The 71,639-nt window shown below is 46.1% G+C and overlaps 1 protein-coding gene across 7 annotated transcripts; it reads left to right on the top strand.

Annotated features, from left to right (window-relative positions):
• Nucleotides 1-30,129: 30,129 nt before the first annotated feature.
• Nucleotides 30,130-57,156, top strand: LOC131751032 (SLAM family member 9-like). 7 transcript variants are annotated; one of them, XR_010841458.1, is made up of 7 exons: nucleotides 30,130-30,480; nucleotides 46,258-46,638; nucleotides 48,470-48,766; nucleotides 50,652-50,786; nucleotides 50,989-51,080; nucleotides 51,363-51,976; nucleotides 53,275-54,497. XR_010841458.1 is itself a non-coding variant. In XM_067039116.1 (7 exons), exons 1-6 carry the CDS (start codon nucleotides 30,228-30,230, stop codon nucleotides 51,456-51,458), a joined length of 1,254 nt encoding a protein of 417 aa, XP_066895217.1. In that variant the 5' UTR covers nucleotides 30,148-30,227; the 3' UTR covers nucleotides 51,459-51,467; nucleotides 53,275-54,497. The 7 variants fall into 7 exon arrangements, 5 of the variants coding, with proteins under 5 accessions (XP_066895211.1, XP_066895223.1, XP_066895217.1 ...); XM_067039116.1 differs by having other exon boundaries at nucleotides 30,148-30,480; nucleotides 51,363-51,467; XR_010841459.1 differs by lacking the exon at nucleotides 30,130-30,480 and adding an exon at nucleotides 41,846-41,959 and having other exon boundaries at nucleotides 53,275-56,074.
• The last annotated feature ends 14,483 nt before the right edge of the window (nucleotides 57,157-71,639 follow it).

The raw sequence follows: 71,639 nt of genomic DNA, 5'->3' as shown, positions 1-71,639 counted from the left end.
GCACAGGGAGTTCACCTCTGTGCTTTGTGACCACCTAGAGGGGTGGGGTAGCATCCTTAGTATTTTCTATGTATAGTATCATGTCATCTGCAAACAGTGACAGCTTTACTTCTTCTTTTCTTATTTGGATTCCTTTTATTTCTTTTTCTTCTCTGATTGTTGTGGCTAGAACTTCCAAAACTAGGTTGAATAAGCGTGGTGAGAGTGGGCAACCTTGTCTTGTTCCTGATCTTAGTGGACATGGTTTCAGTTTTTCACCATTGAGAACAATGCTGGCTGTGGGTTTGTCATATATGGCCTTTATTATGATGCGGAAAGTTCCCTCTATGCCTACTTTCTGCAGGGTTTTTATCAAAAATTGGTGTTGAATTTTGTCAAAAGCTTTCTCTGCATCTATTGATATGATCATATGGTTTTTCTCCTTCAGTTTGTTGATATGGTGTATCACGTTGATTGATTTGCGTATATTGAAGAATCCTTGCATTCCTGGAATAAACCCCACTTGATCATGGTGTATGATCCTTTTAATGTGCTGTTGGATTCTGTTTGCTAGTATTTTGTTGAGGATTTTTGCATCTATGTTCATCAGTGATATTGGCCTATAGTTTTCTTTCTTTGTGACGTCTTTGTCTGGTTTTGGTATCAGGGTGATGGTGGCCTCGTAGAATGAGTTTGGGAGTGTGCCTCCCTCTGCTATCTTTTGGAAGAGTTTGAGAAGGATAGGTGTTAGCTCTTCTCTAAATGTTTGATAGAATTCGCCTGTGAAGCCATCTGGTCCTGGGCTTTTGTTTGTTGGAAGGTTTTTGATCACAGTTTCAATTTCAGTGCTTGTGATTGGTCTGTTCGTATTTTCTATTTCTTCCTGGTTCAGTCTTGGCAGGTTGTGCATTTCTAAGAATTTGTCCATTTCTTCCAGGTTGTCCAGTTTATTGGCATAGAGTTGCTTGTAGTAATCGCTAATAATCTTTTGTATTTCTGCAGAGTCAGTTGTTACATCTCCTTTTTCATTTCTAATTCTATTGATTTGAGTCTTCTCCCTTTTTTTTCTTGATGAGTCTGGCTAATGGTTTATCAATTTTATTTATCTTCTCAAAGAACCAGCTTTTACTTTTATTGATCTTTGCTATTGTTTCCTTCATTTCTTTTTCATTTATTTCTGATCTGATCTTTATGATTTCTTTCCTTCTGCTAAATATGGGGTTTTTTTGTTCTTCCTTCTCTAATTGCTTTAGGTGCAAAGTTAGGTTGTTTATTCGAGATGCTTCCTGTTTCTTAAGGTATGATTGTATTGCTATAAACTTCCCTCTTAGAACTGCTTTTGCTGTATCCCATAGGTTTTGGGTCATCGTGTCTCCATTGTCATTTGTTTCTAAGCATTTTTTGATTCCGCCTTTGATTTCTTCAGTGATCACTTCGTTATTAAGTAGTGTATTGCTTAGCCTCCATGTGTTTGTATTTTTTAATAGATCTTTTCCTGTAATTGATATCTAGTCTCATAGCATTGTGTTTGGAAAAGTTACTTTTAAAGAACTGTCCTCAATTCTTTTCATTCTTTTTTCTTTATCCTGCTCTGCAGTAGTTATTTCTACTATTTTATCTTCCAGGTCACTTATCTGTTCTTCTGCCTCAGTTATTCTGCTATTGATCCCATCTAGAGTATTTTTTAATTTCATTTATTGTGTTGCTCATTGTTGCTTGCTTCCGCTTTATTTCTTCTAGGTCCTTGTTAAATGTTTCTTGCATTTTCTCTATTCTATTTCCAAGATTTTGGATCATCTTTACTGTCATTATTCTGAATTCTTTTTCAGGTAGACTGCCTATTTCCTCTTCATTTGTTACGTCTGGTGGGTTTTTACCTTGCTCCTTCATCTTCTGTGTGTTTTTCTGTCTTTTCATTTTGCTTATCTTACTGTGTTTGGGGTCTTCTTTTTGCAGGCTGCAGGTTCGTTCGTTGTTCCTGATGTTTTTGGTCTGTCCCCAGTGGCTAAGGTTGGTTCAGTGGGTTGAGTAGGTTTCCTGATTGAGGGGACTAGTGCCTATGTTCTGGTGGATGAGGCTGGACCTTGTCTTTCTGGTGGGCAGGTCCACGTCTGGTGGTGTGTTTTGGGGTGTCTGTAGCCTTATTATGATTTTAGGTTGCCTCTCTGCTAATGGATGGGTCTGTAGTCCTATCTTGCTAGTTGTTGGGCATAGGGTGTCCAGCACTGTAGCTTGCTGGTCCTTGAGTGAAGCTGGGTCTTGGTGTTGAGATGGAGATCTCTGGGAGATTTTCACTGTTTGATATTGCATGGAGCTGGGAGGTCTCTTGTGGACCAGTGTCCTGAGGTTGATTCTCCCACCTCAGAGACACAGCCCTGATGCCTGGCTGGAGCACCAAGAGCCTTTAATCCACATGGCTCAGAATAAAAGGGAGAAAAAATAGAAAGGAAAGAAAGGAAGGAAGGAAGGGAGGGAGGAAGAAAGGGAGGAAGGAAGGAAGAAAGAAAGGAAAGGAGGAAAGAAAGAAGGAAGGAAGGAAGGAAGGAAGAAAGAAAGGAAGGAAGGAAGGAAAGAAAGAAGGAAGGAAGGAAGGAAGGAAGGAATAAGAGAAGAAAGAAAGGAAGGAAGGAAGGAAGAAGGACGATAAAATAAAGTAGGATAAAATTAAGTTATTAAAATAAAAAATAATTATTAAGAAGAAAAAATTTTTAATGTTAAAAAAAAAAAGAAAAGGGCTTCCCTGGTGGCGCAGTGGTTGAGAATCCGCCTGCCGATGCAGGGGACACGGGTTCGTGCCCCGGTCCGGGAAGATCCCACATGCCGCGGAGCAACTGGGCCCGTGAGCCATGGCCGTTGAGCCTGCGCGTCCGGAGCCTGTACTCCGCAACGGGAGAGGCCACGACAGTGAGAGGCCCGCGTACCACAAAAAAAAAAAAAAAAAAAAAAAAAAAGAACAAAAACCAGACGGTCAGAACCCTAGGACAAATGGTGAAAGCAAAGCTATACAGACAAAATCTCAATCAGCAGCACACACATACACACTCACAAAAAGAGAAAAAAGGGAAAAGAATAATATATCTTGCTCCCACAGTCCACCTCCTCAACTTGGGATGATTCACTATGTATTCAGGTATTCCACAGATGCAGGGCACTTCAAGTTGATTGTGGAGCTTTAATCTGTTGCTTCTGAGGCTGCTGGGAGAGACCTTCCCCTCTCCTCTTTGTTCGCACAGCTCCTGGGGTTCAGCTTTGGACTTGGCCCCGCCTCTACGCGTAGGTCCCCTGCTCTTCGCTCAGACAGGACAGGGTTAAAGGAGCAGCTGCTTCGGGGGCTCTGGCTCACTCAGGCCGCGGGGAGGGAGGAGTACGGATGCGGGGCGAGCCTGCGGTGGCGGAGGCCAGCTTGACGTTGCACCAGCCTGAGGCGTGCCATGCGTTCTCCCAGGGAAGTTGTCCCTGGATCACGGGACCCTGGCAGTGGCGGGCTCCCAGGAGGGGCGGTGTGGAGAGTGACCTGTGCTTGCTCACAGGCTTCTTGGTGGCGGCAGCAGCAGCCTTAGCGTCTCATTCCCATCTCTGCGGTCCGCACTGATAGCCGCGGCTCGCGCCCGTTTCTGGAGCTCCTTTACGCGGTGCGCTAATCCCCTCTCCTCGCGCACCAGGAAACAAAGAGGCAAGAAAAAGTCTCTTGTCTCTTCGGCAGCTCCACGCCCGTCTCTCAACTGGGGTTTTTAACTTAAAATATTTTACTTTAATTTCCTTGGGAATTTAATTTTTGAGCTGTCATTCTTCCCTGGGGATTTCCTAATGGAATGTTTTGTTCTCAACATCACAGTATCTTTGTGTTGGCGTGTTATGATTGGAGAAGTAAATGATGTCATCAGACCTCAATGCAGAAACTCTAATAGACGGTTAGGAAATACGGATGAAATAACTAGGGGCCCGATAATAGAACAGAGAGGAAACTCTCAGCTTCAAGTACACTGTGAGCTGGAGTGGACTCTAGTTAGTTCACTGTTCTGACCCATTTCAGAGCTCTCTACAAAACCTGAGCTGCTCAGCTGGGCTCCCGGAAGACTGCACAGAGGAGGAATATTTGGTTTGGGGATGCAGCCTCACATAGATGGGATCAGGAGACATTCTTTCTACTGTCCGCACCAGTGATCGACCACAGGCTTAATGGATAAGCACAGTCAGCTGCACAAAAATCTAGGGAACATTAGAATTTTCCCTAAACACCACTTATTCTCTCCCAGTTAGTGGATAATGGCCGTTTGTTCACATCTTCACTGGTGAATCTATTCTATCCAAGTTATAGACATGGGGATTTGTTCCCTTTCTCCTTCCTCTTTACTCAGGACCAGTATAAGCCTGCAATCTAGGTAAGTGTGTCTTCTCTGAAGACTGAAACTTTCCCTCAGGTGGGTTGATTCAAGTTCCAGCCTGGAGAGGGGTAGTTAGCCAGCCCATTTGGTTCTCACGCCTCAGCTTTATTAACAATTGCATTAGGATTCTCCAGATAAACAGAACTAAGAGATGACCTATCTATCTCTCTCTCTATCTATAAGGAAGATTGATTTATTATAAGAAATTGGCCCATGTGATTATGGAAGCTGACAGGTCCCCAGATTTGCATTTGGAAAACTGGGGACCCAGAAGAGCTGATGGTGTAATTCCAGTCCAAATGCCAGCAGGTTAGAGACCTAGGAAGAGCCAAGATTTCCATTTGAGTCCAAGAAAGGAAAAATACCAATGTCCTTGCTTGAAGCTAGTCAAGCAGGAGAAATTGTCTCTCACTTGGAAGAGAGACAGCCTTTCTTTTTTTTTTGATCAGGCCTTCAACTGATTGGATGAGGCCCACCTACATTAAGGAAGGCAATCTGCTTTACTCAGTCTATCAATTCAAATGTTAATCTCATCCAAAAAAACCCCCACAGATATACCCAGACTAATGTTTGTACAAATGTCTGGGCACCCTATGGCCCAATCAAGTTGACGTATAAAATTAATCATCACAATCATAAAGTTGGTCAACTGGCTCCAATATATCTTTTGGTTTGTTTCTCAATTGGTTCAGAACTCTGACAGGGAAGAGTGGTGTTATTTAGGGGGTGTCCTCAAAGAGGTGAGGTACCTGTCTGGCCTCCCTCACTTTGGTAGTTAAAAGAATGTCAAACATTTCAAGGGCACACCTGTTTTCTCTTTCTGTTTTGTCCTTTGTTCCTCCTCAAGGTTCTTCTTTCTCTTTGACATCTGGCTGGGCTGCACAAAATCTCCAGATTTAACTCTTTCTATGTCAACTAGCCAACCTTGTTGTCTTTCCCCTCTTCCAATCTCCTCTGATCAATACAGCCCACTCATCAGAGACCTAACTCATAAGAAAAGCTACTATTTATTGAAGAATTAATAAATATAAGGCAGCATGCTAGGCATTATGCTAGATATGGAAGCAACCTAGATGTCCATCAACAGATGAATGGATAAAGAAGATGTGGTATATATATACAATAGAATACTAGTCAGACATAAAAAAGAATGAAATAATGCCATTTTGCAGCAACATGATGGACCTAGAGATTATCATACTAAGTGAAGAAAGTCAGACAAAGACAAATATCATGTGATATCACTTATATGTGGAATCTAAAAAAATGATGCAAAAGAACTTATTTACAAAATAGAAACAGATGCACAGACATAGAAAAGAAACTTATGGTTACCAAAGGGGAAAGGGGGAGAGGGATAAATTAGGAGTTTGGGATTAACATATACATGTAACTATATATAACATAGATAACCAACAAGGACTTATTGTATATCACAGGAAACTATACTCAATACTTTGAACTATAAGGGAAAACAATCTGAAAAAGAAGATATATATATGTATAACTGAATATATGTATTATATAATGTACATATAACTGAATCACTTTGCTGTACACCTGAAACTAACACAACTTTGTAAATCAACTATACTTCAATTTAAAAATTTTTAAATAAATAGATAAATAAATTTTAGCCATAACAAGAAAAGAGCACACATTAGTAAGTTGGAGCTAGCATCCAAGTCCATGCTCTTAGCCTCTTCACCCAATGTCCTTGCAGGGTTTCATGGGTCACTGGTCCTGTTTGGAGAGAGACATTTGTGAAGAAGCAGAGAGCAGATGAGAGCTGAAGTCAGAGGCCTGGCTCCTGTATGGCCCTATCGCCCACTATCCGGCCTCTCCAAGCTCTGCTTACCTCACCTGTAAAACAGGAAAATAATATCAGTTGCTTGCCTGGAGTACTTATTGAAAGAGATAATGTTTGTATAAACCCTGTGCAGGTGTTCTCAGAGCAGGTGGTGAGGTAGTTGCATTCATTGCAAAGTTTGCATTGCTGTCTGACTTTATTGGTCCCTACTCCATCACTACAGTGAAGCAGCTGCTGAACTGCCAGAAAGATACTCCAGAAGAAAATAGTGGAAAATAACTTGTTAACCTTTTTAATGTGAAAGGAATGGGATAATTAGGTGGGGGGAGTGAGGATACGTATATTTAGCATTTCAGGGAATGAGCTATGTAATTTGGGTTTTATCTGGTCATTTAGCAGATAAATAAAAGCAAAGGGGTGATTTTGCTAGACATACTCTCCCAGGTCTCTTATTGACAAAAGATCATGTTGTTTGCTCACAAGAGGGCTTTGAATAAATTCTAATTCCTTGGGCCAGAGCCCAGCATATCCTGTAACTCTAGGTTTTCTGGTACCAGGCTGCTGAAGAGATCAAGGGCTGGCAGGGGTGGGGATGAAAGAGAGAAAATGAGAGTGCTTAGGCTGATGGGTACTTCAGGGCTGTTTCTCCATGCTCCAGCCCTCAGCCTCCCTTCCTGCCTGACCATCACCATTCTCATCCAGATCTCTCCTGTGCTTATTCCACACCTCTGAACACACATGTCCACCTGCATCTCCAAGTGGAGAACCACAGTGCAAACCTGATGGATGGTCCAGAGCTGGCCATGTGGCCATGTCAGTGAGAAGGGGTGGAAATTAGAAGAAGAGATGAAAGAGTAAGGTTGAGAGGAAAGTGTCGCTCACTTACCCTCCTTCCATTGGTCCAGGCTGCTCTCTCTTAGTCAAGGACACTACACTGCCTTGGAAAAAATAGAATACGTTCTGTGGGGGAGAGGAAAGAGGTTCTGTGACCATAACCATGGAGTAATAGGGGTACAGGGAGGGTCAGGGAATGGCTCAGAGGGACCCAGCTGGACCAGGGATTCTAGGGCTGTGACTCAGGCTTTGAGGGATGCGAGAGACCAGGGGGAGGTCAGTCATCTAATTATCAAATCTTATTATTAGAGGAGAACTTGAAGGTCATCAACTATTAATGCTTTTCTCATGCTTGGGTCGCTCTGCATTACCCTTCCTGAGCCATCATCCAGCCCATGCTGGAATACCTCCAGGGAACTCAGCACCTCATATGGTCTGAAATTACAGAAGGTTGGAGCTGGAAAGAAGCCTTGAGACCAGCAGGTCCAGTGAATGCTGGGGTGGGAAATCCTCATGCTGCCTGATAGCCTTGCACTCTGGAAGTCACCGCCCTGAAACTCTTAACTTTAAGGAGATTCTGCTCCCCGGACTTATTAATCAAATTGCCTCCTCCTGGTGTCACCTTCAAATAGCCGGGCCAGCGGAGTATGCCAGTGTGGGAGAACCCCAAATCTCCTCACTGCCATTCATTCATTCATTCACCAAATTTTACTTTGTGCCTGCAACTGAGTCAGGCACCACACTAGGCACTTGGAATACATCAATGAATACATCAGATCAAGACTCTGCCTTCGAGGAGCTGACAATCTAGCAGAGGAAAAGATACTAAACAATAAACATGAAAAATAAGTAACGTGTGTCGTAATTTAGAGGGTGGTATGTGCCATGGAGAAAGAAGAAGAAGTAGGGCAAAATAAGGAGGATCAAGAGTGGCCAGGGCAGACTACACTTTTAAGTAGGCTGACCATGGAAGTCCTCACTGGGAAGGTGACGTCTGAGCAAAGGCGTGATAGGTTCATCGGAAGGACAGTGGGTCTCTGAGGGACAAGAGTCCTGGGAAGAGGGCATAGGCTGCAAGGCAGGATCATACCTGACAAGTCTGAGGATAGATGGCAGGGAACAACGGTGGAGATGGAGAGACCAGTTAGGAGGCTGTGCATGGTCCAGGTGAGAGATGATGGTGGCTCCCACAAGCGTGGAGATGGTGGTGGTGGTCAGACCGGGTAGGATACTGGGGACATTTTGGACATAGAGTACACAGGATTTCCTGATGGCTTAGATGCGGAATACAAGAAAAAGAAAAGAAATCAATGTGACTCTGAAATGGTTGACCTGAGCAACTAGAAGGATGGCAACTCCATCCTGAGCTGGAGAATGGTGGGAGTGAAACAAGTTTGGGAGAGAAGATGAGGAGTTAAGTTTTGAACAAGTTGCATTTGAGATGTGTATTGGACATGCAAGCAGGGATGTCAAGTAGACAGTCAGGGATGGAAGTGTGGGCTTAAAAGAGAGGTCTGGAGACATGCACATGGGAGTCACTGGCATAAAAGACAGCACAATATCATCAAGGGAGTGCCCAGTGACAGAGTGTCCTTCAGGTCCTTCATGACCACTTTAGAAACATGCTTTGGCTGCCATGTTTCAGGATGGTTAAAGGTCAATGAGTACACTAATATACTCCTCTCCCTCTCCAAATCCACCAAATACTAATTTTTATCATTTATTGGTGACTGAACTAACAGTTCCACATGTATTATCTTAGCCCATCCCAAAATAACCAGTGTATTATGCCCATTTTATAGAGGAGGACACCAAGAGCCTGCACACACAGTTGTTCAAGACACAGAATGATAAACAATGAAGCCGGGTTTCAAACTCAGGAGGCCAACTCTTAACTGCTATGTTATATGGGAGTATGTGCTCTAGCAAATCTGTACGTTAGCAATAAAAATAAATCCAAAAGAGAAAATGACCCACATCCAAGAAAACGTGCGGCTCAGGTGTGCAGTGAAAAACTCCTAAGCTGACAACAGCATAGCAGCCCTAGAAAGTAATTGGTCCAAAGACAGAGGGCTCTGTGAAGATTGTGTTCAGAAAGCAAGCCACTTCTACGATGCAAATTATATGAATAAGAACTCAGAGTAAATATCCTAAGCAGATCTTAGTTAATTCTAAACAATAAGATGAAGATATGTGATTCTCCAATAACAACAAGTAAAATTACAATTAGAAACCTTGGGGAAAACCCAGTCTAAGAAAGTCATGGTTCAAATTTGGTGCAAACTAAACTGTGGGATAATTGTGAGTAAACAACAGAGTGGAAGGAAATAGGACTTCATTCGTAGAACATTCTCCTTTGAGTGGCCAAGGTTTAATTACATGTTACTTTCTTTCCTTTTCTGTGGGCCTAATCACAACACTTGGTTCTGCAGTGAATAGTGTTTACATAATCATAATGCCGTAAATACTATTTAAGGGGTTTCAGTTTTCAGAATCAACCCAAAGCATAGAACACTTAATTATGGTTTCTTTAGCATTTAACTGCTATAAACATGCTCAGTATAAGAATGATAGTGTGGCTGACAGAAATCTGGAGGAAGAGAGCAGAGGGACATCTACATGCACTGATTTCCTTGTTTTGTGTAGTGGAAAATCAGTAGATTTTGTCTAAAGATACATCAAGAAATAGAGATTTAAGTGCACTCTTAAATTGTATATCTAACCACTGGAAAACCTAGTAATATTACATATCGAAAGCAGGAAGTAGAGGGGGCAGGAAGAAAGGAAGCCCATATAATGCCCTAAATTCTTTACCTTTCCTGCAAAGTAGTTAATAAATACTACCCAAAGTTGGTAAATCAAGAATTTACATATATTGCCATGTTATTTACATTTGTGTGCTAATAACCAGATGACTCAGAAATTGTTCCTTGAAGTAGTAAATGTGGAGCAATAAGGAAGAGAAACTTTAGTTTTTTTAATTGAATGCCTTTATCTATTGAGTTTTAAACACGAGCATGTATTCTTTACACATGAATATGTCTATTTAGTATGGAGGTTATTACGGCACACTGAAAATTCAGAGTAAAGCCGTAGTTCTAACTAGTGACCACTAGTTATCATTGGTTTCCTGGCTGGTGCCAGGCCTGAGAGCAGAGTCCCCAGTAACAACCTGGGGGAGCTGCCTCCTGTCTCCTTGGGGCCTGGATAGGGAAGCAGGACAGAGAGAGGCAGCAGCTGGAGACCAGTGGCTTCGCCAGCAGTAGGAGATGGCATTCTGTGCACAGCCAGTGGTGCCTCAGACATGGGCAGCCTCAGGTTGGAGAGTGGGGAGCACACAATTCCCCTGTGTGATGAGGGTCCTTTCTGGACCAACGAAGTCAGCGCTGCTGATAGGGGAACAGGAACGCAGAGGGACAAGTAGGTCTCCTGATTGTTCGCTCTCAGCTCCCACCTAAATACAACCCATGGTCTTTCTGTCCATCCTTAGCCTCTATGCACATTCCGCTCACACACCCAGCCCCCCACCCCCCACCCCCCGACACACACACACTCACACTCTAACACATACACACACACACACACACACACACACACACACACACACACACACACACACACCTATCGTGGCAAATAAGAGCTTTAGCATCAAAAGGTTGGCACAGATTGCTCTTCGGGCAGCTTAGGTCGTAGACTGCTGGTGCCCGTGAAGGAAGAGAGACCGCGGGACTTCAATACTCAGACTCGCCACCAGGAGGAGCTTTACTAACATTTAGATGAATTTGTGCGGAAATGTTTTTAGATAAGTTATTTAAGTCACAAAAAATAATTAGGGTAAAAATAAAAAGTGATTTGGAAATTTTCACAGGTTGATACAAACAATTCAGCAGTAAAATTATCAAGCTTTTAAAGTGCATGGTATTCAAGGACTTTGTGTGTGTGTGTGGTACGCGGGCCTCTCACTGCTGTGGCCTCTCCCGTTGCGGAGCACAGGCTCCGGACGCGCAGGCTCAGCGGCCATGGCTCACGGGCCCAGCCGCTCCGCGGCATGTGGGATGTTCCCGGACCGGGACACGAAGCCGTGTCCCCTGCATCGGCAGGCGGACCCTCAACCACTGCGCCACCAGGGAAGCCCCAAGGACTTATTTTTAATAATGAAAAGATAATTGTGGTGTCAAGGGAACAATTTCACTGTTCTTTTCCAACAATGACAAAAAAATTTTTTTAAGTAATTTCTGAATTTTTAAAAATTAAAACCTAAACCCAATGTAATGATTTTGTAATTTGGTAATCACTTTGTAGTGATTTGGTAATTACTGTCTTCCACCTTGCAAACAAACTCTGCCCCATCTCCAGCTCCCACTAAGGGTGAAAAAATACACCTGAGACTTTTGGCCATGACCCCACCCAGGTCTCCCCTTTCTTATGTGGGCAGCTACCCCAGGGCTTGCAGCCCATGAGGTTTTCACAAAAACTCTCAGCAGCTATTAAGTCTCAGGTTACACCCATAGGGGTTATTGAACTTTATACCTTGCCTACTTTTGTGTCCCTAGCCTATATCCCCTGAATAAAGACCAGTAAAATCCCGAAAACAAAGAGGCCCAGGAATAGGCAGGCACAAGGGAGCTGGGTCCATAGTCAGGGTCAAGGGAAGACAAAAGCTAATTTAAAGTGGCTGGTGAACACTTCAAAGGAAAAGAAAAAAAAAGTTAGGCCCTGGGCCCTGTGGGAGGGAAGGGATTGGGTCCAGAGTGGTCTGGGATTCCTACAGGAGGGCCGGTGGGACCACCAGACACTCTGTAGACTCTCAATCCACAGAGGGACTGGGAGCCACATTCATGAAGTCACTGGCCTCAAAACGGAAGGAATCTTCAGCTTCCGTCCTTCCTCTAAGGCCCTTGAAAGCCACTAACCCTGTGTGGTGCATACAAATTGCACAGGCCACCACACAGGGGTATGGAAATGTAACAGGCGCAGGGCTCAGGTGACCAAAAGTAAGGCATGTGGCAGCTGTGTGGCCAGTGGGTGAGGCAGGCGGTCAGGTCTCCAGAGGCAGCTTCATCGGCCACAGTGTTTTCTGGAAGAGGCAGTGATGCTAAGCAGGTGGTCAGGCATCAGAGCAATATGTTCCACAACAGGAAGAACTAAATGAAAGATACAAAACTTGAGAAAAATTCACATCAAGAAAATACATTAAAAATCCAAAGGATCATTTCAAAACTGAGCTCTGGGTTCCTGAACCCCTGACAGATGCGGACAGCACCCTTCTCAGAGGTTCCCACCATTCTAGGCCATCTCACACCCTCCCCCACCTCCGCCCATTCTGGTAAGAGGCTTTTTGTAGAAGAAAAACCAGAAACCAAAACCAAAGCATTAAAACATGATAATAAAATATTGTCATGTGGACTTGAAGAAACTGTCAGATAGTGCTGCCCTTGGCACAGCTGTGTAAGAATGCACAACACAAATTCTCACACGTCCCTTTTGGGGTCAGCTTGCTACTGTCTTGTGGAGATAATAACCATTTTCCCAAGGGGAATGTCAACTTTTTGATCATCAATGACCTAACGTCTGAAACCTCAAAAACTCCCCACTTGGATGCAGAGTGCTTTCACAGAATATTTTCTACACTTTATCCTTTGTGAAAAGCTATTTTCCTAAGACTGACAATCCAAGTAATAAAATGAGTTCTTTCAAACAAACAGAAAAACAAACAAACAACAAAAAACCCTCAAGACAAATGATGGGAAGCAGCCTCAGTCTGACAAATGAATTCAGGAAAGCCTCGTTTCCTCTGGGCAGGCATCCACAGAGCCATTCTTTATTTTCGTTTTTTTAATTTTTTTATTTTTTTTTTGCGGTATGCGGGCCTCTCACTGCTGTGGCCTCTCCCGTTGCAGAGCACAGGCTCCGGACGCGCAGGCTCAGCGGCCATGGCTCACGGGCCCAGCCGCTCCGCGGCATGTGGGATCTTCCCGGACCAGTGCACGAATCTGTGTCCCCTGCATTGGCAAGTGGACTCTCAACCACTGCGCCACCAGGGAAGCCCCACAGAGCCATTCTTGATGAAGAATTTATACTTTCCCTCCCTCACAACCAGACCATCACTCCAGTCTGGCCATCTACATATAATTGCAAAAGGGCCCTTGGTAATATTGTGGAAAGATGGAAAGATGCTTGACTAGGACATAAATACCAGTGTTCAATGTCTGTAAGGTCATCAGCTTGCCCCAGCATATATGGAAGAATTGATCACCCAGTCAGGCACAAGCTATACTCTGTGGGTCTATTACCCCATGAACAGTCAGCAAAGGAGCGTGCCTGTATTAAAAGAAAAGGAGCGTTGTAAAAAAGACTGAGCAAAGCCAGAAGCATCCAGAAAGAAAGCTGCTGGCTAGGACTGTAGCAGGAAGGGGAGGCAAGGTGCCTCAGAGTTTCTCACCTGGACTTCTTCCTGGTCTTTGGACCGACATCCACAAACATACCAGAAAATTTGCCCTGGTGCCCCACTTGAAGGAACCGAGAAACATTCATCCTGATGGAAGAAAGTGCACTTGCCTCCAGCACCCTCCAGAGGGGAGAAGTGTATGTGTATGTGTGTGTTTCTCTAGCCAAGGGCAAGAGGTGAGAAGAGTAGAGGAGACAACTTCCTTTTATCAATTCACTTGCTTTGTTAGCGGTGATGATGGAAAGGCTCCAAAAGGGTTAGGGTTTCCTTAAAGCAGAGGCATGTCTCTTTCTTTCCCTTCATTCAGCCCTTGTCATTTAGTCATACCATCGGCACACAGGCTTACGATCTCATTATAGAAAGGTACCAGAGCATCAATACCACACATCGGCACACATGGGTCCCCACAGTGCTGTCACACCCTGGCGTCACTGGACATTGTTTCCACTTGGCAGACCTCAAGCCCCTTCATGAAAGGGCCGGCTTCTGATAGAGTCTGGGAGGCTGGCCCTGCATGGTAGGCACCCTCAGAGTCTGAGCAGACAAAGCCTCACTTCCCCCCAGGGCATGAGAACCATCCAGGACACTGTGGGTCTTTGCAAGCTGTCTGGGCACCTGTGGACAACCCCAGGCTCACATGTAAGGAGCCACTGGGGCAGGTTCCCTCCTATCCCCAGAATTGGTTTTCATTGAGACAGATGTTTCCTGTGAGTATCCTCATGCTGTGAGTCAGTGACCTTTTTGTCTTCTGACAACATGTTTCTCTCACTGGAAAGCCATTTTCACACACACACACACACACACACGTGCACACACACACGTGCACACACACACACTCATTTTTAATCACATCTCAAGCATCTTCTATGCTTGAGAAGACTGGTAGAGAGCCATTAACATTGGTTGGGATTGCCAGGCAGTCTGTTAGGCTCACTCCCCAGCTAAGCAACTTACAACACATACCAACCTCACAAGACACATGATTCAAAGTTTTGTATTTGTAAATTTATAAATTGCGGGCTTCCCTGGTGGCGCAGTGGTTGAGAGTCTGCCTGCTGAAGCAGGGGACACGGGTTCATGCCCCAGTCCGGGAAGATCCCACATGCCACGGAGTGGCTGGGCCCGTGAGCCATGGCCGCTGAGCCTGTGCGTCCGGAGCCTGTGCTCCGCAACGGGAGAGGCCACAACAGTGAGGGGCCCGCGTACCGAAAAAAAAAAAAAAAAAAAAAAAAAAAAAAAAAAAAAAAAAAAAAAAAAAAATTTATAAATTGCTACATGCTCTAGACCTTCTGAAGACCACTGATGTTAAATTACAGCTTTCCAAAGGTCATGATAGTCTTTACAGCGTTCCCTCCTCAGCAGCCCATGCCTGATCCCACTCCCACGGCCACACAAGCTTTCCTCCGCAAGTCACAGACCACCCTGAAAAAGTTATCTGTACCATCACGGAGGCACCAAACACTTCTGGACTTTTCACAACTGTCTTTTTGCAACCTTGGGCGCAGGAGACAGAGGGAGGTGTTTGCCACGTGATTCTTCTCTATTAGCTCCATAAATTTTATAAATCCAAACAGTCTTTATAATCCAAACCTTTTAACAATATTTAACAGCATAAGCCCCCTCCCAGTCCAACCAGATGGACCACTTTGGCCCTTGCCTGTAACTGTAGCTACATTGCAGTAACTGTAGCTCACCTCTGCTGAGGTCCCCCATGTGTCTGGCACTGAGCTGGGCACCTCACTGCACTTATTACAGCCAACCCTATGGGGCGGGTGCAACTAATATATTCATATTCTCATTTTAGAGAAAAAGGAAGCAGAGGCTCAGTGAAGTTCACTACTCTGCCTAAGCTCACCCAGTTAGAAGGTGACAGAGCTGGGCCTGTGTCTGCAGAGCCTACATGGTCATCTGCTTTCAGAGAGCATCTCCAGGTGGTTCGGTGCATGTGGGCCCCACAAAACCTTGCCCCATCCCCAGGCCACACAAACCCCCTCCAATCCTTGTGCAACATCAGACCCACCCACGTCTCCATAGGGACCATTCCTGCCCCTAAAGGGAAACCCTGGGATTGCACTCAACGATGCTACTGTGCTGCCAGGGGCTCCCAAGTGAGCCCAAGGGTCCGACTCCCTGAAGAAGTCTGATGTGTTACCGAACCAAACTTGGGTCCGCTCGTCCACATGCAGTAAAGCCAACCTACTAACACTGGGTTGTGGTGAAGGAAAGTGCAGCGTTTCTTGTAAGGCGCCAGACAAGGAGTTTGGAGCAGCTAATGCTCACAAAGCCTGAATTCTCAGATGGGCTTCAGGGAGGCATTTTTAAAGACCAGCTGAGGGAGGGGAGTCGCAGGGTGTGTGATCAGCTTGTGCACAGCTCTCTGATTGGTTGATGGTGAGGTAATAGGGCGGTGCCACAGGGTTAACATTATCAATCCTCAGGCTCCACTAGGTCTGGGGGCAATGAGCTCATGGTCGTCAAATAGTTAACTTCTTCCACTGGTGGGAGTTTTAGCATCTGTAAAACAGCTCAGAAAATGTGCATGAGGGCTTCCCTGGTGGCGCAGCGGTTGAGAGTCCGCCTGCCGATGCAGGGGACACGGTTTCGTGCCCCGGTCCGGGAAGACCTCACATGCCGCGGAGCGGCTGGGCCCGTGAGCCATGGCCGCTGAGCCTGCGCGTCCAGAGCCTGTGCTCCGCAACGGGAGAGGCCACAACAGTGAGAGGCCCGCGTACCGCAAAAAAAAGAAAAAAAGAAAGAAAGAAAATGTGCATGAGATACTATTATCTAGGTACTTCAGAGAAGAACTAAAGCAGAGGACATAGGGTCCTGCTCGGTTACACATGCTCCCTGGGCTCAAGGTCTCAGTGTCACTTGATCCTGAGGAAATTATCGTCAAGTTCAGTCAGGTCACACACATGCTACAGTTGATTGTTTGCAGGCAGGAAACTAATCATGGAGAGGATGGTCGGGTCACCCAGTGTAACAGTTGGATCTCAGAGCTTAGATCAGGTAGATTTTCCAGGGTGGGCAGCATCTCTCTCTAATAGCACAGATCCAGGGCCTGTAACACAGGGTCTCTGCAGCCACGTATCCAGTTCCAAGGAAAGTGCTCGGGGCATCGCTGAGAAGGGTTTTGTAGAAACTCTTTGCATCTGATCTCTCCCCAGTCCTGAAGAACCTGCAACAGGGAGGCCTTCACGCTCCTCTTAATGTGTTAGGCAGCCTCCTTCATTTAATGAGAATTCTCTTATTCTGCCCCCACTCTTCAGGTCTGCAGGGACCTTGGCAGTTCCTTTGTTTTGTTTTGTTTTTAACATTTCTTTAGAGTACAAGTTCTTCTTGTGTCAGGCTCCCTGTAACTCTCTTCTGTATAAGTAGGACCTTGGTCATAGCAGTACGTGTGATGAATATCTCATATCCTTTTAACTACATTTTGTCCATGACCTTTCAAAATCTATCACATTTGTTTTAAACAACCTTATATTGTCATCATTCTCCTTCTCAGACTTTGTGGATTTTCCCCTAAATTGCCATAGTTGATGGGCCTTCCACTTGTGAGGGGGTTTGGGGTGTTGGGCCTACCATTCTTATTGGGATCACTCTATAAATCTACAGCTCTGACCCCTGTGTCTCCTCTGCACACATTGTCACACATTAAACCCATGGCCACCTTTGATCCTTTCATAGTGACAAAGGCATAATTCTTTCCCTGGTCTGTTCGCAATTTAGGGCACATCAGCTCTTTTCAAAATGAGCTTTAAGAACCTTCTTAAGGCAAAGTGACTTCTAGGACACCTATATGTCATAGAGAGGGCAGTGGCAACATTTTATTCAATTGACCCTAATAAGAGCTCAAGTGATGTGGAGATGGTGAAGGTGGAGACTTGAATGGACACTTTTCAGAAGGGCATGGAGCAGAGTGGGCTTGGGACCACGACCTGGATCAATGGGTCCTGCCCACCTGCTCTGAGGCAGCCCCTTCTTTCTCATCCTACCTGCATAGAGTCACTGAAATCAGATTCAATTTTGAACCCAAAGAACCTCAGGGCTGCAATGGGGCCAAGAGGTCTTCTAATCTGTCTTCCCACCAAGTTCAGGAGACCCTTCAATAGAATCCCTCCCTGATCGATGGTTACTAGCTGCTTGTTAAACACTTCTGGTGGTGGGGAGCTTATTACCCAGAGGGCATAAGGTCAAGGAATGTTAGAGTCACCACAAAAAAGAAAATCAAAGAGAAGAGAATTTCTAGCCAAATTATGTACATTGTTGGACCACTGTAATTGTTAGAAATGCCTTCCTGAAAACTTCCTCACTCTAAAAGTCATCATTTTTTTTCCACGTTCTGTTTCGAGCACATTAAATATAATTCTCTCCTCCATATAGTTGCTCCAAATAGCTGAAGAGCCACAGGGAGAGACCAGGGACTGGTGGTCACCTCATTCCAAGACTTGTTTCGAGACCAGAGGAACACTGACGTTTATCCAAGAGGAGGCTGTTTAAACCATCAATGAAGTTGCAGTTCTGCCTTCCGCCACTAGGTGTCACTGACATCAAGTGTGACAGACGTTACTTGTGTTCAGGCTGAGAATCCCTTTTAAAAGTAAAAGTCACCACGCATATTTTGAACTCCAATTTTCGCTATCTTATTTTATTATTACATTACTCAAAGGTATACAGATATGAAATGTATACACTGTATGCTTATCTAATAACAATAAAAATTTTAAATATAAAATTAGAAAGCAATAAAATTCAAGTTAAGGTTAATTTAGTGTGGTGGGTAGTGTTATTCTGCTGGAACTAAATTAGTGATTTTGAATTTAATCGGACTAATGTGCATTCACATTTTTTTTGGTCCACTGGTTATGGACTTGAGTCTATTTATTACAAACATGATGGATCATTATTAGAGTCATTTAAAAATTCCTATTTAAAAATTTACTCATTTTAAACTATCAACCAATTCTTTGATGAGCCAATAATTTGAAAAATGCATTAATTTGAAAAATGCAAAAATCTCATTAATTCAATTCACTCATACCCCATTTTACACAATCCCTTGTAGTTTTGATTCATTATAATGCTAATTACCTTTGAAATATTCTCCTAAAAGAGTTATATATAAATACAAACCATTGCAGTTACTGGTTACTATCAACATTTTCCTTGTGCTCCTCAGCCAATGACAGCTAGTCAGACCCTGGGCAACAAAAACTACCAGATCCTCTCCATCCTTCCTGACACCCCCAGGAGGTGCAGCCTGAGCTGAGATGTGCAGTTGCGTCACCCCTCCTCTGGAGGTCCTAGCAGCCTCAAGACCCCACCATAGCCGCCTCCAACAGTTTTTGCTTCAAAGACCACTGACTCCAGAGCTATGAGCCTCTGCAGCTGGTCTCATCTGTGAAGCTGAGCATCTGGGTTTCCCTCCTGGCTCAGCTCGGCTTGGCTCAGCTCCGCAGCCTCAGCTCTGAAACTTAGGATGCAGGGTCCAAAAGGGGCTTTGGCAGAAAAGCCTCAAATGCTGGGAAAACAACTGGAAAGCTAGGAATCCATGCCAGGACTCTACTCACTCTCAGCCTCTAAAAATTAAACGATAAGGAGAGGAGCCCCATCAGCTCACCTGAGCTATCAATTCTTTCCCGTGGCACTACTGTACACAAGGAAACACATGAGGATGTGGCCAAGCATCTGTTGAAAAAAATTCCCCAATATTCCACTGTAACTTCAACCTTCTTGCCAATCTTTTGCAATGGGAGCTGGTCTGCACCAACACCAATGAGTGTCTGAGGTGTGAGAAACTGCTTAACTCCAAGTGAACCCAAATATCAGTCCTGCAACAGACAAGATACCCCTGCTATTCCTTTTGCTCCTGTTTTTTAAAAAAATATTTGTAACTTCTGCAAAGCTCTTCATCCTCATCCAAGAATTTCTCCCAGAAGGGATTTTCAATGAGCAGTGTTTACCAGCATACTGTTTTCTCCAAGCTCAGCTCCTAGAGATAATAACAGTAGTAACGATGTTTACCAAAGTGGCTGGGCCATGTGGAAATGGAAACACATACACACGCACACACATACACACACACAAAACTCAAAGGCACGCTTCTCTCACCATGGAATACAACCAGCTCATAAGCCCACGGCACTGGCTTGAAGTGCAAGTGTTCTAGCAAATTCAGAGAAAAACCACAGAGATTAAGCTCTCAGAATGGCTACCCATAGTCCCTTGTCTAACCCCACCTGTTTCAACAACTGAGTAGCTATGCAGACAACACCTGGCCCTACCAGTTATGTTCTAAGGGCAAGATCCAAACAGAAAAGGGGCACAGTTTTACTCATAATATCTTGAGGCAAACACCAGACCCAATTGTCCCCACTCCGCCCAAGAAGTAAAAACCTGAATGGATCTAATACACAGTTGTAGAAAAGTTAAAACTTTTCTCTAGGAAACACAAGAAAATCTTGTTGTACACCTAAAATCAACAACTTTTACTGTATATAAATTACAACTCAGTTAAAACTAGTCAGCCCCTGAAAAATGAACCTTGCTCCCTCCTACCCCTACCTCTCCATTCCCTTCCAATTCCCAGCTTTTTCCTCCTAGATCTGGTCTCTGGCATCCTTTACTTTGCCTCTGAAGCACGTATTATTTGTAATCAAGGACAGGTGTGTCTGTGTCTTTACTACATGGCTCGCTCTTTAGGTGTATCTCCATGGGAGATGACTTGCGCATCACTGATGAGCACAGTATGCTACTTATCACCCTGTCCTTGGAAGGTGAAAAGCAGAGGACTCTGAACAAATCCTGGTCTGGCATTTGGGTCAGTTCCCAGCAGGGTCTGTACTCTCCTTGAGACTCAGGGCTTCTAAGCCTGTCAAGGGGATTTGACAAACTGTTTGCCTGCAAAGGATGTATTCATTCACATATTTACTCAGATGTACACAGTGAGGTGGCCCATACCACAGTCAATAAACAGATGTTTCCATCACGTCAGAAAAATTCCCTTGTATCCCCTTCCTCTGGATCCCCCTTGATCCAGGCCACACTGATCTGCTTTCCGACACTATAATTTTGTCTTTTCTTGAAGTTTATGTACATGGAATCATACAGTATGTAGTCTTTTGTGTCTTCTTTCATTTAGCATAAAGCCTTGGAGAGTCCATCATGTTTTTCTGTGTACTGTTTGTTCATTTCTTTGTGTTGCTGTGTAGTATTCCACAGTGTGATTATCCATTTACCAACTGATACACATTTGGGCTGCTTCCAGTTTGGGGATATTACCAATAAAGGCACTATGAACACACCTGTCTTTGTGTAGACATGTTTTCTCAGGGCTGGGACTAGCGTGAGGCAAGGAAGTCACATCGAAGGTGCAAAATTTAAGGAGACACTGACTCTCAGGTCCCACTAGTGCAACCCCGAGAGTTACATTTTGCTCTCTGGGTTCCTATGTTGCTTCACATAATCTCAGCCTTGTTTTTCATTTCCTTAGGACTGTTGAGTCAATATCTAAGAATAGAACACTGAGTCATATGGTTAAGTGTACATTTAAATTTACAAGAAATTGCCAAACAAATTCCCAAAGTGGATGTGTCATTTTCACTACCTCCAGCAATGTGTGAGAATTCTAGTTGCTCCAAACCCTCTCCAACAATTGGTATTTTCAGTCTTCTTGTGTTAGCCATGGTAGGGTTTTGTAGTGGTATCTCAGTGTGATTTTCATTTGCACTTCCCTAATGATAAATGATGTTAAGCACTTTTCCACCTTTCGGGTGCTTCTTTGCAATTTGTCCTTTAGTGAAGTGTCTTTCAAATTATTTGCTCATTTTTTTAGAAGTTGTTCATCAATGGTTTCCTTGCCTCTCAGTATTCCCTCATTTTTGCCAGTTGCTCTGTCAGATTTGGACTCTGTTCTTCAAGCCCATCTGGCTTCAGCTTTTTACCAACAAGCTGTACAACGTTGGGGTATGAATTCAGTTTTTTAAAAAAAGATTCACAGTTCTGATTTTTCTGTATCTCTGTCAATAACAGATTTCTCTCTGCTATACACCTACTTTTCTGCGAGGCCTCTTGGCCTTTCTCTCATATGTATAGTCTAGCTGCCACCCAGGGATTTAGACAATTTATTTTGTGACTTGGTTCTCACTCCTTCTAGATTGTCATGCTTCCAGATTTTTCCCCTTTAAACTTCCAGCTGCTTGCAGCCCTGAACTCTGATCTCTGGTACCTTTAGCTGGCAAGACGGTGGTTTCTCTTGATGTCGTGTTCCATAGTCACAGCTGGGGAATGGGGCTGGAGAGGGGTGTTGGCAGTGCCCTTGGGGGCACTTCTCCCCTCCACTCTGATGAAAAATTGAAATTATAATAAGGTAATCACAGTTCACACAAAAATGGAATCAGGAGGCCATTGAGGACCTGGTGTCAGACACGTCTCTGCACCACAGAGAACGTGAACTTTCTTTGAACTGTACCAGACCCAAGGATACCTCCAGGGCATTCAGAACAACACCTGCCAGCTGCAACCTTATGGTCTCAAGATTTCCCCTTGTAACTATGCAACCATTTCGGACCCCAACAAATCCTTGCTTAACCAGCACCCTTACTTCCTGCCGTCTTTGATTATAATTCTTGAGAACTCATGTGATTAACTGTAACCTTGCAGGTTTTGCCCTCACAAGCCTCCGCCATTTTGTAGTCCCATGGAACACAATTCAAATACTTCTTGAATCTGTGTCTCCCGGGCTGCATTTCTAACAAGCCCCAATAAACACCTTTTTATTTCAGTCAGGTCTCCATTTCTAAAGTTTTGGTTAACAACTCTTTCACAGCTTCTGCATCCACCAGCCCAGGCCAAGCATCTTGGTCTGAGGCTACGAGAGGTGGAAGCCTTGAGAACGCAGGTTAAGCAGCTGCCAATACAGAAGGGTAAAGCACCCCCGCTCCTCCTCCTGCTGCTCTCTCTGATGCCATGGCCTCATGGTGAGTGACCTTGGAAACTGACAGCCTCCCCTCCTTAACCCAGCCTGCAGCTCTCTGTGTGCCCCTTTCCCAAAGCTGAGTTCCTGGTGCCTGTGACTGATTAATAAACCAGCTTTTTCTCTCAAACCCAAACCTTCTCTAAACTTCAGCTGTAGGCTAGCTAGGTTCCCCTTAGATAGACTTGGCTTTGCAGGGAACTAGCTGTATGACCTTGGGCATTATCTAATCTTTCTGAGCCTCAATTTTCTCAGAATTTCAAACAGTAGTATCTACCTGTTAGGATGGTTCTAAGGATTAAATGGAAGTAAAGCAATCAGCACAGAGCCTGGCACAGAGTAGAGCTCAAAAAAAAAAAAAAAAGTTAGTTATTATTACAATTATTTTGAAGATAAACTTGCATAGGTGAGTATGATCGTTATGAAACAGTGTCTTGCATCAAATCCTGGCATCAGTCCTTTTTAGTTGGACTCACTCCGGCAATGTACTTAACCTCCCTGAGCCTCAGTTTCTTCATCTAAAAATAGGGATGACTCTGTCCCCTACCTCACAGGGTGTGAAAGGATAAAATGACATGTTACCTATAAAACACTTAGGAGAGGGCTTGGTACCTAATGAGAGCTAATAAATGTTAGCTATTATTACAGTTGATCCTCCCATATCCTGCAAGGATTTTTTTGTTGTTGAGGAAACAAAGGCTCAGAGCTTAAGTAACTTGTCCAAGGCCACCCAGCCAGTCACTGGTGAGTCCAGACTGTCTTCCTCATGTCCCAGTGGAAATGCATCTCTCCAACTCCAAAGCTCTCTGTGCTTCCAGTATAAGACATTATAGTGCAACTAACACTGCAGTGATGCCCTCAAGGGCAAGGCCTGGGCCTTACTCGTCTTTTGTGTACCAGCATCTGACACCAGTCAGGCCCTGGCAGGTGATCAAGAATGCTTGCTGACTTGAGATGAAGTGAGGTGACTGGGGTTGGATCGCTGGAAAAGGCAGGGCTGGATGTGAACCTGTATCTGGGCTGTCGGAGGAAGGAGTCAAGAGGACTCCAGGTTTCCAGCCTGGGTGGGTGCGAGAAGGGTGGACCTGTTAACTGAAAATCGGAAGTTGGGAGAGGCTGATGGCTTGGGTTTGAGAAGAAAGTGGGGAAAGGGGAGATGCAAAGGTCAGGCTTAGGCAGGTTGTGATGGAGAGATGGGGACCCTTTAATTAGGATCCGTGGCTAGGAAAATCCACTGGCGGCTCCCCCACCCCTCCCCACATGGACTGGCTTGTGACCTGATGTCAAGGTCCCTGCCCTGGACTTGTTACTAATGGGAGACCCGAGACACACCCAGGAAACCACAGGGCTTAGAACACTTACACAGCCACCTATCAGCGCCCAGGAGAGAAAAGGGTGTCTGGCCATTGTGACCAGATTGAAGAAGAGCCCTGGAATGAGGGGGTGTGGGGAGGTCAGTCTAGGAGAGCTTCCTGGAGGAGGAGGAGGAGGAGGCTCAGCTTTGGTCAGGAGGGCAGTTAGCTGCAAAGGAGGGAGACAGAATGTGGGGTGGGGTGCTCACTGCAGGGAAGACGAGGTTTCCTGCCCTTGGCTGGGATTCTGGGCCTGGTCCCCTAAGCCGTCAGCAGGGGAGCTGGAGGAGGAATACATCACAGCTGTTGTGAGGGGGCCCGAAGGAGATCTCTAGGGAAACAGGACAAGAATAACCATTCTAATGCCCAGCACCACCCCATGCACGCTGCCTTCTCTCCTGCGGGGGCTTCACTTTCTGCCACGTGGACACCCCTCTCTCTCACTCTCTCCTTCCTCCCTTCCCCATTTTCCCACCCCAGACGACTGTGAGGGGGGGGAAGGGCGGACCACCAGTCCCAGTGCCTGGGGGAGAGTGGGCCTTGCCAGCTGTCTCCTCACTCCCCTTAGCGCATCCCGATCCCTTCCTCCTGACTCTGACAGACAAATCGGGCACCCGACCCTCCCTGTCTCCAAGCCCCCTCTCCCTCCCTCCACTATCCCGCCAGCCCTCAGCCCCTCCCCTGAGCAGGATGACAGTAATGCAACCCCATACCCAGAAGTGAAGGGGTGAACGAGGTCCCCTCTCCCTCCCTCTTGGGCCTCTGACCCCGTTCCCAGACGTCCCCACAGCTCCTCTCTCACCCGGTCCCGCCCCAGCCCCTCCCCGCCGTGCCCTCAGCCCATCCCCCCGCCCCCGCTCTGCTGGGGGAGGGCCCAGCAGCTCCCTGCCCTGACCTGGCCGGGTGTGAGTCCCTGGAGGGCAGGGGAAGCTCGGCTTCTGGGATTTCCCCGGCCTCTGGCCAGCAGGAAGTCTTCCTCTGGAGAGGGGAAACCTTGCTCTTGGCCTCGGGCCAGCTGCTGGGCAAGACCAAGGTTCAGGGGAGGAGCCTGTTTCTCTGGTCAGCTGGGGACTCCCGCTGACCTCTACTCTTCAGGTTTGGGGGTTTAGGCCTCAGAAGCCCAGAGAGCGAGGTCAGGGTGGGGGAAGAGGACGGAGGAGACGCTGGGGAGAGTGGGACAGAGAGACTCGGCGCCGACCCCCACCTGCATCAGCCGTCCTGCCTTTCCCTCCCGTCCCCGGCCTGTGGAGCGGTGGGGTAGGGGCTCTCTGGACGTTTCTCCTCTCCCCGCTGGGTGTGTGTGCCACGCGGGTGTGGCCTGGGCACAGGGCGATGATAAGGGGCCGCGGCAGCACCGCCCGCCGCAGCCCTGCAGGACCCAGGGTGGCCTAGAGCAGAGCGCTGTGCGGGCACAGTCCACCCCGGCCTCGTCCTGACACATCCGGGAACCGGGGGCAGAGGAGGGTGCCTGGAAGTCTTTCTCTGGTGCCTCGGTCTCCGCCTCTCCGAGGCTGTGGAAGGTGATAAGCCCTGCGAGTGGGGCTGGGGGGGAGCGGCCTCCTTTCCCAGGGGCTCTGGCGGGCAGAGGCCCCCGCTCTCCTCTCCGAATCTCGCCTCTGCCCTTACTCCCAGGTTGCCCTGTTCCCGGGCTCCAAATGAGACCCTGGGGGCCCCTCAGCAGCAAACACAACAGGGAGAGAGCAAGAGGCAGCCCCGGGGGGCAGGGCAGACAGCACTGGTGACTGTGCACATTCCACCCCGCCCCGCCCCGCCCTCAGCCATCCCTCCTCATCTCCCACTCTTCCGCCCCTCAAAACCCAGGCGGGGTCCCCTTCTCAGAGCTCTTCTTGGGGCTGAGCTGTCCCACCCTGTAGCTTGGGAAGAGGGGGGAGGGGGAGGGGGAGAGGGAGAGGCAGGGAGGTTGGTTGAGACAAAGGGGACAAGCCTGGGTGGGAAGGAGCCGCTGCGTGGGCTGGAGTTGGGGACAGAGCCAGGTGGCGACAGCCCTGCGGAGCCAAGATCAGGGAGTTTCCGGGGATGAAGGGAGAAGCTGCACGCTGGGCCGGCGCCCCCTGGTGGCCAGTGCTGCGGCGGCAGCCACCCAGTCTCCCTGCCCTGCTGCTGTGGCCACCGGGGTGGCCTCTCTTGGACACGTGGACAGAGTGGAGAGCACAGCCCTGCACAGGACCCAGGCAAGGTCCTCACTAGCAAGCCCTGGCTTTGAGAAACTGTACAGGCACCAAGTTCTATTCCAGTGCCCATCCACCCTGTCCACCTCATTTTCTCACCTGACCAGCAAGTGGTGGGTTATCATACAGTCTTTGAGGCCCCTTCTGGCATGGGCATCCCGAGATTCCAGGTCAAGATGGATCTGATCTGGCTCCTCGCGTTACCTCTCTGATCTCAGAATCTCCTTCCCCTCTTGCCTGCACTCACATCTGCTCCGGCCACGCTGGCCTCCTGTTCCTGGAGCACACCAGGCACGGTCCCCCCGAGGGCCATTACACGGGTTATCACCTCCACCAAGGAAGCTTTTCCTTAAGATGTCCACTCCGTCACCTCCTCCCAGTCTTTTCTCAAAAGTCTTTCCTTTGATGAAGCCTGTTCTGACCTTCTGATGTAAAATTAAAACCACTTTCCCAGGTCTGGATCCTCCCTACCCTGCTTTTCCCAGAGCCCTTATCACCTTCTAACACACTATACCACTTCCTTATTTATCATGACTGTTGTGTAGTGTCTTTCTCCTTCTAATGGAATGATGAGGGTAGAGAGTTTTGTTGGATTCATTCATGGATGTATCCTAAGCACCTGGAGCAGTGACTGGCACATAGAAGCTTGTTAAGAGTTTGTTGAAGGAATGAGTGTACCATTGAGGAGGGTCTGGGCTGGGGGCAGACAGGTCTACCTCAAATAGCTCATGGTTTCTGCAGAAATGTGGTTGTGCTACTGACAATAAAATGGGATCTCATAGAAAGGACCGCACTGCTGATGAGCTACCATAGGTGGGGAGATGGAGAGGAAGGTGAAGGCTTGTGGGGAGAACAGAACATAGCTTGGCTCCTGCACTCACTGTACCACAAACTGGCACCCAGTTTACCTATATCAGAAATTCTCAGTGTGCTCCATGGACCATCAGTTCTGAGAAATGCTCCTCAAAAGGGGGGTGGGGCACAAATTCAGAGTAATTTGGGAAATGTAGAGACTGATCATTTTCATAGTCCCTACTCCAGTGGGAACATTAAAGTCTTCACTCTGGTATTTCACAACATATGTGACCATGGGATTCCACATTCCTTCTTATTTTTTCAAGCAAAAGCCCTGAGCTTCTACTAAATTTGTATCTGGATCATGACATGCTTTGGGAAATGCCGACTTACAAGATAAAGCTTAACTCTGCATGTGGCCCCCAGGGCCTGCGTGGTCACTTCCAGTCTCTTCAGACTAGTCTCAAACGTGCCCCACGTCTCACCCATTCCACACAGTTCTCTATTTGCTCACTGTTCTTTCAGCTTCCCCCGCTCCCATCCCCCCCTCTACACTCCTTCCTGGCCCAGCTCAAGTGCTGTTTCCCCAACCCTGCCTGTGTGTATTGTCTACCCTCCATCACTGTGTGTGTCCCATCCAGCCCTGTGTCTCAGTTGCCTTGTTTTGTTTTGTCTGTTGCCCCTCTGGACTTGCTCCTCTCAGGCAGATATGAAGTCTGCTCACTGCATCCCCAGGGCCTGTCCCATGAGCTGCTTCAGGGGACACAGGATGGGTGGAGACAAACAGAAAGGATTCTCACAGCTCTGCGTCTGCAGCCTGGGGAAAGGACACCAGCTGCTCCCTCCGGTTACCCCCGCCCCCTTGGTATTTTTAGTATCTTCCTTTCCTTTACTTCTCTGCCCTCAAGATGCTCAGGAGTCAGCATCCCAAGCATGACTGGATCTCACGAATGGATTATATTCAAAGATATGAATAAATAATTCACAAAATAGAAAATAAAACCAGCTAAGAAACATTTGAGAACATGTTGTAATTTACTTGCAGTCATAGAAATGCAAATTAAGCGGTGACATCCCATAGGGTCTGTAAAGTGCATCAGGAAATGTAAAATATGTCATCTGCCTCATTACCCACATCTGCGATGAATCCTAACAGAAACCCCCAAATATTGGAAGTACTGGGCTTCCCTGGTGGCGCAGTGGTTGAGAGTCCGCCTGCCGATGCAGGGGACACGGGTTCTTGCCCCGGTCCGGGAGGATCCCGCATGCCGCGGAGCTGCTGGGCCCGAGCCTGCGCGTCCAGAGCCTGTGCTCCAGGGGAGGCCACAACAGTGAGAGGCCCGTGTACCAAAAAAAAAAAAAGAGTCCGGGTTAGGTGCCAGCAATTTATAATAGTTTTTTGGGAGTGCAGGCAGCCCAGCGCCAGGGACCTGGGGGACGTGGGACATTTGTAAGCCCTCTGCCCCGGGGATAGAGCTAAGGACCTCATGGGACATTGAGCGTGGGTGCAGACTCTCCCAGGAGGAGGATGAACCCCCAATACCATTTGGGATGGTGTCCAGGAAAACCAGAGTATTCAGTTCTGCTTCTGGCTTTCTAGGAGGCCTGGGCAACAGGCAACCAGTGCTCACTGAATCCGTGGATGAAGTCCTATGCTCAGGTTTGAGAGACACACCAGGCTCTCAGCCCACAGTCATTGTCCCCAGTCCTGAGCCTGCACTGGTCCTGGGTCTGGGCCGTGCTGGGACAGGGGTGAAGCTGGTGCTCAAGGGGTTAGGTCAGGAGAAGTGGGACGAGGCAGCCTGGGCTGTTAGGCCCTCTGGGAACCTGGTGGTTGGCAGGCCAGGAGCAGAGTTGAAAGCAGGCAAGTGCCTCTAAGCACTGACTGGAGTCAGGAATTCCTTCAGGGGAAAAGTTAGCTCAGAGGCCAAGGGGCCTTCATCTTCAGCGATACCTGTTACAGGAATTCTTTGGTGGTTTCAGGTGGAAACTGCATCACCCTCATGTCCAGGAAACATTTATTCAGCACCCGCTACCTGAAAGGCCTGTGGGAGGCCTGAGGACACAAGTGGAAAAGGCTGTCCTGGCCTCAGGGCTCCCTTTCCCATGGAGCCCACAGACCCCGCCTGTGGTCCCGGACCAGGACCAAAGTCTTCTTGGTGGAAGGTATTAGCCTTGCTGCTCTCCCGTGTTTTCACCGCGTGGATGTGTCTGTGACACTGGGCTCTGTCCACATCCCCTGCATCCCACTGGCCCTGCTCTCCTGGCCTCAGCCCCAGTCTGCTGGGCCCGGCCCTGCTGCCCTGCATGAGGGGCTTCTCCACACCCCTCCTCCTGGCTGGTGGCGTCTTGGTCTGAGTGGTCGGTTTTCCGGGAACTCACTGCTGCTGATTCTCCTCATCACTTTTGCCTTCAGGTTCCTGCTGTGAAAGTCCATCCTCTTAGGGCCTGGCCACGTGACCCACCATCCCCCGCATTCACATCAGCCCTCTGCACACTGAGTTGTATGGCTGGAAGGGGCCGTGGAGGGTGTCACTTCTCCCCCACCTGGTACCGTTTGCTTCCCTCCCTAATGCTGAGACCCCCAACCTTACTTGAACCCCTGGAGATATGTGAGGAGGGATCTGGGGAAAACCTAGGCAGGCAATAGGCTCACTTACTTACCTTTATCCTTTCCCCCTCAGACTGTCATGCTCCTGGTAAATTTTGATGCATGAGAAGCTGATTTTTTTTCCTTTTAAATTAACTTTAAGTCCATTGCTTTGGTCATTTCTAACATCCCTAGAGCACAACATGTTGGACCAGTCTCCTCCACTTTACACCTGCATTGGCCTCTGTGAAGAACAGAGACCCTGGGCCACAGGATCCCCAAGCTAGATCTCTTTCCATTCCTGCAGCTCCTTCCCTTCCTGGTGGCTGTGTGTGCTTCACCTGTTTCCTGCAGGTCATCTTGCATTCCTCCTCCAGGAGGCCTTCCTGCTTTATTTCAGTTTTCACATGGTCTGTTTTGTTCTCCTTGATGAAAGAAAATGCTTCTTAAGAGCCCCTGTACTGTAGCACATACAACCTGCACTGAAATGATTTCTGCTTCTATCTCCCCCTCTAGAGTTTGGACTCCTCTAGTACAGTGACTTTGCCTCCTGTCTTTGTATCCCAGTGGTGCTGCACACAGTTGACACTTATTACATGTTTGTTGAATGTTGACCTGATGTTGGAAGACACCCTTTCAAGAAACCTGTAGGACAGTTTGATCTTCAGCCGCCAGGTGGCACTAACACCCAGGCGCTACGGGTGGGCCGGGAAGGAGGATGCTTTGAGGGAGGCTTAGGTGCTGGTTGCAGGTGGTGCTGGTGGGTCATGGAGTCTTTTCCTTTTCTCCTCCAGACTGTCTTGGTCTTCTTAGAGTTTTATTACAAAGCGCCATAGACTAGATGGCTTAAACACCAGAAATTTCTTTTCTTATGATTCCAGAGCCTGTGAAGTCCAAGATCAAGGTGCTGGTTGATGCCCTTCCTGGTGAGGGTCCTCTTCCTGGCTTGCTGTTTCCTTACACGGTGAAGAGGGAAAGCTTTGCTATCTCTTCCTCTTCTTATGAGGGCACTAATCTCTGCATTGTATCTCACAGCTTCTACCTGCATATTCGACTGTTTCTGGCAACACTGAACACATCCACTGCTGAAGGAATAGCACACTGCAGCCAGCATCTGTCCCTGGGTAAGTCAAAATGCTGACTATTAAAAGCAATTTAAAGAGCATCACTAACAAAAGCAGGGAATGACTGCACAGGAGTTGCAAGCTGCTGTGCCATGTCTGCACAGCTCCTTTATTCTGCAGAAACCTCAATTATTTGTCTCAGATTTTAAGAAAAGATTGCCTTAATGCTACAGGAGAGAAGCAAGGAAATAAACTGCTTTAAAGGAGAAACCAGCACAGAGTTAAAGCCAAATTTTTCTTTCTTTTTTATTTACTGAAGTTGAATTAAAATATTATGTTAGTTTCAGGTGTACAACACAGTGATTTGATATTTTTATAGATTATACTCCAAACAAAGTTATTGTAAGTATGGACTATATTCCCTGTGCTATACATTACATCCTTCTAACTTATTTATTTTGTGCCTCGTAGCTTGTGCCCCTTCCCCATTTTGTCCTTCTCCCTACCCCCTTCCCTCTTATAACCACTAGTCTGTTCTCTATGTCTGTGTGTCTGCTTCTCTTTAATTATATTTGTTCACTTGGGGTTTTTTTTTTAGAGTGAACAGATGATATTTCAGATAGCCACGCTTCTGGATGAGTCAATTTCCTTGAAAATCCAATCCATATATGTTCACATGCTGTGCTGGCAGGAAGACTGACTGAAATGGCCAAAACCCGAGCTAATATCCTTTTGGCCAGAATAATGGAATTATTATTTTCCTAGCTATCAATCTAAGCAAACAGAGCCATCTGTCAGGCAAAGCAAACACACACACCTTAATAACAGAAAGTGCAGTTGCCTTGACAGAATTTGGATTCTACTACTAACCAGGGCTGTAAGATGTGTTTTGACCTAGTATATAATGGATGCTTTTGAGGCATTCCCTAATTAGCATTTACTTGCTTAAACTAATTACTCATATTTCTTCTTCACTAGCTTATTAAACTTTGTTGAATATTCTGCACAAAACGGATGAATGTGGGCATTGCAGAACAACAAACAGTGGTGTCTCCAGTTCGATACAGTGTTGACACGGTGACACATCAGTTTCAAAATTGGATATTCTTGATACTAGGTCCCAAACAGATTAAGACAAGGCTGAAACTCTATTAAAGGCTATTACAAAATCAGAGATTTCAATGAGATACAAGAATTCTAATACTGAGTTGACAATAGCCCAGTTTCTATCATTTGATTTGCTAAAGTCCACATGAAATAGAACTACTCTGTATGTGACAGCCAATAGCTTCCATGTTCTTCAAGGAGAGAATTGGATTCTTCAAATCCAATGGACTTGGATTTGGATTCTCAACAGTGAGTAGTCATATTGGTCAGTGTTTCTCATCCTCTCTCAACCTTCCTCAAATGCCAAATATCTCTATTATTCACCAATACCTTTCTTGATTTAGCTATTAACCAGCAAACTCACTAACAGCCAAAAGGTTCCAGCTGCTCTGGTTTCCCCCGTAGAGTAGTACCAGCTCTCAGAAGCAACAAGTCTGGGGTAGGTCCTGCTTAAGAGGGGACAGACAAATCTTATCTCCATCTCTAGCTCCAAGGGACAAGGTAGGCTATCCAACTTGGCAAATCATCACACAAATACAAAGTCCCTCTCACTATGGGAATTCCCTGGCTGTCCAGTGGTTAGGACTCAGCGCCGTCACTGCTGTGGGCCCTGGTTCGATCCCTGGTTGGGCAACTAAGATCCCGCAAGCTGTGTGATGTGGCCAAAAAAAAAATCCCTCTCACTAAGGCTGTGTTTTCCTCATGCCAAACCACCAGATGAAAAGGGTCAGACTAAGCCAGTCACTTGCAAGAGGGGTAGGTAGATGGAGACTGTTGGAAATGTACAAGATTTTCCTTCTTCATTTAGTGCCAATGCAAAGCCATTCTAGGGACTGCAAAATGTGACTTCCCAAGTGTGCTTCAAATATGTCAATGGCTGATGCACTGGGTCTTTCCTTCATTGTGTACCTATAACTTTTACTAATGTGTTAGGTAAGGGGCTTTCCATTCGCAAATTCCACGGAGGGTCCTCCCGGTTCATGAGGGCCCTCATTTTCAGATAGCTAAATAATTCGAATGATGGAGGCCTTGTCATGCTGACTAGTGATGGCTTCAGGAAGAGACAAAAACTTGGCCAACTCACAGAGTTCAAAATGTTATTTTCCCTGGCGGGGGAGAGCTGCATCTTGGGATTTCTCCTTTCTCAACACTTGTAAATCAGAAAAATAAAATGTGGATCCATAGCCTTGTCTCCTCATGCACCACATGCTTTATTATAGGTGCTATTAAGTGTACACTATGGTTACATGACAATCCAGTAATCATCTTCACTAAAATTCACAACACCATTAATCATCAGTGACAGCACTCCAATTTAACATCTTGGGGATTTCCTCCCCTTCTTCATCATTTATTTGCCAATATTTCCTTGTTATAAATATCCCCCTAGTGATTTTCCTTGGCAGTAACACCTGTGCTGTCTACTGTGTCTACCTTGACTATAAATAAGAACAATTCTTTAAAAAGAAAGCCCTTGAAATAATTCCTACAGTTAGAAGGAAAGCCTTGCTATGGGGTGAGTTCCCGGTCGTATTCAGTAAGTATTGGCTGTGCTGGAAGTGACTCAAGGGGCTCCTAAGCCGACCTTGTTAGGGTCTTGACATCTCTTTTTTTATTATGCAAACTTTTGAGAATCTGATGATTTAGGAAACCCTTTCTAGAAAAATGCGTCCACCTAAAAAAAGCAATACAGAAAGAAACTATCTCAAAATGAGAAAGTTCTCTTAGACATAGAGATAAGAACTCAAAGCAGAATCTAGATCCATCCACCTCACTACAAATAACTCAATTTCGTTTCTTTTTATGGCTGAGTAATATTCCATTGTATATATGTGCCACATCTTCTTTATCCATTCATCTGTTGATGGACACTTAGGTCTGTCATACAGAGTGAAGTAAGTCAGAAAGAGAAAAACAAATACCGTATGCTAACACATATATATGGAATCTAAGAAAAAAAAAAGTTCATGAAGAACCTAGGGGTAAGATGAGAATAAAGACACAAACCTACTAGAGAATGGACATGAGGATATGGGGAGGGGGAAGGGTAAGCTGGGACAAAGTGAGAGAGTGGCATGGACATATATACACTACCCAATGTAAAATAGATAGCTAGTGGGAAGCAGCCACATAGCACAGGGAGATCAGCTCAGTGCTTTGTGACCACCTAGAGGGGTGGGATAGGGAGGGTCCGAGGGAGGGAGATGCAAGAGGGAGGGGATATGGGGATATATGCATATGTATAGCTGATTCACTTTGTTATAAAGCAGAAACTAACACACCATTGTAAAGCAATTATACTCCAATAAAGATGTTAAAAAAAAAAAAAAAAGAACTCAAAGCAGGAAGAAAAAATTACTAAAAGGCATTACCCAGGACAGATATCAAGGTCAACATCACCAGTGATGTCATGTTGACAGTAAGCACTCTTGAGATGTTATAATAAGAAGGGCATGTTACTTCAGATGTCTTCCTCCAAAAGCCTGTAACCTCAGAAACATCACACAAATCCCAATGGAGGGACAATGTACAAAGTACGTGACCAATACTCCTTAAAACTGTCAACATCAAAAATAAGGGAATTCTGAGAAACTGTCACAGCTAAGGGAGTTGAAGGACACATGACAACTAAAAATGTAATGTGCTGTCCTGGATGGGATCCTAGAACACAAAAAGGGCATAAGAGAAATACTAAGATATCTGAATAATGTGTGGACCTATCAATAACAGTTCCTTGATTGTAACAGATTACCATACTAATGTAAGATGTTAATGATAGGGGAAATGGTGTGTAGGGGATATGAGAACTTTATTATCTTCATTACTTTTCTGTAAATATAAAACCCTTCTAGAAAATGTCTATTAAAAATTAATAAAAGTTTGAAAACATAAAATTGAAAAAAGCTTCCACAAAATGAAAGAAAAAGAAACTGGATCTGGAGGTGGGTGGTGGGACACTGGGCAGCAGGGGTTTAATGCCCTTTGGTTCTTCCTGGGCAGAGATGGTCAGAGCTGGCAGGAACCAGCCTGTGGGGTGGACCCACTCAGTGTCCTCGGGTGTATTCAGCCTGGGGGAAGTTGAAAGCAAAACAAGGGAGACCTATGTGGAAATAAGTAACTTCCTTTGGGTCTCCTGACTCTTTCCTGGCTCCCCTGACTGACATGAGCTGTTTTCTCAAAAGTGTTTCCCAAATACTGGCCTGTGCTAAAGGCAGCTGGGGGAAAATCCATGGGGCTGGCTCTGTGAGGCAGAAGGTGGCCCTGAGGCAGGTGCACAGATGCCAGGAACCCACATGGCCCCAGTGGCCTTTCTAGGTCCCCATCCCCTCTCCAAGAAGAATCTGCCCCTGGAACTAGGTGCTGGGTAATCTGACCTCTGGTGGAGGGTGTGTGTGGGCATGTATGGGGAGGCGGGGGGCATTTTCTGGTCTCTTTTTGCATCCTTAGATCTCTGATGAAAAGTGAGTTCCTCTAGGGCCTGACCCTACCAGGAGTCCTTACTCCCAACCCTCCCCCCAGTTTACAGGCTGGGAGCTCTGGACAGTAGGGAGTGGTGAGAGGCCCTCTGGGAGATAGGGGACTTTGACCCCAGACTCCCAAGCTTCTCCTTACTCCAGGTGGTCTCAGCAGTGCTGAAAACCCCTGCAGAAGACTGCACAGGAGCTTCAAGGGTAGAGGTGGAGGCCTGTTCAGGATTCCCTGGGCTGATGGGCCCTGACAGATCACCAGAGGCCCTGCCCCTGTGACTTCCTGCTGCTGCAAACTAGATGCTCCTTGTTCACTTTTGATTTAATTTAATTTAAAAAATTTTTATTGAAGTGTAATTAACATACATCATTATATTAGTTTCAAGTTTATAACGTAATGATTCAATATTTACATATATTGTAAAATGATTAAGTCAATAAATCTAGTTAATATCTGTCACCATAAATAGTTACAGAATTTTTTCTTGCAGTGAGAACCTTTAGATCTAGTCTCGTCATCTTTCAAATATGCAATACAGTATTTTTAACTATAGTCTCCATGCTGTACATTACACCGCTAAAACTTATTTATTTTATAACTGGAAGTCTGTACCTTTTGATCTCCTTCCCCATTTCGCCCACCTCCCCCCACCCCCCACGTTTGGCAACCACCAACCTATCTTCTGCATCTATGAGCTTGTTTGGTTTTTTTTTTTAAGATTCCACACACAAGTGAGATCATACGGTACTGGTATTTCTCTGTCTGACTTACATCACTTAGCATGATGCCCTCAAAGTCTATCCATTTTGTAGCAAATGGCAAGATTTCATTCTTTTTATGGCCGAATAACATTCCACTGTGTATGTATATATATCACATTTTCTTCATCCATTCATCCATTGATGGATACTTAGGTTTTAGGTTGTTTCCATTTCTTGGTTACTGTACATCATGCTGAAATGAGCATGGGAGTGCATGTATATTTTTTCAAGCTAGTGTTTTCATTCTCTTCAAATAAATACCCCATAGTGGAATTGGTGAATCACATAGTGGTTCTCTTTTTAATTTTTGAGGAACCTCCGTAGTGCCTGCATCAATTTACTTTCCCAAAAACAATGTACAAGGGTTCCCTTTTCTCCACATCCTTGTCAGCATTTGTTATTTCTTGTCTTTTTGATAATAGGCATTCTAACAGGTGTGAGGTGATATCTCGTAGTGGTTTTGACTTGTATTTCTCTGAAGTTGGTTATATTGAGCATGGTTTCATGTACTTGTTGCCCATCTGTATGTTTGGGAAAATGTCTAGTCAGATCTTCTGCCCATTTTTAAATTGGATTGCTTGTGTTTTTCCTGTTGAGTTGTATGAGTTCTTTACATAGTTTAGATCTTAACCCTTTTTCAGATATAGGATGTGAAAATATTTTCTCTCATTCAGTAAATTGCCTTTTCCTTATGTTGATGATTTCCTTTACTGCACAGAAGCTTTTTAGTTTGACGTAGGCTCACTTGTTGCTTTTTGCATTTCTTGCTTTTGCTTTTGGAGTCACACTTAAAAAATCATTGTGAAAACCTAGGCGTTTTATGGTTTCAGAATTCACATTCAATTCTTTAATCTATTTTGAGTTAATTTTTGTGTATGGTATAAGATAGTGGTCCAGTTTCATTCTTTTTTTTAACTTTTTATTTTATATTGGAGTATAGTTGATTAACAGTATTGTTTTAGTTTCATGTGTACAGCAAAGTGATTCAGTTATACACATACGTGTATCTAGTCTTTTTCAAATTATTTTCCCATTCAGGTTGCTGCATAATATTGAGCAGAGTTCCCTGTGCTACACAGTAGGTCCTTGTTGGTTATCCATTTCAAATATAGCAGTGTGTACATGATAGTGCCTAACTATCCCTCCCCTGAACCGTTCCCTGCGGGTAACCATAAGTTCGTTCTGTAAGTCTGTGTATCTGTTTCTGTTTTGTAAATTTTGGTTCATTTGTATGATTTTTTTTAGATTCTGCATATAAGCAATATCATATGATATTTGTCCTTCTCTGTCTGACTTACTTCACTCAGTATGACAATCTCTAGGTCTACCCATGTGGCTGCAAATGGCGCTATTTCATTCTTTTTAATGGCTAAGCAACACCCCAATGTTCATTGCAGCACTGTTTACAATAGCCAAGACATGGAAGCAACCTACATGTCCATCAACAGATGAATGCATAAAGAAGATGTGGTATATATATATACAATGGAATATTACTCAGCCATTTTCCTTCTTTTGCATGTGGTTATCCAGTTTTCCCAACACCATTTAATGAAGAGACTGTTCTTTCCCCACTGGCTCCTTTGTCATAAATTAATTGACCATATATGTGTTGGTTTATTTCTGTGTTTTTTATTTTGTTCCATTGACCTATGGAACATAGGTCATCTTTATTGGAGTATAATTGCTTTACAATGTTGTGTGAGTTTCTGCTGTATAACAAAGTGAATCAGCTATATGTATACATATATCCCCATAGCCCCCCTCTCGTATCTCCCTCCCACCCTCCCTATCCCACCCCTCTAGGTGGTCACAAAGCACCAAGCTGATCTCCCTGTGCTATGCAGCTGCTTCCCACTAGCTAGCTATTTTACATTTGTTAGTGTATATATGTCAATGCTACTCTCTCACTTTGTCCCAGCTTACCCTTCCCCCACCCTGTGTCTTCAGGTCCATTCTCTACACCTGCATCTTTATTCCTGTCCTGCCCCTAAGTTCATCAGAACCTTTTATTTTTTTAGATTCCATATATATGTGTTACCGTATGGCATTTGTTTTTCTCTTTCTGACTTACTTCACTCTGTATGACAGACTCTAGGTCCATCCACCTCACTACAAATAACTCAATTTCATTTCTTTTTATGGCTGATTAATATTCTATTGTATATATGTGCCACATCTTTATCCATTCATCTGTCAGTGGACACCTAGGTTGCTTCCATATCCTGGCTGTTGTAAACAGTGCTGCAATGAACATTGTGGTACGTCACTCTTTTTGAATTATGGCTTTCTCAGGGTATATGCCAGTAGTAGAATTATTCTACTACTATGCCAGTAGTAGAATTTAGTTTTCAGACTTGAATTTCTGAGGATAACGCTGTAGACTTTGAGATTGTCCTTCTGAGGGGTAGATGTTCTTGGGGTGAATTAGCACCCCTGAAACAGGTCTGGGAAGATATAGCCATGGAGGAGCTCACCTTCGTTTTCCCACAGAACACGGCATCTTGGGCCCTTGGGGACCAAGTGTCTATCAGAAGGGGAGGTGCTGAGTGAGGTTACGCTGCCTCTGAAGCCACCTCAGGGCTCAATGACTGCAACAGATGGTGACCTGGACAGGAAATGAGAGCCCTGGCTCTGCCGAGACACTGGCGTGCTCAGTAAATATTTGCTGAGTGGAAACAAGTCATGGCTGCCATGTGCAGCTTAGCTAAAAGCAGTCTGTCTTGCTCAAGAGCATATGTGACACCCCAGCGTCCTCACAGGAGGGCTGGCACCAGGGTGAGTCAACAGGACACCCACTCTCAGGTGCCGACCTTGAACTTGCACCAGCCTGAGAGTAGGGTATCCTTGCCTCCCTGGTCACAGGGCCTGGGGCCTGCATCAGAAGAGAGGGACAAGAGCCAGTAAACTAGTCACATCACAAATGACCAACAACTTGCTGAAGTGCTGTGGGAGCCCAGCACAGAGAGCACCTAAGTCACCTGGGGCAGATGGGGCAGGCTCCCAGGGGGGCATCTGAGCTGCATCTGGAAGGGTCTTCGGGCATTGGGCGGGAGGGAAGGGTCTTACTCCAGGAAGTGGGAGCTGGTATGCAGGCTGGAGGCTGATGGAGGTTCTTTCTTAGGTCCCTAAGGATTGGGGAGTGACCCCTAAAATGGGGAGGTTTTCCCAGTTATCTGTTGCTGCTGGGGCTCTCCCTCCCCTCTGTGCTCCCAATGGGAGAGTCTCAAATGTCTGTGGGCACCTTGTCAGGGACTGTGAGTGGGGATCTCCAGAGCCCACTCACCTCCCTATGGGGTGGAGTAATGTGGTCTGAATGCCTGGGGTGAGTAGAAGGATATGCTGTGTGCTGTGGTCTGTCTTCCCCCACTGGACAGAAGAGATATGCTGACAACCAGTCCAACCAAGAATCACTAGGGAAATCCAGTGATAAAGGAGCCCAGCAGAAAGAAGCCAAAAGATGTGGCTGGGGTGAGAGTCACGGACAAACAGGAGCCCTCCCAGGAGCTGGGAACAAGCTCAGTGTGAGAGCGGTCTCTCCACTGGGGTGGGGGGTTGCTTCTCCAGGTTTAAAAGGTAATGTCATTGGTGTGACAGATGGGATGGATGTTAAGACTAAGATGAAAAGACCCAGTGAAAGCTGGACCTTGAGACTCCCTAGGAGGACACTTCACTGCCCTGGGAAGGAGTGCATGTCCACCAGCCTGCAGCTCACAGACAGTGAGTGTCCCTGGGCCCTGTAGAGAGACCATCTGAGCCTTCTCAGTCCAGCAGCCTTTGCAGGTCTGGCTGGGCTGGAGGCACAGACCGTTTGTGATGTACTGAGTGCAGGAGGAGGAGCTGTGATTGGACAAAGGCCACCTTGATCTCAGAGGCTGCTGAGATGCAGCCACAGGCCTTAGTTTTCCTGCCTGGAATGGTGCTAGGGAGGAGAGAGGCTGTCCTGGGACAGGCCTGGCCTCTCCCTTTCATGTGGCTTCTCAAAGTCTGAAACCATCTTGTGTGGGAGATTCACTGCACTGAGAGGGACTTGGATCTGGAAAGACCATTGGTATGAAAGGACAGAGACCTGGTCCCAGGCCAGGCTCTACTACATATTGGGTTTATTCATTAACCTCTTTGGATCCTCAGTTTCTACATCTGTAAAATGGGAAGATAATTGTAATAATATCTATCTGTCTCTCATAGATGAAAATGCTTTGTCAATTTGAAAGAGGTAGACAGGTTGGGGGTGTTGATGATGACTTAGGTTTCCAGCTGCACAAGGTGGCTGAGATGCTGACTTAATAGATTTCCAGGGCTTCCCTGGTGGCGCAGTGGTTGAGAGTCCGCCTGCCGATGCAGGGGACACGGGTTCGTGCCCTGGTCCGGGAGGATCCCGCGTGCCGCGGAGCAACTAAGCCCGTGAGCCATGGCCGCTGGGCCTGTGCGTCCGGAGCCTGTGCTCCGCAACGGGAGAGGCCACAGCAGTGAGAGGCCCGCATACCGCAAAAAAAAAAAAAAAAAAAATAGATTTCCAAAAAGTCCCTGGTGTTCTGCCAGCATGGAATGTTTATTGTCTGGCTCTATTCCTGGGTCCCTGGCCTGTAGCTGCATTGCTGTTTCCTTCCCTCCCCAAATCCTGAGCAGATGGTTTACAGACCCAAACACAAGAGGACTAACACAAGAAGACTTATAGGACATGGGAGAGTGAAAATATGAAGCTTGCTCCCCATCACTCTGAGAGTGACCAGTGGTGAGCTGCCTGGATTTTGACCCCAGACAAGAAGTTTCTGACCACAGGACTCATTACCTTTTGCAGTAATTTCGCCATTACTAGAGGAGGTTGGAGGGAATAAGCCAGCATTGGATATTCTCTTGTCTGGGATTCAGCAGAGCAATTTAAGGAGCACGGAATGGACTCAGGTGACTTGCTTGAGGCCACACAGTGGGATGGGACAGTGGCTGTGATGTTGGGGTTTTTTTTCTAGAGTTTGTTGTCAAGAGTCCAGACCCTATGCTTGATTCACTGTATGACCTTTTGCAGATTACACTGCCTCGCTTGGTCTCAGTTTTCACATCCCTAAAATGGGTTTAATACACAGTGCCATGACTACCTTCAGTGCATGGTCATGGGGCCAGTCCTGCATGGGGCTCCTCAGCCTTGGGGCAGCTGAGGGGGAAGTCTCAGTGGGGATGAGAAGGAGGCACTGCCCAGGAGTTAGGTAGACGGTGCTGCTCCCCTAGGGTGTGGGCCCAAGAGTTCTCCGATGTTGTGGGGTATTCAGTCTGGTGAGAAGAGGCGAGAGCCTGAGTTTCAGTAGGTGGGAGTGAGTCTGAGGCAGCTGAGGCTGTGGCCAGGAGGAGTGTGTAGATATCTATCCCTGCCCCTCTGTGATAACAGGAGCAGGACTGGCCAAGGTTTAAAGGGAAGTGGTAGGAATGCAGCAGATAAGAGCCTATCAGATACCGTGGGGTCTGGCTTTGCCCTGTGTGTAGGGAGAATAAGTAACACTAGGAGCAGCTGGAAAGCCATAAGGGTGCAAGCAATAAATGCCAATATTTGCATTTGTGATGTGGGGAGTTGACACTTCCCCCAAAGAGCTTTGTTCTTTTGCTCATAGCTTCTTACTTAGGCAACTGACATTTGAAGTTTTTGGAAAACCAAACTCATTAAACAGTGTAAAGACAGAGGAGACAGCACTCAAGGCAGCAGAGGCCCAGCCTACCCTGGCTGAAATAGCATGACTTCTGTGCCCAACCATAGGCTGACACTGATGAGCAAGCTGTCGGGTCTGAGCCTTACCCCAGGGAAACAGGTAAGGGAATTATAGTGAGTGCTAGTGTGGGGAGTGTGAGATCAACAAGCTGGTGTGACCACAAGGACAGGGCAACTCCAATAGTGAAGTTGTTTATACATTTATTCTGCAATTGTTTATTGAGGTCCTACTGTAAGTGCTGGGGATAGTAACAGGAAACATCTGAGTGGCTTACTACAGGCTGGTGGGCTGTCAACCCAGAGCTAACATGCTAGCCCCGCCCTAGGGGTGGGGAAGAGCCTAAGTGTCCCTCTGAGTGAGGCTTCTCTTCTCTCCTGCCCCTCCTCCTAGACCTTCCTTCCACAGCTGCACAGGCGGGCAGGCAGCCTGTGATGGGGCCCTGCTCAGAAGACCCCCATCTCTGCTGGGCCTCCCGGCTCCTGGGATTCACCAGCCTACTCCTCAGTGAGTGGCCCGGGCTCTTGGGAGGGAGGGCCTTTGGGGGGAGCAGGGAGGCAATGTCCCCGTTCCATGTCTAAAGTCTTTGGTGAACAAAAAAGACAAAACAGCTCTGTAATTATTTAGCAAATACAGTGCATTTGGTTTAGAGCCCTGGGGTGAACAGGAGAACAAAATGGCCTTTTGCTTGTGGCGAGCCTGGGACCCCTGTGCTCAGGCAGCGTTGGCTGCATTAAGGGAAACATTTCCAGGGAGGTGAGGCTGCTTCTGTGCAATAACAGAGAGGCTGGGAGAGCATGGAACTGCCTGGGAAGAGGGAGGGAGACAAAGAAACCCGCTCCTTGGTGTGGAAGGGCTGGGGAATGAAGCTCCCCTGGCCTGGACTCAGAGGGGAACTGGCAGCCTGTGCAGTTGTCCTATGGGGGAGGGGGCCAAGCAGAATCCTGTGTCTGAGATGGAGGAAGCAACTCTAGTCTGGGTTTCTTGAGCAAGATGTAAGATGTTGAGTACAGTGAAATTCTGCTTTGGTGAAAGGAACAGCAACCTCTATGGAGAAACTACAGAAGGAACAGTAGACTGGTAATGTGGGCTCCAGAAGGGAGTGAACTTGGGGAGAAGAGAAATGGAAGGAGAAACAATAGGGAGTTAAGTGAAAATGAACTGAAGAGTGGACAACACCATAATCACATACGGGACTTCCTGGGAGATTATATGATTATGTATAAGGAAATTAAATAAAAACTAATGAGAAAATAGATAGCTAGTGGGAAGCAGCCGCATAGCACAGGGAGATCAGCTCGGTACTTTGTGACCACCTAGAGCCGTGGGATAGGGAGGGTGGGAGGGAGGGAGACAGAAGAGGGAAGAGATAAGGGGATATATGTATATGTATAACTGATTTACTTTGTTATAAAGCAGAAACTAACACACCATTGTAAAGCAATTATACTCCAATAAAGATGTTAAAAAAAAGAAAAAAATACTAATGAGAAAATACTAATACCTAGTAAATTATGAATTCTGGAGAAAGTTGGAAAGCTTTTATTGTTTTAATTTTTTGTTTTAGTAAACCCAGCCACTAAATAAACTTGCAAGAGTTATATGAAATTTAATGAGTTAGAGACCTTTTATAAACAGATGTCTTGAAATAAGAATGAGCTTTGAAAAACATGACCTCTTTTTTAACAAGTTAAATTTATGTCTACAGTAAAATGTAGGCCTTCTCTTCAATTTTACATAACTGGAAAATATGTTCTGTTATTTAGAGTTTTCTCCATAGGCTCTGGGGTTGGAAGATTACATAAGAGAGAGAGAAAGAGAGAGGAGGGAAATGGACAAAATTTTAAGTTGATTTGTAAGTGTTAAATTTTATATTATTTACATAAACTTTTACTCTGTCTTGTTTGTAACCACACCCCCCGGTTTTATTTCCTTCTTCAGGATTAGATCTTTTGTAGATCACAGCTCTTGCTGTCTTCCTTCTCTTTCTATGTCTTCTGCCATCTTCCTCGCAGCTGGGCTCACCATTCCCTTCTGGGTGGGTCCTCCCTGCAGCCTGAAGGCTGAGCCTCTTCTCTCCCTGGTTCCTGTTTTTCCGGCACATGGGGAGTCTGTATGGGCTGCTGTTTAACCCTCAGATGGCCAGAAGTCCCTGCCCTGCTAAACCCCTCTAAGTACTTCCTTCCCCTTTCCCAGGAGAGGAAAGTTGGAGGATGAGCCTCCAGGAACTGCTCAGATCCTCTTGATAAGACAGCAGTGCTGGCAGGGGAGCTCCTGGGGAGGACAGGGACAGGGTGAGTGAGGTGATGGGTGGGGAGACAGGAACCCTGGCTCCAGGCATGGCTCTGCCCTGTGTTACCCAGGACAAGTTCACCCCCTGGGGCACCTCCTTCTCTGTGACAGGAGGGGCCTGGGAAGATTCCCCCTAAGACCTGACCTGGCAGAGATGCCTGGTTAAGTGACTTAGTGATTAAATAAATACAAAGAAATATCTGAAATACTTGTGCATATGAATGCTGGCACGAGCTATTCTCTGCTTCCAGTGAGAGCCAGGAATGGGAATAAGTACAGCAGGAGGGAGGCAGGCCTGAAATAATGAGAATTTATTGAACTGGAGAGAGGATTGGGACCTTGGAAGCCAGAGGCCAACTCAGGCAGATGGATCCTGACCTGGTGGAAGAAGCAGATTGATCATCTTTTCAGGATAAGACACTTTCCCTGGTCCTGTTCTGTCCTACCTTGGTCCGCAGGAAGGAAAGAGGGTATTGGGTCCCTGCGGTCTGTGTCTGAAGCAGGAGGGTGGACTCAGGAGGAGGTGGCGCTGAGGTGAATGTGCCCACTGGTCACAGTTCTGCAGGAAAATGACCAAGGAAGGCCTAATGCAGCCTCTTAAGGCCTGGCTAGGGAAGTGCTGTCTTGGTGGCAGGGACAGCAGAGCTCACTAAATGATCACGCTTCCCCTCATATTCTAGTCCTTGGCAGCTAGCCAGAGCCTTGTGGCAAGTGCTGGCCACAAAGCAAGAGCAGGGATCATGCTCCTGGACAGATGCAGTGAAACCCCCTGTGTGATTCTCCTGTCTCCCCTCCCTGCTGCGGGGCTGGGAACCTGTGGGGATGCTGTGGGTTCCATGGGTGCAGCTACAAGTAGGTGGAACCTCCACCATGTGTGACAGGAAACCCTCCTCACTGTCTCATGGAACCTGTGGTGGGGGATATAAACTCCCCTTGTTCTAAGACCCTGAGGTATTGTAACTGTTTGTTAGGCAGCACAGCCTAACCTGTCCTGCCTACTACACTGCCTACAAGGAGCAGGAAAGAGAGCAGCCTTCATATCTGTGTTAGATATCTACTGCTGTGTAACCTGTCACCCCAAAACTTAGTGCCTTAAACACCACCAGGCATAGTCTCACAGTTTCTGTGTGTCAAAACAGAGGAGCTAGGGCTTCCCTGGTGGCGCAGTGGTTGAGAGTCCGCCTGCTGATGCCAGGGACACGGGTTCGTGCCCCAGTCCGGGAAGATCCCACATGCCGCGGAGCGGCTGGGCCCGTGAGCCATGGCCGCTGAACCTGAGCGTCCGGAGCCTGTGCTCCGCAACGGGAGAGGCCACAACAGTGAGAGGCCCGCGTACCGCAAAAAAAAAAAAAAAAAAAAAAAAAAAAAAACAGAGGAGCTGTTCAGCTGGGTCCTCTGGCTCAGGGTCTCCCAGACTGAAATCAAGATTTTGGCTGGGGCTGCAGCAGCTCAGGGTCAGCTGGGCAGGATCTGCTTCCAAGCCTACTCATGTGATTGCTGATGGGAGGCAGTTCCTGTGTCTGCTGGACTGAGGGTCCCTGTTCCTCCCTGGATGTTGGTGAGAGGCTCCCTTGGTTCCTTGTCACGTGGGCCTCTCCATAGGACAGCTGACAACACGGCAGCTGTGTTTCTCAGAGCGAGCAAGAGAGGGAATGAAGGAGCGAGAGAGAGCAAGAGGGAAGTCACAGTCTCCTATAACCTAGTACCACTGAGTGACATTCATCAAGTCTGCTGTGGTCCATTCCTTAGAAGCCAGTCACTAGGTGCAGCCCACACTCTAGGGGAGGGCACTACACAAGGATGTGAACGTGAGGAGACACGTAAGAAGCTCCTCCTACAGTTATGCATTTGGTATTGACAGAAACTCTGCTAGGTGCTTTTTTTTTTAAAATAAATTTATTTATTTTATTTTTGGCTGTGTTGGGTCTTTGTTGCTGCGCGTGAGTTTCCTCTAGTTGTGGTGAGCGGGGACTACTCTTCATTGTGGTGTGCGGGCTTCTCATTGCGGTGGCTTCTCTTCTTGCAGAGCATGGGCTCTAGGTGCACGGGCTTCAGTAGTTGTGGTGCGCAGGCTCAGTAGTTGTGGCTCGTGGGCTCCAGAGCACAGGCTCAGTAGTTGCAACGCACGGGCTTAGTTGCTCCACGGCATGTGGGATCTTTCTGGACCAGGGCTCGAACCTATGTCCCCTGCATTGGCAGGCAGATTCTTAACAACTGCACCACCAGGGAAGCCCCTACCAGGTGCTTTTGATCCATGATCTCATTCCGTTTATACTGTCATTATGAAGCAGGTGAGGAAACTGCAGGTTAGCAAGTTTAAGTAACCTGTTCAAGGTTACAATTCACTAGAGCCAGGACTTAATTCTAGAATAGCTTCAGATGCATTTTGCTAGGCTTCCTCCTAAGAATCAAGGGAGTATATTGGATGAATTTCATTTAAATGATGGGTTTTGTGGTTTTCTCCTTTATTGTTACTGAAAAAAAAAAAACATTTCCTGTTTCCAATGCCCTAGGCGTCTGCTGCACTGGGGTCAAGAGTTCTGGGACACATGGTTCTGGAGTTCAGGATTCTGGAGCCCATGTTCCTCTGCACAGGGTCCGAGGAGATTCTGTATTGTTTCATGTGATCAGAAAGCAAGAAGCTAACCTGGAGGAGGTCACATGGGGCTTTGGCCCTGACTCAAACTACAGAGTCCTGTTGCGAGTCTGTGCTGGGACAGATGCTCTGACTTGGGTCAGCCTCCAGGACAAGTACCAACAGAGGGTCCATGTGCCCAACATCTTGTCCCTGAAGATTGAGAACCTGACCTCTGAGGACAGTGGACTGTACCGGGCTCGAGCCAGCTTCACTGGAGGAATAGAACTTAACCAAGTTTTCCCCCTCACTGTCTATGGTAAGTGACAGCACCTGACCCCATCCCATGGCTTACCGCCTTCTTTTGTGCTACGAGTTTCACATAGGTCCCATTTTTCAAGATTCCTTCCAGACACCAGCCTTCAGATTCTATTTTCTCCTCTGAAATGAGGGTAAGTGGGTTTACTGCAAATGGTGAGCAGAGCTGAGATTCACAGCAGGGATAAACCACTTCGGCATTTTGGGAGAGGAGAATGGAAATTTGGGGAAATCATATTGCCAAAACAATTATTGTACTTTATAGGTCTAGATTTACTTAATTTGTGTATTAGTTATCTACTGCTGCTATAATTGCTGCAAATTGCTATAATTTAGATGCTTAATAAAACACAAATGTATGATCTTACTGTGCTGTAGGTCAGAAGTCAGATATGGGTCTCACTGGGCCCATGTCGAGGTGCTGGCAGGGCTGTGTTCCTTTCTAGAGTTTCCAGAAGGAGATTCATTTATTTGTCTTTTCCACCTTCTAGTGGTTGCTTACATTACTTGGCTCATGACCACCTTCCTCCACCTTCAAAGCAGGCAATAGTGGGACCAATTCTTCTCACATTCTTATCCCTCTGACCTCCTCCTCTTCTTCATTCGTCCACGTTCAAGGACCCTTGTGATTACATTGGTGCCATCCAGGTAGTCAGAACAATCTCCTTTTTTTTTTTTTTGCGTTACGCGGGCCTCTCACTGTTGTGGCCTCTCCCGTTGCGGAGCACAGGCTCCAGACGCGCAGGCTCAGCGGCCATGGCTCACGGGCCCAGCCGCTCTGCGGCATGTGGGATCCTCCCGGACCGGGGCACGAACCTGTGTCCCCTGCATCAGCAGGCGGATTCTTAACCACTGCACTACCAGGGAAGTCCCGATCTCCTTATTTTCAAGTCAACTGATTAGCAACCTTAATTCTACCTGTTACCTTAATTCCACTTTGCCATGTAACCTAACATATTCACAGGTTCTGAGGATCAACATGGACGTATTTGGGGTCCATTATTCACCTACCACAATTCATAAACCCATGTAGTTAGGGCCTCGTCTCCTTTTACTCTGCACCAGCCAAAGGCCAGACTCACTCACAGACTCCACAAATCCAGCTCTAGAAGCCTCAATAGATGTAGGAGAAAGGTTATACTGCAACACTTCCAAAGAACCTCACTTAGCCAACACTTTCTTTCCCTGAAGTCCCTGTCTGCATAGGAAAATACCTGCTGTGAGAGAGTGGCTGTTACAGCTTTAGGTCCCCATGTGATTTCTAAGACCAAGTTATCAATATGTCACTTCTCAAGTTCAGCGGCATATTCTAACCAGACTCAGACTCATCATTCCTAGTTGCTACCACCGCATCTCCCACAAATGTCTCCACTATTGGGAGCACGGGGCCTTTCTCTGGGCTCCCAGTGCTGTGGCCAGATGTCCTCCTTCTAGGGGCTATGCAAACCCAGGCATTATCTGAGCAGGAGAGGGCAAGTCCTGATCTGGGACTAGCCTTTCTGTCCCAGACTTCTTCCCCTTCCAGAGAAAATCCCATTTTCTTAGAAATAATGGGCCTTGGGTAGGTGGGATCCCGGTTTAATTTTCTTGTTGGAGATTTTTAAGGTTTGCTCAATCTAGTGAAATAACATAGGGCTTAAGTCAGTGGCTCCCTTCTTTATTGTCACTTGCTATGTATTAAGTATTGGGCAAATTGTGTTTTACTTGTAAAATGCATTCACCATCATTAAAGGGAGGATGCCAGGGTTTCAATGAGATAATGGATGAGAATGTGCAGACTGTATTGTTCTCCCCTCATGTGAGGCTCCATTCTTTTGTCCCTCTTACCCTAGAGCCGGTGCCCCTTCCCCAGATCCTGTTCAAGTTACCGTCCATCACACCAGGTTGGTGCAATGTCACCCTGGAGTGCAGAGCCTCAGGGGCCACAGAGGACCTGAAGGTGACCTGGCAGAGCAAGGGCCTCCCCAGGGAGCTGGAGCAGAGCATGACACCGGGACCAGCCCCCAACTCCTGGACCCTGCCTGTGAACCTGCCCCTGAGGCAGCGCAGTGTCAGCTTCACCTGTGTGGTCAGCAACCAGGTGGACCAGAAAACTGCCACCTTAGACCTTGGGGAAGTCTGTGGCCATGGTGAGTACAACCTGACAGAGGGGAGGGGCACTCTCAGAGCTCAGGTGCCCTGGGATGAGGGTTCTGGACTTTTCTCCCCACTATGTTATGAGCACCACCTTCCATCGGGTCACCCCATACAGGAGTCTGGGAGGTACAGCAAACTCATCTCTGCTTTTAATTGTCACATCCATGCCCACCTCTCCACCCTCTCTTTTTTTCCCCCTAAGAAACAAGGGATTTGTTTTTGATGCAAATCTGGTCCACCCAGCTCCAGATGAGCAGCTCTCAGTCCCAGCTGGCCCTGGAGGGAAAGCAGGGGTGGGGTGGGGGAGGTGAGGAGGACTAGGGCTGCAGCCCGCAGAGGTGTTCCCTAGAGATGTATTTCCCTAAGGGCCCACACCCCCCCTGACCCATGCTCCCTGCTGCCTGCGCCTGCCTGCCTGCCTGCCCGCCTGCTTGCTGCCTGCTGGGCATCTCCCTCCTTTCCAGCTGCTGTAGTGGAGTGTCAGAGCTGGTCCAGGGCAATAGCTTTCCAGTACTTCCCCCACCTCATCCATTATCCATAGTGCGTCCACTGTCATCTTTTGAAAAGAAATTGGATTTTGAAATTGGTCTGTGTCATCTGTAGGAGTATGACCCACTGGATCCCTGTAGGATTCAGGGCTCAGATGCTCCTCTGCCCATGTTTCTTACCTCATACACTTCGCACGGAACTGTTTGCTTGGAGCTCCTGAATGTGTTCTGCTATTATAAGCTTCTGAGCCTCTGGAAATGCTGTTTCCTCTACCATCAGCCCTCCCAAGTCAAGAGTCCCTCACTTCCTTGCTTATTCCTGTTCAAGGATTTCCCTCAGGTCATGGGCACGTGACCAGCACAGTAACACAGGATCCTGCGCTTGGTTATAGTTCTGATATTAATAAAGTCTGAACAAAGGTGTCTCAATCTCATGTGGCACAGGGCCCTGCAGGTGCTATAACTGTCCTGCCCTCAAGCATCATCCCCTTTAAGGAGCAGTCCATAGCCACCCCACACTAAATAGCAATGCTGTTTATGGGTTTGTCTCCTCCGTAGCCTGGAACACCTTGAGGGCAGAGGCCATGTCTTGTTCTCCTTTGAATTCATGTACCAAGCAAAGCTCCTGGCACTGTTTGCCCACAGTTCAGGATTTCACTGAATGAATGAATGAGCTGGTATCCTGAGTGTCCTCTTGCCCCTCTAACCCATCCCCCATGAGCTGCTGGGAGGAACTGATGTGTCAGCATCACTTAAAATCCCACGTTGCCCTCCCCTCAGCCCCATCCTGGAGTCAGCCCAGATAAAGTTCAATGCTCAGCATGACCCACAAAACCCTCTGGAAAGAGACTCTTCCTCCCTCTGGTCCTCCACACCTGGCTCCTCCTTGCCCTGTCCCTCCTGTCCCTCTCCTGCCTGCTGCAGTGGGATGATGGCAGCTCCCAGGGCTGGCGATTTGACACAGTCATTTCTCAAATGTGGTGCTCCTCCTTCCTGGAATTCTGTGCCCACGCTGAATATCTAGTTAACTCCTATTCTGCCCTCAAGACTCAGTTTACACATCACCTCCTCTGGGAGGCCCTCCCTGAAGACATGTGTACAAGGTGTAAACCTCTATTGCACTGCAGTCCCTCTGGCTGACAGACTTCAGTATTTTCTCAGTCTTCCCCCCTGGGAGACCCCATCTTGTTCATCGCAGTACCCCTGGCACCAAGCAGGAGCTCAGGACCTGGTTGAATGGATGAACCTGACATGCTCCTCCCTCTTCAGCTTCTGAACCTGGACCCTTCAGACCTCTCCACCTGCTCTCTCTCTATCTCCCCTTGGCAATGGGTATTTTAGGTTCTGTCTTTCCTTAACATTCTTCATTCTCTCTGTGTGAGGGAAACAGATTCACAAGGACAGGTCAGTGCTGACTCCCTGCCAGGCATCCTAGGGGCTGTCGTGGTTGTGCTGTTGATCCTTGGAGGAGGACTGTACCTTTGGAAGACACGTGAGAAGAAGAAGAAAATGGAGACTGGAAGAGGCAGGTTGCACTTCTCCCTCCTGCCCTGATACCTACCCTCCCCCATTGGACCCTTGGCTCCTTTCCTTCTGCATTTTGCTGCTCAAGGAATCTCTCTGCAGAGGGAATGGTGGGTGTGGCCTTGGCGTTGGGGTTCATAACAGTGGGGGAGCGTACAGGTTTTCAAGGCCCAGGTTCAAGCTCCGCTCTGTGTATGACTCAGGTACAGAATTGCAGGAGGACCACAGGGACAATGATAGTGGCATCCAGTATGCAGAGCTGAGCCAGCAGGAGTCTCGAAAGGGCACACACAAGGTGAGAGCTGGGAGCTGTGCCCAGCCTGGGCTCTCCTGGGTCCGTCCTCACTTGGGTCTGGGCCTGTCAACCCAGTCATCTGCCTTTCCTGGCCCCGCTGTCTCTTTAACTCTTTCCAGGTGGTCAGTGGTATTTACTGAGAACATTTATCACTGGGGCCAGTGCAGTGCTGGGCGTTTTGGGGGAATTCACGTGCAACTCATGTCAGCAGCATTGGTTCCATGTGGGTCCCTCTGGGGCCTCTCTCAGCTGTTCTAGGAACTCTCTGTCTTGCATTCCTAGGGTATTGGTGAACAACATTTAGAAGAAAAGGAGCCTGTTAATACTGTCTACAGTGAGGTCCATAAGCCAGAAAGTGAAGCCCTGAAGATAATTTAATTGGAGGAGGTAGGAGAACTGGAACTCCTAGGACACCTCCACTCGGAGCTTGATCCCTGCAGACACCTGCGTCTCTCAGCTCTGGTCCAGCTCCAGCTGCCCTGGTCTGCGTTACTCTGACCCTCCTGCTCTCAACTCCCTGGGCACACATGGCCTTGTCATATCTCTGTCACCTCTCCAAGCTGCCTTCCCACTCAGGATCCTCACCCTGCAGGATGAGTGCTCATTTTCCATCATTGACTCAGCTTCTGACCACTCTCCTCCTCGAGCTCCCCAAAGAGAACCTTCTTGCACATGATAATCCCCACAGCCTCTGCTGTGTGGCTGGCTGGTGTGTGTCTTTCTGAGAACACAGCCCAGGCATGGGGACTGTGTAGAAGATACTGAACGCCGCAGAGGAGGGGGTTAGGACCTTGATGCTGGAAGCTGAGTTGGGGGTCCGTGGAGGCAGCATGGGTAGGTGGGATCCCACAAAGGGCTGGCCTGAGGCTTCCTTTGCACGCTGTATAGGGCAAAAGGTTTGTATCAAGCGGTGCGTTTGTGTGTGTGTCTCTGTGTCTGTGTGTATGTTGGGGGAGTATCCAGTGTATATTATACATTGGGCCACAGCCCTTTTCCCTGACCACTAGTACTAACCTCAGCTTCAGCTCGTAGACCTCAAATCCACCTCTTGTGGAGTGGGAAAAAGAATTTGTGCTGTTTCTGGACCTTCCAAGACTTCTGTTTCTCAGAGAGGGACCCAAGTCGGGACTTGCGTTCTTAGGAAAGCAGCCTCAGCCCTTCCTTGTCTGGGGCAGGGGTACTTGGTCATTAGAATGGAAGTGCAGTATACTGCTCCTACCTCCCCTTGATGAGGCTGCTATGAGGGGTGAGGGGTGAGGCTTGTAGGAAGGTCTGAGCCAACCCTCTCCTGCCTCTTCTACTGCCCCTCAGCGCCCCACAGCCCTGCTGGCCTCAGATCCTTGGTCAGCCTCCTCTTTGCTGACTCACAACCCTCTGCCTGAAATGATGGCTCCCTTTCCTTATCCCTTCCTCCCATCCCTGCCTGTTGGAATCCTACCATTCCAACCCAAAACCCCCTTCCAAGTCACGTGTTCTACATGTTCCCATAGGTTTGAAAATAGTCTCTCCCACATCTGTCCTTTTCAGACAACTTGGACGTAATCAAGGCCCCTGCCATAGGTTTGCTTTGGGTTGGTCATGAGTCTTCCCTGCTAGCCTCACCTGGGGCTCCCTCAGGAGGGCGCTGGGGCTTTGGGAGGCCAGTTCCAAGGAGACAAGCACCTCTCTCTGTGAAGGGTCTGAGCTACTCTTACTCCCAACTCCCACGGAGACTCAGCAGACAAGACCCAGAGCACAGAGGCTGCTGAAGGTCTTTCTGGTAGTGACTCCACAAGGAAGCAAAGAGGACATGATGAACTCCAATGACACTGCCTGGTTTCCCCAACCCACATCCAGCTTCACGTTGCCTGAGGACCTAATGGAGCCTGCACTGTATTGTGTGGAAGCTTCTCCTCTCCCTGGCGGTCCTCACCTCCTCAAAGCCTCTGCCTTCTGCCTTGAGTCCCAGCTCTTGAATCGGAGATGGACTCACTCTGATACTATGATCTGTGGTCCTTTGTCTGCTGGCCTAGATTCCTGGGTCTCTTGGTTCCCCTCCCAGCTCAGAAACCTCAGCTGCTTCACTTCTGACCTCAGAAAGCCAAGTTCTGGGCTAAAGGCTTGAGTGTTATGCTAGGATCCTGCTAGATGATGCATGAATAAGAGAGGAGCAGAGTTTCCATAATAAGGCTCTTTCTAACCTCTTTCTGCTCAGGCTGAACAGAAGGCTGAGAAGGAAAAAGATGACATCTCTCACTGGCATCCCAGGTGACCGGTCATGGCTGGGTATCAGTGCCCATCAGTCCAGAAGCAGTGTAAGATGTGACCACCCATTGACCCCTCCCCCCCCACCTAAAGCAGAAGAGAAAAAAAAGAAAGAGGAAGGGAACTTGACTTTCCAAGCCTATCATGAACCAGGTTTTGTCCCAGGCATTTTATAAATGTCATTTCTTCTTATTCTTACAAGAACTCTCTAGGGTAGGTATTACTATCCCCATTTTGCAGGACAAGTAACCAATGTCCCCAAATAGTTGGTGACAGAGCAAAGCCTTAAATCCAACACTGGACAATTCCAGCATTCATATCTTATCCTTTGTCACATGGTCACTGAAGACCTTATAATCCTGAAGTATTCAGAGAAGATTATCCTCCATTTGTTCCTCTTCCAAGGATCCTGGTCTTCTGACTCAGGCGCCCCAACTTGGAATGAGTTCATCCTGATGTTGGATGGAGCAGTTGGTGGTTGAAAGAGGAATTGTCCCTTAAGTGGACAGTGGGGTAGGAGATGTGGGTGGTAGACATGGAATGAGAGACCCTGACCTCTGGCTCAGATGAGACATTCAAAGCAGAGATGCTTCTTCCTCTTGGGTCTTGTGGGAGTTACTTCCTCTCGTTCAATGTGTATTGTGGATTTCAACATCCCTATTCTCAAGCCAACTTCCTTTTCCATTATTATTCATAACTTCATTCAACAATTATGTGAGGCAGAAATCCTCAATGTACAAATGGAAACTTAAAATCCAGAGATGTTAAGTACCCTACAGAAGTTCTCCCAAGTGTAAGTGATGTAGGTATATCAGGGGATAATAATTTCACACACTGTGACTCCTCTCTGTCATCCCAGACATCCAACCAGTTACCATCTTCTATTGGGTTATCCTTCATAAAGTTTCTTGTACTCCATTCTCCTCTTATTCTTTCATTCCCATCTTACACCTGCAGCTGCACCATTTTTACATTTCCACCAGCAATGTATGAGAATTTCTCCACATCATCTCCAACTCTTGTTATTTTTTTATTGTAGCCATCCTAGTGCTGGTGAAGTGGTATCTCACTGTGGTTATGAATTGCATGTCTCAAATGATCCATGTTGAACATGTTTTCATGAGCATATTGACCATGTGTATACTTTATTTGAAGAAATTTCTTTCTCTCTTGAATTGTCTCTTGTCATCCATTGCCCCTACCTCTCCGTTGAGTCTACTTTTGTCCAGTCACCAGAGAACTTCATGTTGTTAAATCCAGTAGTCAATTCTCAATCCTCATTTCCAATAACTTCTCAGCTGCAGTGGACCTATATTTTCTGGAAACACTGTTTTCACTTTGCATTCACTATTCACATTATTTTCCTCCTAATGGGTGGTTGCTCCTTAGTTTCCTTTATCAGTATCTTTCCAATATCTCCAACTTCTAAATTTTGGAATAACCTAGGGTTCATACCCAGACCACCCAGACTATGTCTCCTCACTGTCTACACTCATTTCTTTTTGATGTTATGGCCATGCAGTAATCCCATGACTACATGACCTTATGTGGCAAAAGGGACTTAAAGATATGATCCCTCCCCTGAACTCCACATTGTAAATATCCAACTTGTTTACTTGACACCTCCACTTGCGTGTATAACAAGCATCTCCATCTTGACATGTCTAAATTCAAACTCCGCAAACATGCTTCCTAAACAATTTCTGATCCCTCCAAATGTCACCTCAATCTTTCCATTTTTTCTGGCCACAAAACCTTGGTGTCAACCTTGACTTCATTCTTTTTCTCACACCCCACCCTCTATCTCTATTAGAAAATACTGATATATTTTCATTCTATATATATTCAAATATTTATTTTCATATACCTATATGAAAAAATTATATTTATAATAAAACACCTCTCACCACCTCCCTAGTCCAGTAGGGTCATCATTTCTCACCTGGATTACTGCAGTAGCCTCCAAGTCTCCTACTTTTGTCTTTAATCCTTTAATGTCTATTTTCATAATATCACCCAGATTTATCTTTTCAGAACCTAAGTTGCATCACATTACTCGTTAGCTCAGAACTACCCCATGGGCCCACTTTATCTGGAAGGCCCTGTATCAGCTGACCTCATCTCCCATGCTCCCCTCCTTCCTAATCCACTCTAGGACACTGGGCTCCTTGCCATTCCTTCAATACTACGTGCATGCTCCTTCCACAAGGCCTTTGCTCTCTAGAATTCTCTCCCTCTAGGTATTCACATGTCTCGTCTACTCACCTCCTTCAGGTCTCTGTACAGACGTTAACTCTTCAGTAAGACCTACCCTGACCTCCCTATATAAAACTGCAAACCCTTCCTGGTGTCTCCTCCCTCCTCCATGGTGTATTTTTTTCCATAGAACTTTCACAAGGCTGTGTGACAGGGTACATATATTCTGGGCTGTAGTTTAAAGACAAGTGGGTATTGAGGCCTCAAAGTATAAATTTCAGTCCTATTATGCAAATACCATTATTATTCCCAGGAAACTGCAACACTGATAAATAAATGAACTTACTCAAGGTCACATAACTAATAGGTGGCAGAGCCGGAATTGAAATCTTGGAGTTGGATTCTAAAGCTCTTGACCACTGTATACCAGTTAAATAAAGTATACTCTCTCCACATGAGGGAATACTATTTATGTAATAAGGAGAATAAGTTACAAATTACATCTTTATATGTTTGAATGGAAAGTTGCCCATGAAATATTAAATGAGTTATGGAACATGCATAGTGTTATCCTATATTATAAAATATATAAATATGTTTATGTGGGCATAAAATAGTCTAAAAGCTAGTAGGTTAAGAAGTTAACAGTGGTTATCTTCTGCAGTCTGTCTCTTTTTCTGTATCATCAGTTTCTTTATAACACTAATTTAAAAAATTACCCATTAAAAATTTTTAGCAGGACAGTGACATGATCAGAGCTGTGCTTCAGATAGATAAAGCTGCATATACACCTACAGGAAGTTTATCATCTAAACCAGTTAACGTATTTATGCTTATTTTCACTTTCTTTTGTTTTGATTGATGCCTTCAGGATCTTTTTTGAAATAACCCCAAATATGTCTAGATCTGTCTATATAGTACAGGCAAAGTCATCTGACTGATCCAAATGGACACTCCCCGTGAACTGCTTACAATCTGGGCTGTTCATTAGATCAACTGGAGAGCTTTCAGGAACAGATACTTGGACTTTATCCTGAAACTGGGCACCATCTATATTTTTTAAAAACTCAGTAGGTGATTCTGATTCATGATCAGTCTTGAGAACTGAAACCTTGGGCCCACATGAACTCTTCATAGAATTCAAATGGGAATGTACATGGCAAAGAAAGCCTGTGAGTTTGTCTTCCAAGATGTTTCTCAGTGTGTGCTAGTATGTAGGCCAGTAAATGTTGGTTGAGTGAAGGAATGAGTGAATGACAAAGCCCTACAGTTTGGCACTACAGTTGACTCTTGAACAATGTAGGGGGCTCCCACCCCCTGAGCAGTCAAAAATTCACATATAACTTTACAATCAGCCCCCTGTATTCATAGTTCCGCATCCATGGGTTCAAGCATCCATGGATCATGCAGTACTGTTGTACACGTTTATTGAAGAAAATCAGCATATATGTGGACTTGCGCAGTTCAAACTCATCTGGTTCAAGGGTCAACTGTACTTTGATGTGTTCACCATGTGTTCAGAGTCTGACATGTAGATTCTTAGCCAAAACCCAGAATCTCCATTTCATCCATTGCCCTTTTGCCTTGGGGATGCAAAATCTTGATAATAAATGTTAAAAGACACTGGTAAACAAAACCGGAATGCTTATTTATTAATTTATAGTGAGAAGTATACTTGCTAACTGGGCTAGATATCCCTGATAGCTTGACCAGGGCATCCTCTTCCTAAAGATAGGCCACACTGGAAGCCGAGTTACCACTGGACTACATGGGGAGCCCTGAGTCAGGGCAGGTAAGCAGATGCTGCCAGCGTGGATCCCAGTGGCCTTCTCATCTGAGTTCTCCATCTCCATGGTAGGACTTACCTGCCCAGGGCATGGGATTCTCCTGCCAGCCTGATGGAGCACTTCATTTGCCTCTGTCACTCATCTCTCTTTATGCCCCATTTCTTATTAACCATCCTTCTGATTGACATTCTTTCTTTGGTCATGTGCATATGAGAGATTAAGACTTGCCTTGATCTCAACTGGAATTACTATATCTCTCCTGTGATCCAGATATATAGTGTTTTATTTAATCTCCAAAAGTAAAAAAAAAAAATCCCTCCAAAACATCTACCCTTATTTCTCTCATTTCCAAATTGTAGTAGAGGATGTAGAGGGTGAAGACACTCCCTGAATACACCACCTGCCACCAGGTGAGCCACCAAATAGCTTTTGCAAATAGACTAAAAGAGAAAAGCTATAAGCTGATTAATGGAATTCTGTGGCTCTCAGGGCTGGAAATATCACCTAATTTATCACTTACCCTTTCAGCAAGATCCTCTCATTTTTAAAGCAGCCAAACAACAATAATAACAAGAAAAACTCTTAAGAGAATGTAGTGCATAATTAATGTCTATTCAATTTTAAATCTTTATTAAATGGAAAATTTCTAGAAAAATTGATTTGATAAGTTGATCTACATGTGTGTATAAACCTCAAAAAATGAACATAGAAAATACTATAAAATTTACATAAGTATTTTCTCCTTTGATGACATAAGAGGCAAAGCCTATTCACAAAGCCTAATGTGAATTCCTCACATCTTTAAAGAATAGATAATTTTTGTGCTAGCAAATTTTTTTTAACTTGGCAGAAGATAGAAAGCATTCATTTATGATTCAGAAAACTTGACAAAGCATGAAAAAGGAAATAAAGTCCCAACCTCATTGTCCAGGCTGCTTGGACACTTGTAATTTCCCTTCTTCTGCTGGAGATTTTCCTTGGTGAGCTCCATTTCCAGCTTCCCAAGGAGGCTGAGGAACAGAAGAGCTTTTGCCAGCATCATCCACCATAATGGAAATAAGAATAGAGTTGTAGTCTCTGTTGGGTCAGAAACAGAGCAGGGCATGAGAAGCTTCGGGGTGAGGGATCCTGGGCTGGCCACGCTCCCTGTGGTGTACGGCTCAACACAAGGCACTCTACTCCAGCTGATGGTTCTGGAGAAACTTGGACTTTGGGGCTCAAAATAATCTGATTTTGCCAAGAAGTTTTCCTAGAATCTAAGAATGTCCATGTTGGAAGAAAACTCACTATGGAGTCTGACCCCATTCTGAGCTTTATAACTACCCACCAAGTGATTTTACCTGTAGTTACACTCCACCAGTGACATGAGGTCACTGTGCCCCAAAGCATCCGTTCCAGTTTTGGGTGACTGACTATAGAAAACTCTCCTCTAATATCATGAGTCAAAACCTGCCTCTCCTTATTTGCTTATTACAAATATGATTCCTTGTCTACTCAGTGGCCCTTCAAGTGGGATTTAGAGCAGAGCAGAGATAAACATCAGTGCCTGGTACAGCTGTTCTACCTCCTCCCATAATCTCCTGGTTCATATGACAACCTTTATTATCTCTGATTCCCATCTCATCTGGTACTGTCCCAAGGGGTGGGGAGGTTGGAATCAGACTTCCTGACAATGTGAGCACCGACCTACCATACCCCCAATCTCCTGGGAAATGAGTGTCCGCAGAGGTGGGAACACTCACTTTGCCAGGCACGCTCTTAATCCCAAGAGAGTTCCCCAAGGTCTATGGTGGTAGTTTTCTGGTCCACACGGTTGTTGATTACACAGGTGAGGCTGGAGTTGGGCTGGCTTAGGGGCAGGCTCAGAGCTTGGTCCCAGTGTCCCTCTGTTCCAGCTCCCTGGGGAGGCCCTTGCTTACCCAAGTTACCTTCAGGTCCTCTGTGGCCCTGCACTCCAGGGTGACATTGCACCATCCTGGTATGATGGATAGTTAGTCGGCCAGGATCTAGGAAAGGGGCACAGGCTCTGGGGCGGGAGGAAACAAAATCTTATTATTGTGTTTGTAGAGCATGTTATTTACCCACTATCGTGTAGTTTCTGAGCAGTCAGCTGGGAAGGCAGGGCATTTCACAGCCAAAGAAACTGAGGCCTAGAGATGTGAAATAGTTTGCAAAATTATATAATGAGAAAGTGATACTGAATCTCAGTTTTAGAAAAGGGAAGGCAGCCAGTCTATCAACTCTCTTCACTACCTGTACCCCCAAATGTCACCACACACAGCTGAAATCACACCTGCTTGCCCTCCACATGCATGATCAGAACCTTCACAATCTCCATAGCACTCAGAGGGTGTAATGAAACTTCTTGGGCAAATACTTCCCATGGGTAGAATTTTTAAAGAAGTTTCTGAAAACCGGTTTGAGAGTTTTAACCCTCTCTCACCCAAACTGAAGACATACAACGTTTAGGATTTGGAGATAAATGGAAAGAGATTTTATTTGGAGAGAGCTGTGCGGCTTTGAGTCCCTTTCTAACCTGATGGGTGCCTACCTCTCACCTCAACATGGTGATAGGGGCTTCAGTGAGACGATTCTGAGAACTTGATGTCTGTCCTCTGCAGCTTGGAGATGCACTGGACAAGTGTCTGATTTATACCTGAGAAACTGAAGGGATAAAATGCTGCAGAAACAGCCTATAGTAGTAAAATATTGACTGCCAATAGGGAAGAAATTGCAAAGGCATTGATGAGTCAAATGAACATGCTTTTTATCAACTAGAAGCAGGGCCTTAAAAGAACTTTGACAAGAAGGGCATCTGGAGAGGCAACAGATTCCCAACAAAGAGAATCTTGGCTGGTCCATGTGGAAATGGACCAGCCAAGACCAGCAACCACAGAGAAAGATATAGGTGGTCATTCTGAGAGTGTCACCTGTGACAGGGTGGGTGAGATTCCCCGGCATGGGAGAGGAGAGGTATCCAAGGAACCTATGAAAATGCCCTGTGAAAAAGAACCAGCAGCCTAAATGCTATCACACCCAGAGAACCCAAGTGCTAGATCTCCACAGCAGGATGAGTCAAGGAAGGTCCTTCCTGTTGCCTCCAACTTCCATCTTCCTTACTGCTCCTCCTTCCCTCCCTGTCCCTGTAGAGTGGGGAAGAGAGCTCAGTTTATTTTGCTGTTCTCTGTGATCCTTGTGGGCCTTTGCCAAGGAAATTTGCCCTGGTCTTTTGGTCTCACTCTCTACACTCTGCTGCATCCGCTGCTGATGTGACTGTTCCTGCTTGTCTTGGGCTAGTGTGGGCAACACTGGTGACGTCCTTGGTCCCTTCCACGGCCTCCTCAGTAGTAAGGTCCCCGCACTCTGACCTTTCTTATTCTGAACTCAGGCACCTTCTGGCCCATGGCCCCTCTCAGCACATCATCTCCCCTATAGGAGCCCATGAGAACCTCTGAACCTCCCCAACATGGAACACAAGCTAAGGGGAACTTGTAGCACTTCTAGAGGCCCTTTAAAGCCCAAACACACAAACACACATGTCCCAATTTACTAAACATGACTCCCTAGGAGGAGGTACTACCCTCCCAAAGAAGAAGGAAGTAGGACCGAAGCTTCTTCTGCTTTTGCATTCCTGCTCATCTTATCTGGAATTCCTATCACCTGGCTGGCTCCTCACCCCTGCCACATAGCCTTCTTCTGCTGAGCCCCTAGGGAATGGCATGTCACATTCTGTTTAAGTTTTAATTACAGTCTCATCCTTTATGCATTTTGTTTTAAATAAATTTATTTATTTTATTTTTGGCTGCATTGGGTCTTTGCTGCCCCGCGTGGGCTTTTTTCCCTAGTTGCAGCGAATGGAGGCTACTCTTCGTTGTGGTGCATGGGCTTCTCATCGTGGTGGCTTCTCTTGTTGTGGAGCATGGTCTCTAGGCACACGGGCTTCAGCAGTTGTGGCTCGTGGGCTCTAGAGCACAGGCTCAGGAGTTGTGGCACACAGGCTTAGTTGCTCCGCAGCATGTGGGATCTTCCCGGGCCAGGGCTCGAACCCGTGTCCCCTGCATTGGCAGGTGGATTCTTAACCACTGTGCCACCAGGGAAGCCCCCTTTATGCATTTTTAATGATTACTTAATTTCAGAAAGATATATAAAACCGCTCTCGTGTCATACTGGGCGTCTTTTTAGTTTGTGACTTGCCAAATGAAGTCTCTTCTCTTAGTCTATAATCTTGGTTTGGGAGCACACAAATCTCTTTGGTTCTGTCAATAAAATATGGCTCTTGCCTATTTTGGAAGTCAAAAGATGAACACGTATTTGCACATTTTCAGCGGGGTTCTGGCCTCTGCCTTGAGCATGGCTGTCTCAGCCCCAAGTGTTGGAGGGTGTGGAAGCAATGATTACAGGAGTGGAAAAATACTTTGGAACCCTCCAGAGGAGAAGACACATGAACTGACTCAGGAGTTCCTACTTACAGTCTAACCACACAACAAAACTTGATTAAATGTTCAGAAACAAGAGGGAACTCAGTGTTGAAGAGCTGAGTGGAATTTGAAGTTCCGGTGTCCCAGTGGGTTATCAGAACCAGAAATATACCTTAGAGGCCAATGTTAACACGTCTGTAAGTGGGGAGGAAGTGTAAGCGTGGCCTTGAGCTTGTAGAGATGCTGCAAAAAGATAAGAGGCTGGGTGAATTAGGGTAAGAAAGTGTCTGTCTTCTGTCATGGGAAATAAGCATGGGGGCTGCAACCTGCCCTGTTCCATGAGAGGAATGTGAGAAATTGGAATCCAAGCCTTCATTGTGTGTGGGTGTGGATGTGAATTCTAACTACATGCTAGAAATCAGAGCCCAGAAACTATCTTAAAAATAGGTGGCGCTGGGCTTCCCTGGTGGCGCAGTGGTTGAGAGTCCGCCTGCCGATGCAGGGGACGTGGGTTCGTGCCCCGATCCGGGAAGATCCCACATGCCGCGGAGCGGCTGGGCCCGTGAGCCATGGCCGCTGAGCCTGCGCTCCGCAACAGGAGAGGCCATGACAGTGAGAGGCCCGCGAACCGCAAAAAAAAAAAAAAAAAAAAAATAGGTGGCGCTTATAAAGACCCAAGCTGGGGCAAATACTAAACTGATTCATGGGGAGACTTCCACATCAGGGTACATGTGTGGACTAACTGCTTAAAAGGCTTAAGGAAGGAATCAAGCCTATAATGCAAAAATAAACACTTTGAAGAAATAACAGACATAAAGGAGTGGGAAGAAGAAGAAATCTTGAGCAAATAAATAGGTAAAAGACATTAGTAAATCTAATGTAGTTAAGAGGTATTTTAAAAATAAAATTGACAAGACTCACTGATGGGTTGGCTATGGACTTGAGGAAGAAAAAGATGTCAAGGATGATAGTATGGATGCATCATTGACTAGGGTGAGAGACACTCAAGGAAGACCAGGCTTAGGTGCTCAATTTTGAACCTACTGAGTGTGAGATAACTTGAGATACACAAAGGGAACTGTCAGTACAGTTGGGTTTAAAAATTTAGAGCTGAAAGGTCTCTAGACCTAAAGTTCAAAAGATTCTAGGGGACCATGTCCTAGGGAATCACATTCACATTGATGGGTAGACACCCAATATGGAGCTATGTCATCACACGGCTAAAATGCCCGAAAGCTTTACGTAGAAAAAAAGATAAGATGAAGTTCAGAGGAGGGAGAGGTCACTTCTGGCTGGTGCAATCAGGAAAGACTTCATGGGGGAGGTGTCTTGTGGACTGCTTCCTCAGGCTGAAGCATCCCAGTCCCTTCAGCTCCCCTCGATATGATCTGAAGGGGTCACCTTCAGGACCTACATCAGTAGGGTCAGCATTGTGCCCATTTGTACCTGGGCTATCCAGGTCAGCCTCCTTCCACATTCAAGGCTCTTCCTTATGTCTGTTCTTGTCCACATCCCACAATTTCCTGCTGCTTGTCCAGTCCAGGAGACAGTTTTATCAGTGCTTTCATCATGCTGCCAGGCAGAGCATGCTCTCAATAAAAGCTGTGCACCCTGACATGGGTCCATGGAGATAGACTGAGAAGAGATGGATGAGATTAGCTGAATGGGAATGGTCCCTCCAAACTAGTCATGACACAAATGGCCCAGCTAGTCCAAGGCCCCAGCGCTCACATATCAGTAACAGGAGGGGACAGAAGTCCACACTTACCCTCTCTGGGCTCCAGCTCCCTCCATCATGTATCCACGGGACCCTCAGTATATTAAGGTCACTACTGTCTTGAGGAAGAGGAATTCAAGCTAGCCTGTCCCAGTTTTATGTGTTGACTGAGGTGGGATGTTCTGTCTGCTAAGGGAATCTTTCTGGTGTGCAGAAGTCAGATTAGGTTGCAAGTTCTGTTGCAGCCATGAGTGACTTTTGAGTCATGAGTAGCAGTTGCCCTTTCCAACAGTCACGCCCAGGAAGTGCCCTCCCTCCCACATAAGTCCGGCCAGGGCCCCCCAAGTGAGAGCTTTTTCTGCCCTCACTTCTCCCCAGCCCTTGGCCCATGGCAGACGTGGGAGACCAGTAGGCCTGAGGCAGAGGGGGTTCTGGCTGTGGTGGGCAGTGTTACAGCAACCCCACGGAGTCACATAGGTTAGGAATCTGGGTCTCTCTTCTAAGGACAGAGTAGGGAGGTGAAGCAGCAAGGGTGGTCTGAAGGTGCTCATGAATTTCTTGCAGTCTGTGGTGGAGGGTAAGGATGACAAGGCTGTCCCTGAAGGCCAAGGCCTGGGCACGGCAGTGAAAGCTGAGGTCCCCGTGCAGCTGCTCCAGAGCCCTTCCCTACAGCGGGAAAAAGCCAACTCCTTGGACACACTCACTGGCAACTCCCTAAGAAGTCATTACCACAGCTATTACCAGAGCTCTGACAAATCACCTTCTGGTCTACACAGGGCTACTTTCCCAGGCGTGGCACAACCGTGGAGGTTGGGCAGGGCCCACTCCTGTGCCCACCACCATAGACCAAAACTTTGTCCAACCTCTCGGCAACTAGCTTTTGCCTTTTCTCAAGCAGGAGTAAAGTACGTTTCTGATTAGTGTTTTTTTTTTTAATTGTTAAGTATTTTAATATATTAACAAAAGAACAGACTCTTGTGTATAAAAAACATCACAATGTTGAAAAGGAGCTATCCAACTGGGAAAATATTTTTAACATAAATGATAGAAAAAATAGCTGAAATTCTTAATATATAAAGGGCTTTTATTTTATTTTTTTAACATCTTTATTGGAGTATAATTGCTTTACAATGGTGTGTTAGTTTCTGCTGTATAATAAAGTGTATCAGCTATACATATACATATATCCCCATATCCCCTCCCTCTTGCGTCTCCCTCCCACCCTCCCTCTCTCACCCCTCTAGGTGGCCACAGAGCATTCAGCTGATCTCCCTGTGCTATGCAGCTGCTTCCCACTAGCTATCTATTCCACGTTTGGTAGTGTATATACGTCTGTCTAATCAGAGTGGCATGGTCATATATACACTGATTAGTCTTTCAAAGCCGTGAAGGGCCCTGTTGACACTGCATTGAGCTGCATTTACGTGACTCAGGAAGGCTACATACATGACTTTTAGCTGAAGATTTTCTGTCAGAGCTCATACCAAGGAGCAGCCAGAGCCTTCTTTGGGCTAAGAAAGGGCAGGGGGTTTTAACCTTCCCTGTAATAAAGAGTCTGACTCCATTTTTGATGTTTGACTCCCCCCCTGCCAGCTTTATGGAGGTATAATTGATATTAAAAACTGTACATAATTAATAAATACAAATAGGTGAGTTTGAACATATGTATACACTTGTGTTACCTTCACCACAATCTAGGTAATGTTTATTACCAAACATCACCTCTAAAAGTTTTCTTGTGCCCTTTTAGTGTGTGTGTGTGTATGTGTGTGTGTGTGTGTGTGTGTGTGTGTGTGTGTGTGTGTGTGTATGCATGGTAAGATGAGATCTACCCTCTTAACAAATTTTCAATACACAATACCTTCTTGTTATCTGTAGGCACTGTGTTTTACAGCAGGTCTCAGGAACATACTCATCTTGTATAACTCTAACTTTACACCCACTGAATAACAACTCCTCATATTCTCCTACCCCAACCCCTGATAACCAACATTCTATTGTCTCCTTCTATACTTTTTGACTGTTTTAGGTGCCTTATAAGTGAAATCATGCAGTATTTGTCATTCTGTGACTGGCTTCTTTCACTAAGTATAATGTCTTACAGGTGCATCCATGTTATCACAAATAGTAGGATTTCATCCTTTTTAAGGCTGAATAATATTCCAGTGTATGCATATACCACATTTCCTTTATCTGTTTACCTGTTGATGGACACTTGGTTGTCTCCATATTTTGGTTACTGTGGAAAATGCTGCAACGAACACGGGCGTGCAGATATCTATTCAAGGTCCTGATACCAATGCTTTTGGATATATACCCAGAAGAGAGATTGCTAAATCTTTTGACACACTCATTCAGGACCTACAGATCCTCACAAAGGAGCTCACAAAGAGGTGGGCCATTGCCCTGCAAACATTACAAGACCATTCCAATTTGGTTACGTTTCTAAAAATTATTTGGGAAGTCAAGGGTTGCTCCATCCTTGACACTGTCAAGAAACAACTATTTACCCTTTCAGTACTCGTGACATTAAAACAAGCCCAGAATCTTTTATGTCTTTTTGGGTTCTGGAAGCGATGTATAATGTCTTTACAAATTTTACTTAAGCCCATTTCCGCTGTTACTGCAAATCAGCCCACTTTGAATGTGGCCCCTTACAAGAAACTGCTCTAGAGTCTGTCCAAATTGCAATACAACAGGCACTCCTATTAGTGCCCCCAGACTCTCCTTCACTGTAGAGACTTTAGCAAACTTCCCTAAGGCGTCTAAAAGTCTCCGGACCTTCCATGTAGCCAAAAGTTGCCCATGAATTTCTGATGCAAATTATCCTCCACTGGCCCCATTCTATACGGCCATTAGAGCAACACAGAGCAATTGCTGGCTGCATTCCAGGCTCTCCTGGAAATAGAGACTCTCACAGGCCCCAGGCCCATAACTCTTCACACCTAGCTATTCATCAGTTCTTATGTCATGTAAACAGCACCTGCATGTTTGGCATGGCTGCCAAAGCCTCTTTTCTAAAATAAAAATCTTTATAAATCTTTGAGCACAGAGTCTGGTCCAAACAATACTCAATAAAGTTATTATTATTACTTGACAAAGACCATAGACATAACCGGTGTTCCCAGTTCCCCAGCCAGTGCCCTTTCTTCTCCACCAAGCACCGCTCTCAGGGGCTCCTCCCCAGAGACAAGGGGACAGCATCAGATGGAGGGTTCAAATCCAGGGAGCCGTGCATCTGTATATTCAGTTGCACAGGAAGGAGTTGTGGTGCCGTCAGAACCTTTATGTTCAACAAGTTACTGACTTTAAGAAGACATTTGTTGTATTGTGTTGAGAGCAGCTGATTTTCCCAGCCACTGTCAGGTACCAGCTACCTGAGCATATGGGTGCAGCTGTGGGGAGAGTGGCAGAGGGAAGACGGGAGGGATATTCTGCATGTTTTTGTAGTTCTTGTGTAGAAAAAAATTAAATATTTAATGTAACATAAATACAAATATAAATCATATATATATTTCTAAATTGGCTCTCAAGACTTCTCACTCTAATCCCCACAACTGTGAACATAATCGATTTTACTTCTTTTTTTTTTTTTTTTTTTGCGGTACGCGGGCCTCTCACTGTTGTGGCCTCTCCCGTTGCGGAGCACAGGCTCCGGACGCGCAGGCTCAGCGGCCATGGCTCACGGGCCCAGCCGCTCCGCGGCATGTGGGATCTTCCCGGACCGGGGCACGAACCCGTGTCCCCTGCATCGACAGGGGGACTCTCAACCACTGCGCCACCAGGGAAGCCCTGATTTCACTTCTTGATTAGATTATGTAGCTTTAAGGAAGGGAGATGATTGGGAGGGCCTAACCTTATCACATGAACCCTTCAAAAACAAGAGTTTTCTCCAGATGGTGGAAAAAGAGGAACACAGAGATCAAAAGCTGGAGAGGTTTTTCATTGCTCCAATGGAGGGGTCCCTGGGGAAGGACTTGAGCATGACATCTAGGAGTTGAATGTCATCTCTGGCTAACACGTAGCAAGACCTATAACCAGAAGGAACTGAATTCTTCCAACAGTAAGAATGAGCTTAGAGAAGGACCCAAAGCTCCAGATGAGAATGTTGTCTGCTGAAACTTTGATTTCAGCTTTGGGAGAACTTGCCAAGATGTGTCCAACTTCTCACCTACAGAACTGAGAGATAACAAATGGGGGGCTATTTTAAGTCAAATAGTTTGTGGTAATTTGTTAGGAAACCACTACATGTTTAATAACACTTTTTCATGAAAAAATAACTATTTTCCAAAACAAAAAAATGTGGTGCAGTAAACATGCTTTATGAGATATATGATTTATAAGTATTTCTCTAATTTTGTGGCAGCCTGATTGCAGATTTCCGTTCTAAGGCAGAAGCTCATTTCTCCCTTAAATCCTAGATCTGAAGAGGGTCCAGAACCCCACTATAGCTATTTGGGCAGTTTTTTCAGAAAGGCTGAATAACAGAGTGGATTCAGAATTCTGTGTACAGAGCAACTGTTATTCCCCAAAGGCAGGAAAGAAAGGGAGGCACCCTTCCATTTGCCAGCTTCCTGAGGAGATTGCTGCTGGGAAGAGAGGCTTTTGGAAGATGGGGTGGGAATCAGTGACTGAGATGAAACATGGTGAGTGCAATAGTGAGGGACTGTCAGCGTGGATCATATTGTCTCAGCTGTCCTCTGTGGCTCAGCTGCCTAGGCCCTGGCAGCTTTAACAGCCCTCTGGATGGTCAGGACCCTGTATCCTGGCTCCACTCAGTCGCCATGCATTCCCAGGGATCCTGAACCACTTACCCTGCATGGGGCAAATGCAGCCCAGAAGCTGGGAGGCCCAGCAGAGGCCTAAGCCCCTGAGCAGGGGCCTCATGTCAGGCTATCTGCTCAGCTGCAGATGACACAGAGAAGAAAAATGCTATCCAGACAGGCCTGGAAATAAGGAAACTGTGACCACATTTGCTGATCATTGGCTAAGAAGTTAGTTCTGGAGAAATGACCCCGGCAGAGAGTCAGGCTGACAGGCTAAAATGAAACCAAAACTCTTTCCAAAGCATGTCAAGGCTCTTTGTCACTTCTGGTAACAGAGACTTCCTCTGCCTTCTTGAACATTCTGAGCTGTTTGCCCTTCTGTGTCTCTGTGTGCTATTTTCCTGCCAAGGGCTCATTCTTCAAACTGGTTCTTACTAGCAAACTTGTGGTGACCTATCAACTGCCTTCACATTCTTTACTTCTGAAAACTTCTCTGAGTGTTCAGGCCAATGGAGGTTGCTTCTACGCTCACAACTGCATTTTGTGTATAACGTCAGTATAGCAATTTTCTTTTTCTAATAGGGTCGTTTGAGTTTCTCCCTGATGACTGTCAGGCCCTTGAGGGTTGGAATTGAACTTCATAATAAGCACTGAGCTCCCAGCACCACAGTAGGCACTCAATAATAATTATAGACTAAATGAACCAACAGCATCACTCTAGGACCTGCCTGGCATCATGTTGGGAAGTTCCCACTCTGTGTTTTCACACACATCATCCACCCACACTTTGCCGCTTTCCTGGATCAACAGCTCTGCCCCAAGTAGCCTTGCTCATGGATGCCAGCCTATGGTCAGGCACAGAAGTCATGCTCTTATAGCAAGGCTGGGCTAGGCCCTCCTGGATATAGTGGTTGTCTCCTCTTCAGTGAGTCAAATTTCCTTTCTCATTTTCAATAAATGTCAACTGTCAGTTGCCTAGCTAAGAAGCTGCGGGCAAAGAACAAAGCTCTGAGTGAAAAGTGTCAACTCCCCACATCCCCAATGCAAATATTGGTATTTACCTTGTCCTGGGAACCAGTATTCAAGGCCTTGTAGCATGCAGGTTTGACTTCACTCCCACACACTCAAGAAAGTCAGGTCACTGCATACAAAACCATATTACGGATGTGAAACATGAGTCCTAGAGGGATTATGTGACCTAAAGAAGGTCACGCAGCTAATCAAGGGACAGAGTCTTGACTCATGAAACAAACTCAGGAATTATCCCCCAACATCACAGCCCCTCTCCCAACCCACTGTGTGGCCTCAAGCAAGTCACCTGCAGTCCAGTCTCTTCTCTCCCCAGAACTGCTCTGAAGCATCCCAGACAAGAGAATATTCAGCATTGGCTTTATTTCCCCTCTGCTCCACATAGTAATGGGGAAATATCTTGCAAAGGCAATCTGTGCAGCCTGTGGTCAGACACTTCTTCTTACGTGGCGTCAAAACCTAAGCAGTTCATTCCCTGGTCTCCTGCATGGTAATGGAGAGCAAGTCGCAGCTGCCACCCCTCCCTCTCATGTCCCTATACCTCTCCTGAAAGGACTCCTTCTTTGGGAATTATTTGATTATGAAAAGGATTTCCATGTGGGAGGGTGAGGAAGAGGGGCCTGGAGAGGGGAACCAGTAATGCAGCTGGAGGCCAGGGACAGTGGGAAGGAGTCAGCCAATACACATTCAAGGCTGACTTTTTATATGCCAAGGACTTTTTAAAGAAGTCTCATCTTAATGTCCCATCCATCCTGTGTGAAGGCATAACATATAAACAAGCACATGTGTACCAACCACAGAACCTTTGGTAAGAGTTTGCTATACACAATGGTTTTATGGCGATAATATTTGTGGAATTAAAGGAAAGCAGACTTTGATATGCAGCAGCAGATCATGCATGTGTGTAGGGAGTGGGGGGTGGCGGGGGCAGGTGCCATATAGGAGAGAAATATAGAGTTGAGTGAGATGGAGAGTTCAGGAAGAACAAGAGATCTGAGCTGTAAGCCCCTGGGAATTCACAGAAGTTGTAGGGGAGTATCCGGATCTCTATAGCACTTGGGATGCAATGATACCTATTTTATTTGACCCATTTCCCCTACCCCCCACCCCTATCTCTGGCCACCTCCAATCTTTTTCCTCTTTCTATGAGTTGGGTTTTTTTTTACATTCCACATATGAGTGAAATCCTACAATATTTGTATTTCTCTGTCTGACTTATTTCGCTTAGCATAAGCCCTCAAGTTTCATCCATATTGTTCCAAATGACAGGATTTCTTCCCTTTTTTATGGCTGCATATATTTCATTGTGATATAAATATATATCACATCTTTATCCATCTACCTGTCAATGGACATTTAGGTTATTTCCACATCTTGGCTATTGTAAGTAATGCTGCAGTAAACATGGGGGTGCAGATATCTCTTTGAAATGATTATTTCATTTCCTTAGGATATATACCCAAAAGTGGACTTGATGAATAATATGGTAGTTCTATTTTTAATTTTTGGAGAAATCTCAGTTCTGTTTTTCATAGTGGCTGCACCAATTTACATTCCCATCAACAGTGCACAAATGTTCTCTTTTCTCCACATCTACACCAGCACTTATCTCTTGTCTTTTGATAATAGCCATTCTAACAGGTGTGAAGTGATATCTCATTCTGGTTTTGATTTGAATTTCCCTGATGATTAGTGATTTGAGCAACTTTTCATGTACCTATTAGTCATTTGAATATCTTCTTTGGAAAAATGTCTATTCAGGTCCTTTGCATATTTTTAAATTGTATTATTTGTGTATTTTTGCTATTGAGTTGTATGGGTTCCTTGTATATATTTTGGATATTAACCCCTTATCTGATATATGATTTGCAAATATTCTCTCTCATTCCATAGGCTGCCTATTCATTTTATTGATCATTTCTTTTGCTGAGCAGAAGCTTTTTAGTTTAATGTCACAGTCAGTATGTCTTATGTTATATAATAAGGGGATACGAGATGGAAGAAAACAAAGATATTGTAGATATTATATATGTAATATAAATATATACACTATACACACACACACTACACACACATACACACAAACACACACAAATACACTCATAACAAAATGAGAAAAAAATACTCTTGACAATTAAAGTCCTTGCTTCTGGTTTCCTTAACTGGTATATGGTCATAGCTGGTATTTATAACTACTTTCTTCAATAACCCATTTTGTTTTTCCTTTGCTTTCAGCATGGTAGTTTGGTGGCCCATTGTTAAGTGTCAGTCTCTACTAAGGCCTAGTAGTAGGTCAAATGCTGTTTCTCAGAAGGAGAGTAATTATCCCCAATGACAGGGCTGTGCTCCAAAATCCTAAGGACCTTCACTGTGATTCACATATAGGGAGCTTCCAAATCTCC

Source organism: Kogia breviceps, chromosome 1 (assembly GCF_026419965.1).
Source record: "Kogia breviceps isolate mKogBre1 chromosome 1, mKogBre1 haplotype 1, whole genome shotgun sequence".
In the NCBI taxonomy this organism is placed as follows: Eukaryota; Metazoa; Chordata; class Mammalia; order Artiodactyla; family Physeteridae; genus Kogia; species Kogia breviceps.
Note: the sequence above shows the minus strand (reverse complement) of the source record. Positions and strands in the feature narration are given on the sequence as shown.

What these genes read in the sequence shown, in the direction of transcription:
- LOC131751032 (XM_067039110.1), top strand. Translation starts at nt 30,228, where the DNA reads ATGATTCCAGAGCCTGTGAAGTCCAAGATCAAGGTGCTGGTTGATGCC. An exon ending in GAAAATGGAGACTGGAAGAG is followed by an intron (nt 50,787 to 50,988) that starts GCAGGTTGCACT and finishes TGTATGACTCAG; the next exon opens with GTACAGAATTGCAGGAGGAC. An exon ending in CTCGAAAGGGCACACACAAG is followed by an intron (nt 51,081 to 51,362) that starts GTGAGAGCTGGG and finishes TTGCATTCCTAG; the next exon opens with GGTATTGGTGAACAACATTT.